The sequence below is a fragment of the Pelecanus crispus genome, chromosome 3 (assembly GCF_030463565.1).
Source record: "Pelecanus crispus isolate bPelCri1 chromosome 3, bPelCri1.pri, whole genome shotgun sequence".
Lineage (NCBI taxonomy): Eukaryota > Metazoa > Chordata > Aves > Pelecaniformes > Pelecanidae > Pelecanus > Pelecanus crispus.
In genome coordinates, this window is record NC_134645.1 from 132,998,982 (window position 1) to 133,057,181 (window position 58,200).

A 58,200-nucleotide genomic window follows, 5' to 3' on the forward strand; every position below is an offset into this window, starting at 1 on the left:
CCCCCCGCCGCCCTTCGCCTCACGCTCCCTTCTGCCCTCGCTGACCCGGCCCCAGGCGCCGCAGCCCGGCCCCGGTGCCCGCGCTGACCCCGGGCCGCGGCCCCGCTCCCCTTCCCCGGGCCGCCCCCGCTGTCCCCAGTGACCCCGGCGCCAGGCCCGGCCCCCGCGGCCCCGCTGCCGGCCGAAGCGGGGCGGCCGCAGGACGAGCCCCGGCCCCGGCCCCGGCCCCGGCCCCGGCGGGGGCTGGCGGTGACCTTGCGGCCCCGGCACTCACCGGCGGCGGCGCCCGGCGCTGCCCCCACGTGCCGCCCTGACAGCCGCCGGCGCGCCCCGATGACGCAACGGGGGGGGGGGGGGCAGCGCGGCGCTCCCGCCGCTTCCGCCCGGCCCGGCCCGACCCTGCGCGGGATGATGGCGTCACGGCCCCCGCCACCGGGGCGCAGGGGGGGCCGGGCCGAGTCGCTGCCCCCGGACCGGTCACCGCGCCCGGACCCCCCCCCACCGGGCCGGTCATCGTTCCCCGGACCCCCCGGACCGGTCACTGTGCCCGGACCCCCCCCACCGGGCCGGTCATCGTTCCCCGGACCCCCCGGACCGGTCACCGTGCCCCGGACACCCCCCACCGGACCGGTCACTGTGCCCGGACCCCCCGGACCGGTCACTGTGCCCGGACCCCCCCCACCGGACCGGTCACCGTGCCCGGACCCCCCCCCCACCGGGCCGGTCATCGTTCCCCGGACCCCCCGGACCGGTCACTGTGCCCGGACCCCCCCCCCACCGGACCGGTCACTGTGCCCAGACCCCCCCCCACCGGACCGGTCACCGTGCCCGGACCCCCCCCCCACCGGACCGGTCACCGTGCCCCGGACCCCCCCCCACCGCACCGGTCACCGTGCCCCGGACCCCCCGGACCGGTCACTGTGCCCGGACCCCCCCCCACCGGACCGGTCACCGTGCCCGGACCCCCCCCACCGGGCCGGTCATCGTTCCCCGGACCCCCCGGACCGGTCACTGTGCCCGGACCCCCCCCCACCGGACCGGTCATCGTGCCCCGGACCCCCCGGACCGGTCACCGCGCCCGGACCCCCCCCACTGGACCGGTCATCGCTCCCCGGACCCCCCGGACCGGTCACCGTGCCCCGGACCCCCCCCACCGGACCGGTCATCGCTCCCCGGACCACCCCCCCACCACCCCCGGACCGGTCACCGTGCCCTGGCCCCCCCCCCCCGCCCCCTCCGGGACCGGTCACCACACTCCGCCCCCCCCCTCCGCGGGACCGGTCACCGTGCCCCAGCCCCCCCCGGACCGGTCACCGTGCCCTGGACACCCCCCCCCCCCCGGACCGGTCACCACGGTCAGGGCCCCTCCCCAGAGCAGTCACCGTGCCCCGGGCACCCCTGGGACCGGTCACCGCACCCTGGACCCCCCCAGCCCGGTGACTGTGCCCCGGCCCCCCCGGTTGCCCCTCGCTGCGGGGGGGCCGGTCCTGGGGGACCCTTGGTGCAGTCACCGCGCCCAGGGACCCCGAAGGACCGGTCACTGCACTCCAGCCTCCCCCGGCCCGGTCACCGTGCCTCGGCCTCCCCCCGGGACTGCTCACCGCGCCATGGACCCCCCCCGGCCCGGTCACCGCGCTCGGGGCCTCCCCTGGTCTGGTCACCGTGCCCCGGCACTGGGCGGCATGGTGTGGCGTGGCACGGCATGGCACGGCACGGCACCGTGTGTCATGGCACGGCGTGGCACGGCATGGCACGGCACGGCACCGTGTGTCATGGCGTGGCATGGCACGGCACGGCACCGTGTGTCATGGCGTGGCGTGGCACGGCATGGCATGGCACGGCACCGTGTGTCATGACGTGGCATGGCACGGCACCGTGTGTCATGGCACGGCGTGGCACAGCACTGCGTGTCATGGTGTGGCGTGGCACGGCATGGCATGGCATGGCACCGTGTGTCATGGCATGGCGTGGCACGGCACCGTGTGTCATGGCGTGGCACAGCACCGTGTGTCATGGCGTGGCATGGTGTGGCACGGCATGGCATGGCACGGCACCGTGTGTCATGGCCAGCGGCCGTGGCACGGCACCGCGTGTCATGGCACGGCGTGGCACGGCATGGCACGGCACGGCACCGTGTGTCATGGCACAGCATGGCACGGCACCGTGTGTCATGGCGTGGCGTGGCACGGCATGGCACAGCATGGCACCGTGTGTCATGGCACGGCGTGGCACGGCACCGTGTGTCATGGCGTGGCATGGTGTGGCACGGCATGGCATGGCACGGCACCGTGTGTCATGGCACGGCGTGGCACGGCACCATGTGGCACGGCACGGCACAGCGTCAAAGGAGCGGCCGCTGCCCGAGCGCTCGCCCACCGTTGCGGCAGGCGCACACGCAGCACCGAGACCTGGACGGCTCGGGCCGGGGTCCCTCGGCGGCGGCAGCTCCACCGAGCCGGCGGGTGCCCCTTCCCGCTCCGACGCGCTCTCCCCGCTCTCCCTCGGGCGCGCTCTCCCCCTGTGGGATCGACCCCCCGGTGTCCCCGAAGCGGAGCCTTCGACACGGCGCACGCCGGGCGGGTTTATTGAGTGCTGCAGCGGGAAATGGCAGCTCGGGCTGGGCGCCTGCGGAGAGGGACCCTGAACAAAGACATCCCCGGGCTATGGCACCCTCACCGGTTGTTCCCCTCCCCTCACGCGACGGTTCGGTCCAACAGCAATATTTGGGTCTTCTTATAGAATCATGGAATTGTTGAGGTTGGAAAAGACCTTTGAGATCACCCAGTCCAACCATTGACCCAACACTGCCAAGCCCACCACTAAACCAGTTCAGGGGAGAGGAAGAATTAATTCCATGTGTCCTGGCTTGGTGGCTGGATTATTTTTAATGAAAGTAAAACCAGGAATCACTGAGGTTGGAAAGGCCCTCTAAGATCATCAGCCCAACCATCAACCCAACACCCCCATGGCCACCAAACCATGTCCCCAAGTGCCACCTCTGCCCGTTTGTTGAACCCCTCCAGGGCTGGGGACTCCCCCACCTCTCTGGGCAGCCTGTTCCAATGCTTGGCCACTCTTCCCGTGAAGAAATTTCTCCCAATATCCAACCTAAACCTCCCCTGGCGCAGCTTGAGCCCATTCCCTCTCATCCTATCGCTGTTCCTTGGGAGAAGAGCCCGACCCCCCTCCCTACGTGTAGGCCATGTACCTGTGTTTCAGGTGGTGCCCACTGGTACCATTGAGCATATTTCCTATGGCCTGCACGCTGTTCCTGCACACTTATAACACACGGCGTTAGTCCTTCGTCTCCACCCAACAGGCTGCTCTGAGCTGGGACGTACGTTCCTGCTACAGCAAAATGTCTCCCCAAGAGAATTTCTCCTGTGTTATTCCCGTGGGTTGTCACGGGGCGTTTCGGACATCCCAGAGGGCTAAGTGCAATGCGTCCGGCCGCTGCAACTCAGTATTCATGGAAATTTTTGCTATCTTATCTTTTAAGCTGCTGTTCACTCGTTCTACCTGTCCTGAGCATTGCGGCTGACGGAGCGTGCAAATTCCCCTCTCCACCTGGCGACACGTAAGCGACCAGTCGTACTTGCTGCAGACGGGCACCCCGTCCCCTTCAGTCCGGGTGCCCCCTCCATGGGCTCAAGCTGCGCCAGGGGAGGGTTAGGTTGGAAATTAGGAAAAATTTCTTCACAGAAAGGGTGGTCAAGCATTGGAACAGGCTGCCCAGAGAGGTGGTGGAGTCCCCATCCCTGGAAGTGTTCAAAAAACGGGCAGAGGTGGCACCTGGGGACATGGTTCAGTCTGGTCTGCCCTTGACTGGTTTAGAGTGGACTTGGCAGTGTAGGTTAATGGTTGGACTGGGTGATCTTAAAGAGCTTTTCCAACCTCAACAATTCCATGATTCTATAATTCGTTCAGTGTCGATTCAGGAACTCCGTATCTGGGTATAATTTCCTTTAATAATGCTTTTACTCCTCTTGTGCCTGCTTTTCTCCTGGGGAAAGCTTCTAATGGTTGGACTGGATGACCTGAAAGGTCTTTTCCAACCTTACGGAAAGGGTGGTCAAGCATTGGACCAGGCTGCCCAGAGAGGTGGGGGAGTCCCCAGCCCTGGAAGCGTTCAAAAAATGGGCAGAGGTGGCACTGGGGGACATGGTTCAGTCTGGTCTACGCTTGACTGGTTTAGGTGGACTTGGCAGTGTAGGTTAATGGTTGGACTGGGTGATCTTAAAGGGCTTTGCCAACCTCAACAATTCCATGATTCTATGATTCTAAACAATTCCATGATTCTACCCAACCTGGCAACTGCTCTGCTGTAACTGATACGCGTTTGTACGCACTGGCGGGTGCCGTATCTGCGCAGTCGCTTTGCAATCTCCCAAAAGGAAAGTAGGGCCATGGTTGTCCCCCGAACTCTGAGCTCGGGCTTAATACTGGAAAACTTCCGGCAGGTTGGGCAGCCACTGCCGATCCTTTCCGCAGCGGCACAAACCCCGGGTGCCGACCGTATCTTTTGTACCTGGTCAGCCACTGCCTCTGCTGCTCCATGAGCTTTGTGGTGAAACCGCCTGGCCGCGGTAATTAAATATTTCTTTGGCAGAACCGGTCGTCCCGGTTTCGGCTGGGATAGAGTTAATTTATTTTCTCCCTCGTAGCTGACATAGCGCCGTGTTTTGGATTTAGTATGAGAATAATGCTGATAACTGATGCTGAAACAAGGACACCGTTTTCTCCTCCAATTGTCCATGTTCCGCTGTCGTCAGGGTTTGCTTCCCACTTTTCCCACTGTTTTTTTAACTCTGCCGAAGGGCCCTTTTCATAGGTGGCTTTAGGGCCTGTTACGTTTGGCCGTTCGTTCCGATCTTCCATTGAGATGGCGACCACAGCGTTTCCTTCTGTGGTGGTCCAGCCCCAGCAGCGGCTCAGCACCAGCAGCCATCGCTGCCCCTGCCCCAGGGGGATGGGGGAGAGAGTCGGGGGAGTGGGAGTGAGAAACACTCCTGGGCTGAGAGAAGAACAGGTTAATAATGGAAATAAAGTAAAATAGTAATGCTAATAGTAACAGTATAATAATGATAATAATAATGATGCATGAAGCAAGTGCTGCCCAATGCAATTGCTCACCACCCGCCGACCGATGCCCAGCCAGTTCCCAGCAGCGATCGCTGCTCCCCGGCCAACCCCCCCAGTTTCCATACTGCCCATGACGCCGTATGGTATGGAATGGCCCTTGGGGCAGTTGGGGTCAGCTCTCCTGGCTGTGCCCCCTCCCAGCTCCTTGTGCCCCTGGCAGAGCAGGGGAAGCTGAAAAGCCCTTGACTTAGTGCAAGCACTGCTCAGCACCAACTGAACCATCAGCGTGTGATCAGCGTTCTTCTCCTACTAAATCCAAACCACAGCGCTGTGCCTGCTACTAGGGAGAAAATGAACTCTATCCCAGCCCAAACCAGGACGCCTCCGCTCATGGCCGCAGCCTCCTCGGCACAGGCCGGGTACCGCAGCAGTTTCTCCGGGCGGCCGGAGCGATCCCAGCGCGTTGCCTATTTCCTCTCCCTGGGACGCCCTTTTCCCTGACGACGTGAAAAGTCCTCGCTCTCTCCGTAGCCTTCCCATAGCACAACGCACCCCGAAGGCGTGCCGAGAGTCCGTGTAGATATCGACTCGTTATCCCCTTTCCCGGATGAGCTCCGCGTATCGGAGCTACCGGTTCCGCTCCTTGAGCGTTTCAGCCTTGCTGAGAGCGGCTCGGAGCCCGTCGCTTGCCCCGGCAGACCGCGGCTCACCCGGGCCGCCGTTGTCCGTGCAAACCGTGGGACGCGCCATCCGCGAGCAGAGCTAAATCCGGACCCTGCAAAGGCGCGTCTCTCAAGGCTGCTCGCCGTCTGCTGGAAGAAGGCGCCGCCCGTTCGCGCCGGTGATGTTCTTCCCCTTCGTCGGGCAACGGCAGCAACGCCGCGGGATCCGGGGTGCCGCGTCTCTTCGGAACGGCGTCACCCGCCGTCAGGGGAATTCGTCGGCACCTACGCGCCCGCTGTGGTGGCGAGGCTCGAGCCGCGTATCGCTTCGGTAGGATTTCCGCCTCCTGAGGGACATCGGCCGTCACTGGACGTCCTCGGGCGAGCGGGCGGCTTCTGCAACGCAGCCGCTGCTGCCGCCACTGCTTCAGCGCAAGCCGGCGCTCCTGCCGCCGCTGCGTCACGCCGTCGGACAAGAGGTGACTGGCCTCTGCCGCGGACCCAATTTATTACTCCGCTGGCTACCCCTTTTGGCTCATGCACGTGCAAATTAAAGGGGTTTGTGTGGTCTGGGAGTCCAAGAGCGGGAGCTGATGCCGAAGCTGCTTTTATCGCTCTAGAAGCTTGCTCCCTTTCCGGACCCCGCGCAATCGGTTCTGTCTCCCCATTTCTTGTTGCTTCTGACGGTGGTCTTGCTAATTCTCCCAACCCAGGAACCCGTGGTCGACAAAATCCTACAGCTCCAAGGAACCCTCGCAACTGGGTTTTTTTGTGACTGTGTTGTCCCAAACAGGGCTCGTTTACCCGGCGTGCAACAAGCCATCCGCGCCCTGGGACGAGACGTCGTGCTGCTCCATTTCTGCGCAGAGATGGGTGCTAGGCGCTCATTCCGCAAGGCGAGCGCACCGAATCACCGAGTCGGCACCTATTTGTGCACGTTCGTTACCGTATGTAATTCCCTAATACATATAGAATCATAGAATCATAGAATCATGGAATCATGGAATCGTTCAGGTTGGCAAAGCCCTTTAAGATCATCCAGTCCAACCATTACCCTACACTGCCAAGTCAACGCTAAACCAATCAAGCGTAGACCAGACTGAACCATGTCCCCCAGTGCCACCTCTGCCCGTTTGTTGAACCCCTCCAGGGCTGGGGACTCCCCCACCTCTCTGGGCAGCCTGGTCCAATGCTTGACCACCCTTTCCGTGAAGAAATTTCTCCCAATATCCAACCTAAACCTCCCCTGGCGCAGCTCGAGCCCATTCCCTCTCATCCCATCGCTTGTTCCTTGGGAGCAGAGCCCAACACCCCCTCCCTGCCCCCTCCTGCCAGGAGCTGCAGAGCGATCAGGTCTCCCCTCAGCCTCCTCTTCTCCAGGCTGAACACCCCCAGCTCCCTCAGCCGCTCCCCACCGGCCCTGTGCTCCAGACCCTGCCCCAGCTCCGCTGCCCTTCTCTGGACACGCCCCAGCACCCCAATGTCCTTCTTGTGCCGAGGGGCCCAAAACTGGACACAGCATTCCAGGGGCGGCCTCACCAGTGCCGAGCACAGGGGGACGATCCCTGCCCTGCTCCTGCTGGCCACACCATTCCTGACACAAGCCAGGATGCTGTTGGCCTCCTTGGCCACCTGGGCACACTGCTGGCTCATGTTCAGCCGCTCTCGCCCAACACCCCCAGCTCCTTTTCGGCCGGGCAGCTTTCCAGCCACTCTTCCCCAAGAGTATGCAGCGCTATCATCGCTTAAAACCTCTTCGCCTGGTGTGCAAATTAGCGAGCGTGCCCAGTCGTCCCTCAGCTTGAGTCTGGGCCGCAATTGCGGTCGGGGGCTCACCGGCCGCCGCTCGCCATCTCCCCCGCCGGAGTTGCCTTGCCCCTCATTCCCGCCTGGGCAGATCCCGGGCAGCTTTTCATGGTTTACTGATCAAGCCAGCGGCACGTCACCCGGACTTCAGCTCCCGGACAACCCGTTCACCAAACAAAAGCGCATTGTATGACTTAGTTGGGGTCACCTAGACTTCTGCTCTCAGACAATCTGAGCGAACGCATCGCTAGGGTAGGGCCGTACAATGGACATTATCTACAGCAGCATCAGATTTGGACGACCACTGCACGTGGAAGCTTTGTTGTAGCTTCTATTCTTTCCGGGTCTGTTACTCGCTGCCCTTCCCTTAGGATAAACCCTGAACGCTTGACTTCCTTCTGGCACAGCTGAGGTTTGGGTGGAGACGCGCGACGACCCTTCTCTGCTCGGGCAGCACGCAGAGGTGCAGTACCTTTAACACAGGCGTCCTCCTCTTTGCCCCCATCAGCAAACCGTCTACGTTATTGCCCTTGCGCCTCTCAAATCATTCTTCAGCATTCGTGAAAAAATTGCAGGAAACGCCGCAAACCCCGGTGGGGGCCGTGTCCGGGTTAATTGTTGCCCTTCCCGCGTAAAGGCGAGCGAGGGCTGGCTGTCCTCGCCTAAAGGGATGCTAAAGGCGGCAGACCGCCGCATCAAACGCCCGAAAATATCTTGCCCGGTGCGGCATTTGCAGAAGCACGGTGGACGAATCGGGCGCTGCTGGGTGAGGCGTCGCTGCGTAGCGATCGATTACCCGGGGGTCTCGTGCAAAGCGCGTTGCGGGTCCCCACCCTCAGCTCCCCTGCTCTCTCTTACGGGGAGCGTAGGAGCGTTGCGCGGTCCGGCGCACGCACGCTCTCGAAGCTCTGTTCGGTTTTGAACGCTCTTGAGGAATCGCGTGCTGCTTCCCAGCCCGAGGGGGGTCTCCTCCTTTTGTCTTTATGTTTACGGCTTGAGCCGAAGCTAGCAACCCCGCATCCGCGCTCGCCTTACTCCACAGCTTTGTTGGTATTTTTACCAACGCTTCCGGCGTTTTTAACTCATTATTTGGGCTTCCTGTGACTCCGGTAATTTCCTATGATTATTAAATCTATTCCCTCAGGTGACAAGTGTAATCCCACATCTAAAGCCCGCAAGAGCTCTCTCCCTAGCGGGCGCGCCGGCAAGCCTTCCGCCAATACAAATCGTCCCCGTGTACTCTTCTTCCCTACAGGTACCAGTAGGGGCTTGCTCAAAATCTCTTCTTTTTGTCCTGTGACGCCATTATTGAGATGGTATCCGTGGTCCGAGACCCCCGCGGGGTAAAATTCAAGAAGGAAAATGTGGCTCCCGTGCCTACCAAGAATTCAGCTCCACGACCTTCGACTTTGCCTGGAATATGTCCCCGCTCATCCGGCCGGCTTACCCACAAATTAGAAACTTCAAAGCCTTCCGCTCCCCCTGCAAGATCCACAGGGTCTCTTTCCTCCGGTCATTGCGATTGCGAATCTTCCCGGGGCGATTCCCCCCGGGGATAATTCCCCTTCTCTTGTCTTTCCCCGCAGCCGGCGCGGGCATTCCCGCTGTATGCGCCCTGAATTCCCACAGTAACAAGGCTCCCGTCCAACATTCCCTCCCGTTCCCCTTCCTCCTTCCCCCGGCTGAGCTCAGACCTCGCACGCGGTCGCCTTCGCCCTTGGCCGCTGTCTCAGCAAGGCTGGGACCGGACCATCTCAAGGGTCTTTTCCGACCTAAAGGATTCGATGATTCTCTCCCTTGCAAATTCCTCGCTAAAGCCACCGCCAGTAAATTGGCCGCCTCCTCTTTTGGGTTTGGTTTTTTTTTTTTTTTTTTTTTTTTCCTTTCTTCAGCCTGCTCAGCTTTTTGCCTTTCCTCGCCCCCCACCACGCACGAGCACAGCAACACTCAAAATCTTTCACAAGCCCCCTCCCCGCCGTGCGGGCGCGTGTTCCTTGAAGGAATCCCGTACGTCGGGGATAGCCATCCACAAAAGCGCTCATCGCCAGCGCGTCATTAAAACTCGGTGGCCTCACTCCTCCGCGTTTTAACAGAGCCCCCCGAGCCCCCAGCCCCGCCTGGCGAACGGCGCCGGGGGGAGAGCCCGGGGTAGCAGAGGGAGAATCCGAAGGCGGAGGGGATGGATTCGGCGGGGATAAACTGCTCACGGGGGATTTTCGGGGCCGTTCCGCTACTGCCGCCGTTACCCCCTTTTTCCTTTTGCAGCTTTTCTCCTGGAAGTTCTCTCTCCCCAGACCGCGTGTACCAGTCACCGCTCTGGTGCCGGTCCTCCAGTCGACGTCGCTCCGGCGCTGGTTTGTGCGGGGCGAATGCTCCCCGGGGCGGCCGTCGCTGCAGAGGCTCCCTCCTGCCACTGCAATCAGCGGCCGTTCGTCGCGGCATGACTGGATTGCACGCTTTGTAGATAATTCCGCTGTACCATAACTTTTCTCCCAATTCCGTAAGACCTCAGCCAAGAGCATCCCGTTTGCTACGCCGGGTGTGTTTCCCATTTCTTTTCCTAGTGTCAGAGTTCCGCTTACGTGCGTTTTACGCCGGTCAGGCCACGCAACATTTTTTACTTCTTGTGCAGTTGTCCTGGTTTCGGCTGGGACAGAGTTAATTTTCTTCCCAGCAGCAGGCACAGCGCTGTGGTTTGGATTTAGTAGGAGAAGAATGCTGATCACACGCTGGGCAGGGCACACGTGGCAGGGCACGGCACAGTGTGGCACAGCACGGCATGGTGCAGCGTGGCGAGTCACAGCAGACATGGCACCACACGGCATGGCACGGCGCAGCACAGTGTGGCATGGCATGCCGCAGCGTGGCATGGCACGGCAGACATAGCACAGCACGGCACGGCACGGCACAGCACAGTGTGGCACAGCACGGCACGGCACGGCACGGCATGGCATGGCACGGCACGGCATGGCACAGCGTGGCACAGCATGGCACAGTGTGGCACAGCACAGCACAGCGCAGTGCGGCGAGTCATGGCAGACACGGCACAGCACGGCATGGCATGGTGCAGCACGGCGTGGCATGGCACGGCGCAGCGTGGCATGGCACGGCAGACATAGCACAGCGTGGCATGGCATGGCATGGCATGGCATGGCACAGCACGGTGCAGCGTGGCATGGCACGGCAGACATAGCACAGCATGGCATGGCATGGCATGGCATGGCATGGCACAGCATGGTGCAGCGTGGCATGGCACGGCAGACATAGCACAGCATGGCACGGCATGGCATGGCACAGTGTGGCATGGCACGGCATGGCACAGCATGGCATGGCACACTGTGGCACGGCATGGCACAGTGTGGCACAGCATGGCACAGCGCAGCACGGCGAGTCACGGCAGACATAGCACAGCACGGCATGGCACGGCGCAGCACAGTGTGGCATGGCACGGCAGACATAGCACAGCATGGCACAGCATGGCACAGCATGGCACGGCATGGCACAGTGTGGCACGGCATGGCACGGCACGGCACGGTATGGCATGGCACCGCACGGCATGGCATGGCACGACACAGCATGGCACGGCACAGTGTGGCACGGCATGGCACGGCATGGCATGGCACAGCACAGCATGGCACGGCATGGCAAGACATGGCATGGCACGGCACGGTGTGGCACAGCGTGGCACGGCACGGCACAGCGTGGCGAGTCACGGCAGACATAGCACAGCACGGCACAGCGTGGCACAGCGTGGCACGGCACGGTGCGGCGAGTCACGGCAGACATAGCACAGCACGGCACAGTGTGGTGTGGCGTGGCATGGCACAGCGTGGCACAGCGTGGCACGGCACGGCGCGGTGAGTCATGGCAGACATAGCACAGCATGGCACAGCGTGGCGTGGCATGGCATGGCACAGCGTGGCACAGCATGGCACGGCACGGCGCGGCGAGTCACGGCAGACATAGCACAGCACGGCACAGCGTGGCGTGGCGTGGCATGGCACAGCATGGCACAGCGTGGCGTGGCGTGGCATGGCACAGCGTGGCACAGCGTGGCGTGGCGTGGCATGGCACAGTGTGGCACGGCACGGCACAGCGCGGCGAGTCACGGCAGACATAGCACAGCACGGCACAGCGTGGCGTGGCGTGGCATGGCACCGTGTGGCACAGCGTGGCACGGCACGGCACAGCGCGGCGAGTCACGGCAGACATAGCACAGCACGGCACAGCGTGGCGTGGCGTGGCATGGCACGGCGTGGCACAGCGTGGCACGGCGCGGCGAGTCACGGCAGACATAGCACAGCACGCACAGCGTGGCGTGGCGTGGCATGGCACGGCATGGCACAGCGTGGCACGGCACGGCACAGCGCGGCAAGTCACGGCAGACATAGCACAGCATGGCACAGCGTGGCGTGGCGTGGCATGGCACAGTGTGGCACGGCACGGCACAGCGCGGCGAGTCACGGCAGACATAGCACAGCACGGCACAGCGTGGCGTGGCGTGGCATGGCACGGCGTGGCACAGCGTGGCACGGCGCGGCGAGTCACGGCAGACATAGCACAGCACGGCACAGCGTGGCGTGGCATGGCATGGCACGGCGTGGCACAGTGTGGCACGGCGCGGCGAGTCACGGCAGACATAGCACAGCATGGCACAGCGTGGCGTGGCGTGGCATGGCACGGCGTGGCACAGCGTGGCACGGCACGGTGCGGCGAGTCATGGCAGACGTAGCACAGCACGGCACAGCGTGGCGTGGCATGGCATGGCACAGTGTGGCACGGCACGGCACAGCGCGGCGAGTCATGGCAGACATAGCACAGCACGGCACAGCGTGGCGTGGCGTGGCATGGCACGGCGTGGCACAGCGTGGCACGGCACGGTGCGGCGAGTCACGGCAGACGTAGCACAGCACGGCACAGCGTGGCGTGGCGTGGCATGGCACGGCGTGGCACAGCGTGGCACGGCACGGTGCGGCGAGTCACGGCAGACATAGCACAGCACGCACAGCGTGGCGTGGCGTGGCATGGCACAGCGTGGCACAGCGTGGCACGGCACGGCACAGCGCGGCGAGTCACGGCAGACCTGGCACGGTGCCGCACCCGCCGCTGCCCCGCGGGCAGGCGGGAAGCGCCCGGTGCCGGTGCCGGTGCCGGTGCCGGTGCCGGGGGGTCCGGGGGTCTCCCGGGACGGCGCCGCCCGGTGCTCGCCGCCGTGTCCGCCAGGGGGCGCCCTCGCAGCGGGCGCGTGCGGCGGGGCGGGGCGGGGCGGTGCCGGAAGAGCCCCGGTGGGGGGGGAGGGGCGGGTTCGGCCGGGGCCATGGGTGCCTTCGTCCTCCTCCTCCTCCTCCTGCCCCTGCCGCTGCTGCTGCCCCGGGCCGCCGGCGGGGCGGGGGTGAGGGCGGGGCCGGGGGCTCGGGGGGCTCGGGGGTGCCGGGGTCGGGGGGCTCCGGGGCTCGGGGGTGCTGGGGGTCGGGGGTGCCCGGGTCGGGGGGTGCCGGGGTCGGGGGTGCCGGGAGTTCCCGGGTCGGGGGGCTCGGGGGTGCCGGGGGTCGGGGGGTGCCCGGGTCGGGGGTGCCGGGAGTTCCCGGGCCGGGGGGCTCCGGGGCTCGGGGGTGCCGGGGTCGGGGGTGCCGGGGGTCGGGGGGCTCCGGGGCTCGGGGGTGCTGGGGGTCGGGGGGTGCCCGGGTCGGGGGTGCCGGGAGTTCCCGGGTCGGGGGTCGGGGGGTGCCCGGGTCGGGGGGCTCCGGGGCTCGGGGGTGCCGGGGGTGCCCGGGTCGGGGGGCTCCGGGGGTCGGGGGGTGCCGGCGCTGCCCGTGCCCCGCCGAACGCCCCCGCCGCAGGTGTGCGGGCTGTGCCCGGGGCCGCTGCGGAACGGCTCCGTCGTGGCCCGGTACTGCGCGGCCCGGGCCCGGGCCGAGGGCGAGGGGCGGTGCTGCCGGGAGCGGGGCGCCCGCCCGGAGCGGCTGCTCGGGTACGGGGGGGCGTGCACGGGAGGGGGGGGCACGGGGGGGGGGGCGCATGGGGGGGTGCATGGGTGGGGAGGGGGCACGGGGGGGGGGGGCACGGGGGGGGGGCACGGGAGAGGGGGGTGCATGGGTGTGGGGGTGCACGGGTGGGGAGGGAGCACGGGAGGGGGGGGTGCACGGGAGAGGGGGGTGCATGGGTGTGGGGGTGCATGGGTGTGGGGGTGCACGGGTGGGGAGGGAGCACGGGAGGGAGGGGGCACGGGGGGGGGCACGGGAGAGGGGGGTGCACGGGAGGGGGGGGCACGGGAGAGGGGGGTGCATGGGGGGGGTGCATGGGTGTGGGGGTGCACAGGTGGGGAGGGAGCACGGGAGGGGGGTGCACGGGGGTGGTGCACGGGGGGGGCACGGGAGAGGGGGGTGCACGGGTGGGGGGGGGCACGGGAGGGGGGGGTGCATGGGTGTGGGGGTGCACGGGAGAGAGGGGTGCACGGGAGGGGGGGGCACGGGAGACGGGGGGGGCACGGGAGAGGGGGGTGCATGGGAGACGGGGGGGTGCACGGGAGGGGGGGGCACGGGTGGGAGGGTGCACAGGAGGGGGGGCACGGGTGGGGGGATGCACGGGTGTGGGGGTGCACGGGAGAGGGGGGTGCACGGGTGTGGGGGTGCACGGGAGGGAGACAGGGGGTTTATGGGCTGGGGGGCTGCATGGTGGGAGGGTGCATGGGAGGGAGACGGGGGGGTTATGGGCTGGGGGTGCACGGGGGGTGCACAGGCTGGGTGCGAGGCAAGCGTGCGCTGGGGGCGCAGAGGGGTGCACGGAGCGTGTTGGGGGCCACATGGGTGGGGGGGTGCACGGGAGAGGGGGGAGCATGGGGAGGAGGGAGCACGGGTGTGGGGGTGCACGGGAAGGAGACGGGGGGTTATGGGCTGGGGGGGTGCACGGGGGGGGAGGGTGCACAGGGGCGGGGAATGGGGGCTGCACGGGTGGGAGGGTGCACAGGAGGGAGATGGGGGGTTTATGGGCTGGGGGGTGCACAGGGGGGGCACAGGCTGGGTGCGAGGCAAGCGTGCGCTGGGGGTGCAGAGGGGTGCACGGAGCGTGTCGGGGGCCACATGGGTGGGGGGTGCTCGGGGTGGGTGCGGGAGGGTGCCTGCTGCAAGGGGGGTGACAGGGTGGGTGTTGGGGGACACAGGGCAATGCAGGGGGTGGGGGGCACCCAGGGTGGGAGCGCGGGGGGGGGTGCCAGGCGCGCTGCCATCCCTCCCCCGACCGCTGCCCCCTCCCAGGCTGGACCTGAGCGACTGCTCCCTGCGCAGCCTCCCCCCAGCGCTGGCCGAGGCCGCGGCCGCTGTCGTCCTGTGAGTCCCCGCGCCCCCTCCTGCTCCCCGCGAGGGGCCGGGCCAGGCGGGGAGAGGGGTCTGGGGCAGGTTTGGTGGGACCCCCCCGCCTCAGTGGGCCCCTGGGCCAGCGCAGCCCTGCCTCGCTGGGCGCCATCTCCACCCCCACCGTCCCCGAGCCCCCAGCACCCTGCTGTCCCCAAGCCCCCAGCACCCCGATACCCAGGGGACAGCAGCCGCTCTCCACCCTGTTTGGACAGCGGTGGCACTCAGGGGGGTCCCCAGTGACTAGAAAAAGGGAAGCATCACCCCCATTTTTAAAAGGGGGGGGGGGGGACCCCGGGAACCAGGCAGCCTCTCCTCTGTGCCCGGTAAGCTGATGGAGCAGATCCTCCTGGAAGCTCTGTCAAGGCGTGTGGGTGGCAGGGAGGTGACGCGGGGCAGCCGGCGTGGCTTCACCAAGGGCGAATCCCGCCCGACCAAGCCGGTGGCCTGCTGCGGTGGAGGGACCGTGCCGGGTGGGCGAGGGAAGGGCAGCTGGTTGAGCCGTCTTGACTGCTCTAAGGCTTTTGGCACGGTCTCACGCAACGTCCTTGCCACTAACTTGGGGAGGTGCGGGTTTGGGCGACGGGCTCTTCAACGGATTAGGAATTGGCTGGACGGCCACGTCCAGAGCGTTGCAGTCGCCGAGCGGCTCAATGTCCGAGCGGGGATCAGTAACCAGTGGTGTCCCTCGGGGGAACGTGATGGGACCGGTACTTTTCAACGTCTTTATTAATGGCGTAGTGGGATGGAGCGCGTGCTCAGCAGGTCTGCGGACCGCACCAAGCTGCGTGGTGCGGTTGATTCGCTGGAGGTGGGGGCTGGCACCCCCAGGGTCATGGGCAGGTTGGGGGGGTGGGCGCAGGTAAACCTGATGAGGTTCCACAAGGCCAAGTGCAGGGACGGGGCAACCCCCGGTATCCATACAGCCTGGGGGACGCAGGGATGGAGAGCAGCCCTGCGGAGAAGGACTTGGGGGTGCTGGGGGATGAAAAGCCGGACACGAGCCGGCAACGTGCGCTGGCAGCCCGGAAAGCCAAGCCCATCCTGGGCTGCATCCCCAGCAGCGTGGGCAGCGGGGCGAGGGAGGGGGCTCTGCCCCTCTGCTCCGCTCTGCTCAGCCCCCCCTGGAGCCCTGCGCCCAGCTCGGGGGCCCTCAGCACCGCACAGACAGGGACCTGTTGGAGCGGGGCCAGAGGAGGCCACAGAAATGGTCCGAGGGCTGGAGCAGCTCTGCTCTGAGGCCAGGCTGGGAGAGCTGGGCTTGTGCAGCCTGGGGAAGAGAAGGCTGCGGGGAGACCTTCCTGCGGCCCTGCACTGCTGGAAGGGGCTGCAGGAAAGGTGGGGACAGGCTTTGGAGCAGGGCCTGCAGCCACAGGACAAGGGGGGAATGGATTTAAACTAAAGAAGAATAGATTTAGGCTGGATCTAAGGAAGAAACTGTTTACGCTGAGGGTGGTGAGGCGCTGGCACAGGTTGCCCAGAGCGGTGGGAGATGCCCCATCCCTGGAAACATCCCAGGCCAGGTTGGACGGGGCTCTGAGCACCCTGCTCTGGTTGAAGCTGTCCCTGGCACTGCAGGGGCTGGGCTGGGTGGGCTCTGAAGGTCCTTTCCACCCCAAACTGCTCCATGACCCTCTGACGCCATCCCAGAGGTACCTCGTCCCTTCCCCGGGGCCAGTGTCCCTGTCGGGGCGCAGCCTGGCCCCGGGCAGCGATGTGGTGCAGAGAGGGGACCCCCACCCCGTTCCCCGCCCTCGCCTGCCCTGCGCAGGGGCCCCCCGGGGCCGGTGCTGTTCGTGGGCGCCGGGGGGCAGCGGCAGGTGGGGGTCCATGGGGCCTGGCGTGTGTTTGCAGGGACCTGACGGAGAACCCCCTGACAGCCCTCCCCAGCGGCTCCTTCCTGGGCTTCACCCAGCTGCAGCACCTGTGAGTATTGGGGTGTGGGGGGGTGCGGGGGCCGCCGCGGCGCCGGGTGCTGAGCTCTGCTCCCCAGCGCGGTGCCGCTGGCACTGGGGTGCCCGGGCGGGAGCGGCGCCTGGGAGAACGTGACGACGCACGGGAGCAGCCGGCTCTGCCAGGGCCAGAGGGACCCCTGCAACGGCTCCGAGGAGCTCGGTACGGCGGGGGGCCGGGGGGGGCCGCGTCCCCGGCGCTGGGTGCTGCGGGGCTGGCCCCGGCCTGGCCCCCTGACCCGCCTGCTCTGCTCCGCCAGCCTGGCCGTGCCCTGAGAATGCCGCCTGCGCCCCGGACGGCCCCGGCCTCGTCCAGTGCCTCTGCAACAGCCCCTTCCACGGCTACAAGTGCCTGCGCGAGGTGACGGGACGGGACCCCCCCCCCCCTCTCCGAGTGCCCCCCGGAGCTGGGGCGGCGGTGCTCACTGCTGCTTCCCCGCAGGGCTCGTTCCCTGTGCTGCCCTTCTGTGGGATCCTGGGAGCCGTCACCCTGGGCCTGGCCCTCCTGCTGTGGGGCACCCAGCGCCGGAAAGCCAAGGCCCCCTGAGCGGGGACGGGGGTCTGAGGCCAGCGGCAGGGTTGGGGGGCTTGGTGTCCCGGGGGGGCTTTGTGTGCCAGGGGGCTCCGTGTGCTGGGGACGTGGTGTCCCGGGGGGCTCTGGGTGCTGGGGGGCTCGGTGTCCCGGTGGGCTCGGTGTCCCGGGGGGCTCCGTGTGCTGGGGACGCGGTGTCCCGGGGGGCTCTGGGTGCCAGGGGGCTCGGTGTCCTGGGGGGGCTCGGTGTCCCGGGGGGCTCGGTGTCCCGGGGGCCTCCGTGTGCTGGGGACGTGGTGTCCCGGGGGGCTCTGGGTGCCGGGGGGCTTGGTGTCCTGGGGGGGCTCGGTGTCCCGGGGGGGCTCCGTGTGCTGGGGATGCGGTGTCCCCGGGGGGCTTGGTGTCCCGGTGGGCTCGGTGTCCCGGGGGGCTCCGTGTGCTGGGGACGCGGTGTCCCCGGGGGGCTCGGTGTCCCGGGGGGCTCCGTGCCCTGGGCTCGGGCTCACCACGTCGGGGCTGGGGATGAATAAAGCCCACCGTGCCCTGTCCGTCTGTCTGTCTGGTTCCGTCCTGGGGCAGCGGGCGGGGCAGGCAGCTGCCCACGGGCACCGCGGGACCCTCCGTGCCGCTGTGGGGAGCCGGCCCGAGGGGCTGGGGCCGCCGCCACCCCCCGCCCGCTGCTGGGACCCCCGGCCCGAGCCCGCGCGGGGCTGGGGGCGGGGCCTATGGGGAGAGGGCGGGGCCTATGGGGAGGGGGCGTGGCCACGCAGAGCGCGGCGCTGCCAGCGGAGGCGCTCCGGGCCGAGGGGGGCGGGGCCTATGGAGAGGGGGCGGGGCCACGCAGAGCGCGGCGCTGCCGGCGGGGGCGCTCCGGGCCGAGAGGGGCGGGGCCTCGGGGAGGGGGCGTGGCCACGCAGAGCGCGGCGCTGCCGGCAGAGCCGCTGCGAGCCGCCAGGGGCGGGGCCTCGCGGGGAGGGGGCGCGTCCACGCAGATCAGGCACCGCGCGGGCTGCCGGGAGACTCCCCCCACGCAACAAAAGACCCCGCCGCTCGCAGCGTGTGGGCGTGCGTGGCAGAAGACGGTGGGGTGGGAAGGGCGCGGGTGTGGGGCGCGCGTGCCGGGGGTGTCGGGGGCTGTTTGTGGTGTGGCCGGGTGTTGTGTGTGCGTGGCGGGCGTTGCGGTGCGGTGCGGGGCGGTGTGTGTCATACTTACCTGGCAGGGGAGACACCATGATCAGGCAGGTGGTTTTCCCAGGGCGAGGCTCATCCCCTGCACTCCGGGTGTGCTGACCCCTGCGATTTCCCCAAATGCGGGAAACTCGACTGCATAATTTGTGGTAGTGGGGGACTGCGTTCGCGCTCTCCCCTGGTTTTCGTGTCCCAAGAGCAGAGCTGGCGGGGCTCCCCGCTGCGTCCCGGCGCGGCAGAGCGCGCTGCGAGTCGCGATAGTGCTCTGTCGCGCCCCGAGCCGAGTCGCGATAGTGCTGTGTCGCGCCCCGAGCCGGCCGCTGTCTGCGGTCCCTCCCCTCCCGCAGCGCGGGCGCACGAGCCCCGCCGGGGCTGAGCCGCTGGCGGGGGGTGCGGGCCGTCCCCGCGTGCTCTCCCGACGGCACCGGGCAGCTTCCATCGCAGCTTCGCGCTCGGGAGCCCGGGCCCCGCTTTCGCGAGCCGGTGGCCGATTCCAGCGGGAAACGCGGGCGCTGTCCCCCGGGCGTCGGTGGCGCGCGTCCAGAGAGGGTGCCCCGGGGTGCCCCGGGATGCCCCGGGACCCCCGGCCCGGCCCGCGGGTTTGGGGTTGAGCATGGCCAGGTTGGCCGCCAGCCGCCGTCCTGCTGTGGGCTGGCACAGAGCCAATTCCCGCTCCCGGCAGCGGGCGCGGCGCTGTGCTTTGGGGTCGGGATGAGAACAACGCCGGTGACCCCCCGACGGCGCGGCCGCTGCTGAGCAGTGCTGACACCAGGCGAGGGCTTTCCCGCTGCCCCCGCTGTGCCGGGGGCACGAGGAGCCGGGAGGGGGCACGGCCAGGACACCGACCCCGACTGCCCCAAGGGCCATCCCATCCCGCCCGGCGTCACGGGCAGTGTGGGAGCTGGGGGGGTTGGCCGGGGGCAGCCATCGCTGCTGGGGGACGGGCTGGGCACCGGCCGGCGGGTGCTGGGCGGCTGCGCTGGGCACCGCTTGCTTTGGAGATTCCTTTGTCGTTATGATTTTCTCTTCCTCTGCTGTCCTAGTGAGCCGCCTCTCTCTCGACCCTCGGGTTTCGCTTTCCTATTCCCCCCACCGCACCGCGGGGGCCGTGAGCGAGCGGCTGCGCGGTGCTGAGCTGGGGCTGGGGCTCACCCACGACAATCCCTGTCGGCGCCCAGCGTGGGGCTCAGAGGGTTCGAGATGGCGACAGATCTGACCGGAGCGTGGTAAAACAAATTCGTTGTAAGCATTTGCTATTTCAGTTTGGTAATCGCCGGGCGCAACGTTGATGTTCTTGCTCTCAGAGTTTTTGCGTCTGTTCTCAGAGCCGTGCTGTGCACCACCTTGCTCGCCGCACGTGCTGCCTGTCGGTACTTACGCGCCGTTTGTCACCTCGGGGAGATGGGTTAAGGTTATGGCTTTGCTGTACCGTGTACCACTGGCTTACGGTACGATAAAATTATTGGTCACGAGACCGAGCTTGTATTTGTACTCAGCATTGCCGTCACCTCTGTACTTCAGGAGCCATCTAGCAGCAATTACTAACAATTACACTTTTCACGTTTTCTCCTCGGAGAGCCAACCTATGGGGGAGACACCTTCCTCCACCTTCCCCGTCTTCTCCAGCCTAATTACCACAGCTCTCGAGGACTCTGAATATCCTTGGGATGTTCAAACCAGCACGTCCCCATTGCTGTGTCTCCTGAACGTCTGTCAGTCTTGCTTAGGGTTAAGCAACTATTTAAGAATATTGCGGTTACTCCAACCCCCGTGACGGGCACCGTGGCTACTCAGACCTTGGTGAAAGGCGCTGCGGCCGAACCAGAGAACCAACCCGTGTTGGTATCAGTCGCCCCCATGCACAAGAAGAAATCTTGGAAGCAAAAGTCAGCTCCTTTAGAAAGGGATGATGAAACACCAGGGCCACCACAAGGAGAGGAGGAGGAAGAGGAAGAACCCATAAATGAGATGGAAACCACCCGATCCCTATCCCTGAGCGAGCTGAGATATGCGAAAAGAGTTCAGCCGTCGTCCAGATGAGCACATCATCGCCTGGCTGCTCCGATGCTGGGATAACGGGGCCAGCAGCCTGGAATTAGAGGTTAGGGAAACCAAACAGCTGGGATCCCTTTCCAGGGAAGGGGGCATTGACAAAGCGCTTGGAAAAGGGGCACAAGCGCTCAGCCTCTGGAGGCGACTCCTGTCAGGCGTGAAGGAAAGGCGTCCCTTCAGGGAAGATGTTCTGTACCGCCCAGGCAAATGGGGCACCGCAGAGAGGGGTATCCGGTACCTGGGGGAACTGGGCGTGTGGAGGTGATTTATAGTGACCTGAACGACGAGCAATTCCCCAAAGATCCAGATGAAGTCCGGTGCACACGACTTTTGTGTTCAACAAACGGGCAGAGGTGGCACTTGGGGACATGGTTTAGTCTCATCTCCCCTTGACTGGCTTAGAGTGGACTTGGCAGTGTAGGTTAATGGTTGGACTGGATGATCTTGAAGGGCTTTTCCAACCTCAACAATTCTGTGATTCTATGATTCTATGACTCGTGGCGGAAGGTGGTACGGAGCACATGAGCATCGTATCCCAACTCGTTGGCAATACTGGCCTGGACAGATGACGAGGCACCAACGGTGGATGAGGTGGCCAGCCGACTCTGGGAATATGAAGAAAGTGTCTCTTCCTCTCTTGTCTCAGCTGCAGAGAAAATGTCCCAGGAGGTCCAGCAACGCGGAGAGGATCTGTCCTACTCCCCGTGTCCTACTTCCCACCTGCACGGACCGGTGTCTCGGCCATTAGGAGTCAAGGTCCCTATGCTCGAGAGAGGATGGAGAGGGTACGCGCCACGGGGCACCCTGTGGCTTTACCTGCGTGACCACGGAGAGGACATGAGGAAGCGGGATGGGAAATCTACCTCAACCCTAGAGGCACGGGTGCGTGAGTTGCAAGGAAAAACAATCACAAAAGGCGGTTCTGCCAGGAAAATTGCAGCTCCGGTTCCCAGTGGGCAGTTCCCCAGCGTGGAAGGGCTGATCTTACTCCTGGTCTTAATGAAGGGACTCCTGACTCATCTCTGCAAGGAGTGAACAGCGAATACCGTGGCCAGTGTTCGAGGGGCCCTGGCTCCAGCCAGGTGGAGGAAAGGGACAACCGGCTTTACTGGACCGTGCGGATTCCATGGCCTGGCACGTCAGACCCACAGGAGTAGAAGGCTCTAGGGGACACCGGTGCACAGTGCACCCTGATGCCACCAAGCTATAGAGGGGCAGAACCCATCCGTGTTTCTGGAGTGACGGGGGATCCCAACAGCTCACTGGACTGGAGGATGAAGTGAGCCCAACTGGGAATGAGCAGTAGAAGCACCCCGTTGGGACTGGCCCGGGCGCTCCGTGCATCCTTGGCACAGGTTACCTCAGGAGAGGGCATTTCAAGGACCCGAAGGGTACTGGTGGGCTTTTGGGATAGTGTCACGAATGCAGGTCTGTGAATCCTGCTGATTGTGTCGATTCACTATGAATGAGTGACTTGACACAGTTTGATTTAGTAACAGTTAGTATTTACTTGCAGTGAATTGCAGAATTTGGTTATAATATTTTCAATAGCACTCAATCATCAATGATTAATAAAGTGATTAGACAAAATTGATCAAAACAGTGACTTAGTTACAGATTCGAAGATGGCAAGGTTCACTCTTACTACATAGAAGCGCATAAAGGAGAATTAAGTCACAGTGAGTTAAAATGATTCGTAAAAGGATTGCGTATATATGGAATAAAGGCAAGGGGGGGGTCCTCCCGTTGAGCCACGAGGTTCAGACTAGACCCCCGTGCCTTCTAAACTCCTCCTCAGAGAGGAGCCCAGCTGCGGCTGGGTCTAGTCCTAGTCTCAGACTAGGTCGACACTTTAGGAGAGTAATGCTATAAGCATAATCCAGCAGTATAAAACTCCTTTTAAAATTAAATCGTACCTCTACAGACTACTTAAATTGATTCACGCATGCACGCTCACCACTATAAATGCATATATGACGATAGTAGACCTGTGAAAAATTCCCCTCGAGTTTAGTGAAACACTCGCGCCTAATGCCTTGGCATTTCTCAACGGGCGAGGGTTGAGCCTCGAGGAGTGAAGAACAGCAGCAGCCCGGGCTCCGCTGTCGGTCTCCGGCAGTGCAGTTCTGGTGGCAGCAGACTTTGGGAATCTGCTGGTTTTCGCTGACTCTGAGAGACGTTTCGATCAGAGGGAGATGCTGCTGCGGCCCGCGGCGGTCCGGGAGAGCTCCAAGGGCCTCACTTGGGACTGCCGTTTATAGCATTGTGAGATGGTTGACTTGAATCACCAGTAAATTTCCATCCGAGCCGCAGCTCGGGTCGGCTCGTTGCTGGAATTCCTGCAGCGATGATGCCACCCTGTTCCGAGGCTGTCCGGGGCAGCCGTCTGTTCCCGTTCCCCTCGTTAGCCATGCTATGAATGCTGACAAGGACAGGGCCGCTCTCTGCTCCAGCCGTGTAGGAGTTTCTGGGAGAATTAAGGGGCGCTTGACTGCCCAACGCGCTACGGCAAAGCTGCGGCTTGGAATCCCTGAGACTGTAAAGCGGCCGAAGTGAAGGGGAAAGACAGAACAGAAGAGCAGGGGCGGGAGGAGATGTACCACCACAGAGAGCTGCCTTGGAGACGGAGGAAATCAAACAGCTGTCCACCTTGCCCGGTCTCTCGGAGGGGCTCTGGGATGGCCCACAGACTCAGGGAGCGACGTCTGCGTGTATATAGCAAAGGACAGGAAAAGCGGTGGCGATTAATTGGAATTTATTGGAAAGGGTAGGGACCTGGGCATGATGTGGATGGCATAGAATAAGGCTGCTGTCCTGGTTTCGGCTGGGATAGAGTTAATTTTCTCCCCAGTAGCTGGCACAGTGCTGCGTTTTGGATTTAGTTTGAGAATAAGGTTGCCGACGCACTGATGTAGCTGTTGCCAGGTAGCGCTTACACCTACCCAGGGCTGGAGAACAGCAGGCGCTGATGGCTGCCGCAGCGCCGGCGGCAATATCGCACCAACCGAGGCTCCCTGCTTCCCATCCATAGCCTGGTTCGTCGACCGGAGAGCCAGGGAGCGATCGGCAAGACTCGCTCACCCTTCAGCAGTCCCACATGGCCAGCGCCAAAGTCTAACGGGGAGCGGGGACTGACAGCGGACTGTCGCGGCCTGAACGAAGTTACACCCTTTCTTCACGGAGAGGGTGGCCAAGCACTGGAGCAGGCTGCCCAGAGAGGGGGGGGAGTCCCCAGCCCTGGAGGGGTTCAACAAACGGGCAGCGGTGGCACTGGGGGCCACGGTTCGGTCTGCTCTGCCCTTGACTGGCTTAGCGCGGGCTTGGCAGCGTAGGCGAATGGTTGGGCTGGGTGATCTTAAAGGGCTTTGCCAACCTCAACGATTCCATGGTTCTACGCCACCGCTGAGTGCTGCCGTGCCAGACGCGCTGGAACGCCAGTCGGAACTGGAGTCAAAGGCAGCCAAGTGGTGTGCCGCAGCTGACGTCGCCAATGCGTTTTTCTCCGCCCCTTTGGCAGCAGAGCGCAGCCCCCAGCTTGCTTTTACCTGGAGGGGGGTTCAGCACAGCTGGAACCGACTGCCCAGGGGGGGAAGCACAGCCCCACCATTTGCCATGGGCTGATCCAGACGGCACTGGAACAGGGTGAAGCTCCAGAACATCTGCAGTGCATTGATGCCATCATCGTGTGGGGCAACGCAGCAGCAGAAGTGTTTGAGAAGGGGAAGAGAATAGTCCAAATCCTTCTGAAGGCTGCGTTTGCAATAGAACAGAGTAAGGTCAAGGGGCCTGCACGGGAGATCCGGTTTTTAGGACTAAAATGGCAAGATGGACGTCGTCAGATCCCAATGGACGTGATCAACAAAACAACAGCTGTGTCCCCACCAGCTAGCAAAAAAGGAAACACAAGCTTTCTTGGGCGTTGTGGGTTTTTGGAGAATGCATATTCCAAATTACAGCCAGATCGTAAGCCCCCTCTATCAGGCGACCTGGAACGATTTCAAATGGGGCCCTGAGCAACACCAAGCCTTTGAACAAATTAAACGGGAGATAGTTCATGCAGCAGCCCTTGGGCCAGCCCGGGCAGGGCAGGATATTAAAAATGTGCCCTACACCGCAGCCGGGAGAGCGGCCCTGGCCGGAGCCCCGGCAGGGAGCACCGGGGGGCTCGAGGCCGACCCCGAGGGTTCGGGGCCGGGACGCCGAGGGTCGCAGCCCGCTGCGCTCCCGCGGAGCGGGAGGTGCCGGCAGCACGGGAAGGGCTGGAGCCGCTCGGGAAGGGGCTGGCGCTGAAGCGCAGCTCCCGCCGGCACCGCGGCTGCCGGGGCTGGGCTGGGGGGCAGAGGGGGGTCCCCTCCGCGCAGCGTGCAGCCGGTGCTGCGGGGAGTAGGTGGGTGGCACCGGTCGCACGCCGGGCTCGAACAGGAAACCCCGGTCGCCCGGGAATCTTGGAAGTGATCATGGGCTGGCCAGAAGGCAAAGATTTCGGAACGTCCCCGGGGGAGGAGGCGACACGTGCCGAGGAGGCCCCTGTCGCGGTTGAGCCCCAGGCAGCGGCTCAGCACCAGCAGCCATCGCTGCCCCTGCCCCGGGGGGATGGGGGAGAGAATCGGGGGAGTGGGAGTGAGAAACACTCCTGGGCTGAGAGAAGAACAGGTTAATAATTTGTCCTGGTTTCGGCTGGGATAGAGTTAATTTTCTCCCTAGTAGCAGGCACAGTGCTGTGGGTTGGATTTAGTAGGAGCAGAATGCTGATAACACGCTGATGGTTTAGTTGTTGCTCAGCACTGCTTATGCCAGGCAAGGGCTTTTCAGCTTCCCATGCTCTGCCAGGGGCACAAGAAGCTGGGAGGGGGCACAGCCAGAAGAGTTGATCCCAACTGCCCCAAGGGCCATTCCATACCATCCGGCGTCATGGGCAGTATGGAAACTGGGGGGGTTGGCCGGGGAGCAGCGATAGCTGCTGGGAACTGGCTGGGCATCGGTCGGCGGGTGGGGAGCAATTGCATTGGGCATCACTTGCTTTGGATATTATTATTATTATTATATTGTTACTATTATCATTGCTACTTTACTTTATTTCCATTACTAACCTGTTCTTCTCTCAGCCCAGGAGTGTTTCTCACTCCCACTCCCCCGATTCTCTCCCCCATCCCCTCGGGGCAGGGGCAGTGAGCGATGGCTGCTGGTGCTGAGCCGCTGCCTGGGGCTGAGCCCCGGCCCCCGGGGTGCAGCGGGGACGCCCCGGGGATGCTCCGGGACAGCGGGGCCGGGCGCGGGCCCTCCCCAGCGCGGCTCCGCCAAGCCGCCAGGGGGCGCCAGGGGCGGGGCCATGCAGAGCGCGGCGCCGCCGGCAGGGACGCTCTGAGCCGCCAGGGGCGGGGCCTCGCGGGGAGGGGGCGTGTCCACGCAGATCAGGCACCGCGCGGGCTGCCGGGAGACTCCCCCCACGCAACAAAAGACCCCGCCGCTCGCAGCGTGTGGGCGTGCGTGGCAGAAGACGGTGGGGTGGGAAGGGCGCGGGTGTGGGGCGCGCGTGCCGGGGGTGTCGGGGGCTGTTTGTGGTGTGGCCGGGTGTTGTGTGTGCGTGGCGGGCGTTGCGGTGCGGTGCGGGGCGGTGTGTGTCATACTTACCTGGCAGGGGAGACACCATGATCAGGCAGGTGGTTTTCCCAGGGCGAGGCTCATCCCCTGCACTCCGGGTGTGCTGACCCCTGCGATTTCCCCAAATGCGGGAAACTCGACTGCATAATTTGTGGTAGTGGGGGACTGCGTTCGCGCTCTCCCCTGGTCTCGGTGGTGCAAGGACAGAGCTGGAGGCGGGGCGGGGTCGGTTCCGGGCCCGCGCTTCCCCCCCCCCCTGCGTCCCCGCCCCCCGTCCCCGCTTTCGCGCTCTCGGTGGAGCCCCCGCCCCGCCCCCCCGCGGGGGCTGTCCCGGCCCGGCCCCGCCCCGGATCCTCCCGCCGCCACGCTGCACGCGCCTGGCCCGGTCCCCGCCGCCGCCGCCGCGGAGCCGCCGGAGCGCACGTGGGGCCGCCATGGGCTGCCTGCTGCTGCAGGACGGCTCGGTGCTGCGCGGCCGCCTCTTCGGGGCCGCCGGGGTCGCCGCCGCCGGGGAAGTCGGTGAGTGCGGGGGGGGGGGGGACGACACACGCACACACCGGGAGCAGGTCCGGGACGGCGGCGGATGTTGGGGGGGCGGCCCGAGCCCCGGCGAGCGGCACCGGGGGGTTGGGGTCCGGCGTGGTGCGGGGACCCCTCCCCGCTCGGCGCCCCGCCGTGGGGCGGGAGCGGGGGGGACGGGGGCGGCCGGGCCGGGGTCTGCGGTGCCGCCGGCGGGAGCGGGGGGGACGGGGGCGGCCGGGCCGGGGTCTGCGGTGCCGCCGGCGGGAGCGGGGGGGACGGGGGCGGCCGGGCCGGGGTCTGCGGTGCCGCCGGCGGGAGCGGGGGCGGCCAGGCTCCGCCGTCCCAGCCGCTCTCCCTGCTCCCGCAGTCTTCCAGACCGGCATGGTGGGCTACCCCGAGGCCCTCACCGACCCCTCGTACAAGGCGCAGATCCTGGTGCTCACCTACCCGCTCATCGGCAACTACGGGGTGCCCCGGGACGAGGCGGACCCCTGGGGGCTCAGCAAGGTGCGCGGGGCCGGGGGCGGCGGGGCCGGGGGCGGCGGGGCTGCAGCACACGCAGCTGCGAAGCCGGGTGCCCGCACGCCTTTGGGCAGGGGGGCGCGGGGCGCCCGCGGGCACCGGCGCCACGCACGGCAGCGGGCGGAGGTTTGGCCCCGGTGCCACGGGAGCTGGAGCAGCGGGGCGCGGGGTGCCGCAGCCCCCTGCGCTCCCGGGAGGCGCCGGGCACCGAGACCCCCGTGCGCTGGGCCGGGGGTGCGCGCCCCCGCGGCACGCGGGGAGCAGGGCCGTGCCTGTCCTCGCTGGGCTGCATTGCAAGCGGGGGGCCCGGCCCCCCAGGGCAGGGCAGGGCAGGGCAGTCCCTGCTGCCTGCTCCAGCCCCCAGACCCCTCCCAGCCCCTCGGCCTCCACGCTGCCTGCCCGAGGACCACCCCTGCCCCCGGGGCAGAGTCCAGCCCCCGGGGCAGCCGTGCCATGTCCGGTGTCCCCATGCCGACCCCGGGGGTCCGCCCTGCGCAGCCCCATCCTGCGCTGGCGGGCCAGGAGCCCCTGGCCCTGCTCTCGCTGCTAGCCGTCCGCTCTGGGGCAGGGGCGCGGGTCCCTGCTGCAGCCCCGCAGGCCCTGCTCCTGGGAACCGGAGCCCCGATCCCGTGGGACGGGTGCGTTTGGGGCTCCCCGGCGAGGCTGCGGCTGGAGGGAGCGGTGCTTTCCCCCGCGCCGGTTCCCGCTGCGGCTGAGCGGAGCTGGCGGGTGCCACGGTGCGGGCCGTGCTGGTCCCTGGGTAGGGGGCTGCGGTCCAGCAGCACCAGGGCCCTGGGCACGCTGCCCCGGGGCTCCCAGAGCTCGGCTGGAGCAAGCCTCAGCGCGCGGGGCTGGGCGTGAGGCGAGCTGGGGGCAGCGCAGCCCAGCACGCTGCGTGGGGCGGCAGCAGGGGCTGGTCCTGTGCCGTGGGCTGGGGTCCCCATCCCACGGGGCTCCCCCAGCCCTGGGCTGTAGCCGTCCCGTCGTGCCCCGTGGGGACAGCCAGGCCGGGCACCCGAGGGGCGCACAGGGCTTCTGGGCTGGCCGCCCCCCACCCGGCCATGCTCACCCCCCACCCCTGCAGTGGTTCGAGTCCAGCAAGATCCATGTGGCTGCGCTGGTGGTGGGCGAGTGCTCGGAGACCCCCAGCCACTGGAGCGCATCCCGCTCCCTCGACCAGTGGCTGAAGGAGCAGAACATCCCCGGGCTGGAAGGTAGGACTGGGGAGACCCCGGGTTGGGGTGGGAGCTGGGGGGGCGGCTGGGGGGCAGCTGAGGGGCTGGGGCCCCTCTAGACCAGACCGGTCCCTGCGCCTGGGGATTTGCCCTGCCAGGGGGTCAACCCCGCGTTCGCGGTTGGGGGTGGTGACGTTGCTGGGGTGCGGGGTCCTGCTTGGGGTGGGACGGGGCTGGGGGGGCTCGCGTCTCACGGCCGTCCGTAGGGGTGGATACTCGGGCCCTGACGAAGAAGATCCGCGAGAAGGGGACGCTGCTGGGGAAGCTGGTGCCAGACGGGACCCCTGAGAAGAGCCTCTCCTTTGAGGACCCCAACAAGCGGCACCTGGTGCAGGAGGTGTCGCTGAAGGTGGGGCTGGGGGGGCTGGCGCTGGGGAGGGGGCTGCGGGGGCGGCCGGGGGGTGTGGGTGGGGATGGTGGGGGGGTAGCCGGGGGGCTGGCACCGGGCTGGGGGACGTGGCGGTGGCTGGAGGGGCAGCTGGGGGTGCGGAGCTCCTGGAGGGCTGGTGCCAGCCTGGGGGGCTCGGGCGACCCGCGCTCACCCCTCCCACAGGCGCCCCGCGTGTTCAACCCCGGCGGGTCGCTGCGCATCACGGCGGTCGACTGCGGCCTCAAGTACAACCAGGTGCGGTGCCTCTGCGAGCGGGGGGCGGCCGTCACCGCGGTGCCCTGGGACCATCCGCTGGACACCGCAGGTGGAGTGGCAGCGGCTGGGGGGCTGCCAGGGCCCTGCCGAGGGAGGGGGGGCTGCAGCGGGGGCTGTCTGCTTGGCCGGGGCTGGGGGCAGCAGGGAACCGCGTCCTGCTCCGCGCCGTGGCATGGGGGAGCCTTGGTGTCGTCCTTCCTGGGGGCTCGGGGCCCGCGGTGGGACCCTGCAGGGATGGGGGGGGGGGCGTAGGCTCGGGGTGCCTTGCTGTGATTGGGGCGGGGGGCTCCGGCCCGTGGCATCGGGGTGCCCTAATGTGACCGTGCGTGGGGGCCCGTGGGCGGCTGTGGGACTGGGGGGGGGGCTTGCTGCCACCGGGATGGGGGTTGTGGGGTGGAGGCACCTCGGCGTGACCCTCCTGGGCTGTCGGGGGGCTGTGGGCTTGGGGTGCCTCGCTGCTGGGAGCCGGGGGGCCCCGCTCTGACCCCGCTGCTGCCTCGGCACAGACTTCGACGGGCTGTTCATCAGCAACGGCCCCGGGGACCCGCAGCTCTGCCAGGAGACGGTGTCCAGCCTGCGCCGGGTGCTGGACGCCCCCCAGCCCAAGCCCGTTTTTGGGATCTGCCTGGGGCACCAGCTGCTCTCCCTGGCCCTCGGCGCCCGCACCTACAAGATGAAGTGAGCGGGGTCCGGGGCTGGGGTCGGGGGCTCGCTGCGGGGTCTGGGGCTGGGGTCGGGGGCTCACCACGGGGTCGAGGGCTGGGGTCCGGGGCTGGGGTCCGGGGCCTCGCCGCGGGGTCCGGGCCTGGGGTCGGGGGCTCGCCGCGGGGTCGGGGGCTCACTGCGGTGTTGGGCGCTTGCCGCGGGGTCCAGGGTTGGGGTCGGGGGCTCGCCGCGGGGTCAAGGGCTGGGGTCGGGTGTTCACTGCGGGGTCGGGGGCTCGCCGCGGGGTTGGGGGCTGGGGTCGGGGCCTCGCCGCGGGGTCGGGGGCTGGGGTCAGGGACTCACCACGGGGTCCGGGCCTGGGGTCGGGGGCTCGCCGCGGGGTCGGGGGCTCACTGCGGTGTTGGGCGCTTGCCGCGGGGTCCGGGGCTGGGGTCGGGGGCTCGCCGCGGGGTCAAGGGCTGGGGTCGGGTGTTCACTGCGGTGTCGGGGGCTCGCCGCGGGGTCCGGGGCTGGGGTCGGGGGCTCGCCGCGGGGTCAAGGGCTGGGGTCGGGTGTTCACTGCGGTGTCGGGGGCTCGCCGCGGGGTCCGGGGCTGGGGTCCGGGGCCTCGCCGCGGGGTCGGGGGCTCCCCGCGGGGTCGGGGGCTGGGGTCGGGGACTCGCCGCGGGGTCCGGGCCTGGGGTCGGGGGCTCGCCGCGGGGTCGGGGGCTCACTGCGGTGTCGGGCGCTCGCTGCGGGGTCCGGGGCTGGGGTCGGGCGTTCACCGCGGGGTCCAGGGCTGGGGTCCGGGGCTCGCCGCGGGGTCCGGGGCTCGCCGCGGGGTCCGGGGCTGGGGTCCGGGGCCTCGCTGCAGGGTCGGGGGCTCCCCACGGGGTCGGGGGCTGGGGTCGGGGGCTCACTGCGGTGTCGGAGACTCGCTGTGGGGTCCGGGGCTGGGGTCAGGGGCTCACCGCGGGGTCCCAGCTGCCTGACGCCCGTCCCGCCGCCCCAGGTACGGGAACCGCGGGCACAACCAGCCGTGTCTGCACGAGGACACGCGGCGCTGCTTCATCACGGCACAGAACCATGGCTTCGCGGTGGAGGCAGGCAGCCTGCCACCCGGCTGGGCCCCGCTCTTCACCAACGCCAACGATGGCTCCAACGAGGGGCTCGTCCACGAGCGCAAGCCCTTCTTCAGGTGGGCGCGGGGTCATGGCTGGGGGGACGGGCTGGGGGGACGTGGGGCTGTGCCCTGCCTAACCTCCTCCGCAGCGTCCAGTTTCACCCTGAGCACCGCGCCGGCCCCACGGACCTGGAGGGGCTCTTCGACGTCTTCGTGGAGGCCGCACGGGACCTGCAGAGCGGAGATGGCGGTGCCCGGACGGGTGGGTGCGGGGCAGGAGGGGCTGGCTGGGCGCTTGGGTCCAGGGCTGCGGGTGGGGTCTGGGGGGCCAGGCTGCGTGCAGAGGCCACGGGCAGGACCGTGGGGCAGGGGCCGCGGCGCCGGGGCCGTGCGCGGCGGTGCGTGTGGCCCCAGCCGCAGCGTGACCCGTCCCCCCCCAGTACGGGAGCGCCTGCGGGACTGGCTGACTTACAAGGTGCCGGCGGGGGGCCAGGATGTGGCCCGGCCCCGCAAAGTGCTGATCCTGGGCTCCGGCGGCCTCTCCATCGGGCAGGCGGGCGAGTTCGACTACTCGGGCTCACAGGTGAGCGCCCACCCTGCGGGCACGGGGGGTTCTGGGGGTCACCGGGGCTGCCAGCCATGACCCCTTTGCTCCCCATCAGGCCATCAAAGCGCTGAAGGAGGAGAACATCCAGACGGTGCTGATCAACCCCAACATCGCCACGGTGCAGACCTCCAAGGGGCTGGCGGACAAGGTCTACTTCCTCCCCATCACCCCCGAGTACGTCGCCCAGGTGAGCACCCCGGGGCGCCGGCTGGGAGAGGGGCGGTTTGGGGGGCGCAGGGATGGGGGGTGCCCGGAGGGTAAGGGGCGGGCTGGGGGGATGCCCGGGGGCTGGGGGGCGGCGGAGGGGTGCTTGGGGGGCAGCACAGGCACGGCGGCAGGCGGAGGGTGCGGGGCGCGTTCCGCAGGGCCGCCGTGGGTCCCTGCCCCACCGCCCCGTGCCCCCCAGGTGATCCGGAACGAGCGCCCCGACGGGGTGCTGCTGACTTTCGGGGGGCAGACGGCCCTCAACTGCGGCGTGGAGCTCACCAAGGCGGGGGTGCTGGAGCGGTACCGCGTGCGGGTGCTGGGCACCCCTGTCGCCTCCATCGAGATGACGGAGGATCGCAAGGTCTTCGTGGAGAAGATGGAGGAGATCGGGGAGCACGTGGCACCTAGCGAGGCCGCTGCCTCCCTGGAGCAGGTCCGGGGGTGGGACGGGGGGTGCTCATGGGGCAGGGTGCCGTTCCCCCTGCTCCCGTCGTGACCCCGTTGCTCTCCGCAGGCGCAGGCAGCAGCCGAGCGGTTGGGGTACCCGGTGCTGGTGCGCTCCGCCTACGCCCTCGGGGGCCTGGGCTCCGGCTTCGCCAACTCCCGGGAGGAACTGGTGGCACTGGTGAGCCAAGCCTTCACCCACACCTCCCAGGTCCTGGTGGACAAGTCCCTGAAGGGCTGGAAGGAGATCGAGTACGAGGTGGTGCGGGACGCCTACAACAACTGCGTCACGGTATGGGATGGGGGAAGACCCCCGCCCCAGACCTCTGCTGGGGGGGAATTCACGGAGGAGCGGGTGCTGGGGGTGTGGGATCAGGGGCTCCCGCTGGACCCCAGCCCCAGGGTGGGCTCCCCAGCCCCTCCTGAGGCGCCAGCACGGCTGCCGTGTGCTGCTGGGAGCTGCACCCCTTGAGCCAGACCTCCCGCACCCCCCGTGCTCTGGGGGGGCTGCCACACATGGGGTGTCCCAGGGGCTCGTGTCGCTCCCCAGGGCATGGGAGAAGGCGGTGGGAGCCGGCGGGGACCCGGCTGGGGCAGCAGCCGCCGGGAGCATGGGTGGGCAGCGTGTGGGGGGGTCGGGACCTCAGCAGCCCACGGTGACCCCCCCCCGCTGCTCCCAGGTGTGCAACATGGAGAACCTGGACCCGCTGGGGATCCACACGGGCGAGTCCATCGTGGTGGCGCCCAGCCAGACCCTCAACGACACCGAGTACTTCATGCTGCGGCGCACGGCCGTGAAGGTGGTGCAGCACCTGGGCATCGTGGGCGAGTGCAACATCCAGTTTGCCCTGAACCCCGAGTCGGAGCAGGTGAGCGTGGCCCCTTGGGGGTCCCGGCCGCAGCTCCTTGGGCTGGGTCCTGCCCCGTGCCCCACCAGCCTCCCCGGGCCACGGTGCCTGGTGTCCCTGGGGCCAGAGGGTCTGACGGTGTCAGCGGCTCGGCCGGTCCCTGTGAGCGCGGCGAGGCGCTGGCTCTCTCAGTCCCAGTGCCACGTGCGTGTACGGTCCTTGGGTGGCCTCTGCCCAGCTCCGTCCCGCCGCAGCCGTCGTCGATGGCCGCCCTTCCCCAGCCCGCCTGCCCTCGCGTTTGGTCCCTGCTGCTATTGGGGCCCTCCACGCGCTCGCGGCTCTCCGGTGCCGGCCCAGCGCCGGGGAGCAGGGAGCTGGCGCCCGGCCTCGTGCCGTGGGGGCTGCATCCTGCTCCGCTCCGCTAACCTCACCTGCTGCCTGCAGTACTACATCATCGAGGTGAACGCCCGGCTCTCGCGCAGCTCGGCCCTGGCCAGCAAGGCCACCGGCTACCCCCTGGCTTACGTGGCCGCCAAGTTGGCCCTGGGCATCCCCCTGCCCCTCCTCAGGTAACGGCAGCGCTGTGGCAGGGGATGGGGCGCTCCCCCGGCTGGTCCTGCGGCCCCCTCGGCAGGACAGCCCCGGCCGCTGACCCCCGCTCCCTCCCCAGGAACTCCGTCACCAACTCCACCACGGCCAACTTCGAGCCCAGCCTGGACTACTGCGTGGTGAAGATCCCGCGCTGGGACCTCAGCAAGTTCCTGCGCGTCAGCACCAAGATCGGCAGCTCCATGAAAAGCGTGGGTGAGCCTGGGGCGGGCGGGCAGCGCGGGCGGGCAGCGCGGGCGGGTGCGGGGTCCGGTCGCTCACGGCCCCATCCGCAGGGGAGGTCATGGCCATCGGGAGGAACTTCGAGGAGGCATTCCAGAAGGCGCTGAGGATGGTGGACGAGAACTGCGTGGGCTTTGACCATACTGTGAAGCTGGCCTCGGACGTGGTGAGTGCCAGGGGTCTGGGGCGGGGGGCCGGGTTGCCGTCGCGGTCGGGGGGAGGCGGCTGTCTGCCCCCCTCCCAGCCCTGCTCACCCCCCCCGGCCCGGCAGGAGCTGGAGACGCCAACAGACAAGCGAATCTTCGTGCTGGCGGCCGCGCTGCGGGCCGGCTACTCCATCGAGCGGCTCTACGAGCTGACCAAGATCGACCGCTGGTTCCTGCACAAGATGAAGAACATCACGGACCACGCGGTGCTGCTGGAGTCGTACCGCGAGGAGCAGAGCACCATGCCGCCCGCTGTGCTCAAGCGGGCCAAGCAACTTGGCTTCTCCGACAAGCAGGTGGCCCTGGCTGTGCTCAGGTAACACGGGGAAGGGGCAGCGCCGCGCTTGTGCCCCGGCCCGCGTCCCGGCGCTCACCCTGCCACTCGCAGCACCGAGCTGGCCGTGCGCAAGATGCGGCGCGACCTGAAGATCCTGCCGGTGGTGAAGCAGATCGACACCGTGGCGGCGGAGTGGCCGGCCCAAACCAACTACTTGTACCTGACCTACAACGGCACCGAGCACGACCTGGCCTTCCGTGAGCCCCACGTCATGGTCATCGGCTCCGGCGTCTACCGCATTGGCAGCAGCGTCGAGTTCGACTGGTGTGCTGTTGGCTGCATCCAGGAGCTCCGCAAGGTCAGCTGGGCCCCGGCACCCCGCGGGGTCGGTGGGTTGGGTGTCCTCGGTCAGAGGACGGAGCTGGGGAGTAGCGGGGTGCCCTGAGGGGCCCTTGGCTTCACCTCTGTCGTGGTTGAGCCCCAGCCCCAGCTCAGCACCACGCAGCCATCGCTCACTGCCCCTGCCCCGATGGGATGGGGGAGAGAATCGGAGGAGTGAGAGTGAGAAACACTCCTGGGCTGAGATAAGAACAGGTTAATAATTGAAATAAAGTAAAATAGTAATGATAATAGTAACAGTATAATAATGATAATAGTAATAACAATATCCAAAGCAAGTGATGCCCAATGCAATTGCTCACCACCCGCCGACCGATGCCCAGCCCGTCCCCGAGCAGCGATCGCTGCTCCCCGGCCAACCCCCCCAGTTTCCATACTGCCCATGACGCCGTATGGTATGGAATGGCCCTTGGGGCAGTTGGGATCAACTCTCCTGGCTGTGCCCCCTCCCAGCTCCTTGTGCCCCTGGCAGAGCAGGGGAAGCTGAAAAGTCCTTGCCTGGCATAAGCAGTACTGAGCAACAACCAAACATCAGCGTGTGATCAGCATTCTTCTCCTACTAAATCCAAACCACAGCACTGTGCCTGCTGCTGGGAAGAAAATTAACTCTATCCCAGCCAAAACCAGGACAACCTCGTCCCTCTCCCCCTGCAGATGGGCTTCAAGACGATCATGGTGAACTACAACCCTGAGACAGTGAGCACGGACTACGACATGTGCGACCGCCTCTACTTCGACGAGATCTCCTTTGAGGTGAGCGGGGCTGGGGGCCGTGCCTGCTGTGGGGCTGGCTGCCGTGGCCCCTGTCCCAGCCATCCCCCTGCCCCACGTGGTGCCGCAGGTGGTGATGGACATCTACGAGCTGGAGAACCCGGAGGGTGTGATCCTGTCCATGGGTGGGCAGCTGCCCAACAACATCGCCATGGCCCTGCACCGGCAGCAGTGCCGCATCCTGGGCACCTCCCCAGAGGCCATCGACTCGGCCGAGAACCGCTTCAAGTTCTCCCGCCTGCTTGACTCCATCGGCATCAGCCAGCCCCTCTGGAAGGAGCTCTCCGACATGGAGGTGGGGGACGTGGGGGGCCGGTGAGGGCGACGGGGCTGCCCGAGGGGGGACCGGCCCTCAGCACGTCCCCTGAGGCTGCTGGCTCTCCCGCAGTCGGCCAAGCACTTCTGCTGCAAAGTGGGGTACCCCTGCGTCGTGCGCCCTTCCTACGTGCTGAGCGGCGCCGCCATGAACGTGGCCTACTCGGACAGCGACCTGGAGAAGTTCCTGAGCAACGCCGTGGCCGTGTCCAAGGAGCAGCCCGTTGTCATCTCCAAGTTCATCCAGGAGGCCAAGGTCCATCCAGGAGGCTGCTCCAGCCCCGGGGTGCCCCCGTTCCCCACGAGCACCCCGTCCTCCCGCCCCGGCGCCTGGCTGTGACCGTGTTCCTCCTTGCAGGAGATCGACGTGGACGCGGTGGCCTGTGACGGCGTGGTGGTGGCCATCGCCATATCGGAGCACGTGGAGAACGCCGGGGTGCACTCGGGTGACGCCACGCTGGTGACGCCGCCCCAGGACATCACCCCCAAGACGCTGGAGCGCATCAAGGCCATCGTCCACGCTGTCGGGCAGGAGCTGCAGGTCACCGGGCCCTTCAACCTGCAGCTCGTCGCCAAGGTACCCCAGCTCGAGGGACCATGCCGGGCCGGCACAGTGGCGGCGGGAGGACACCCCGCAGCCCCCGATGAGCCCCACGCCGTCCTCTCTCCCCCAGGACGACCAGCTGAAGGTGATCGAGTGCAACGTCCGCGTCTCCCGCTCCTTTCCCTTCGTCTCCAAGACCCTGGGGGTGGACCTGGTGGCTCTGGCCAGCCAGGTGATCATGGGTGAGGACGTGGAGCCCGTGGGGCTGATGACGGGCACGGGCATCGTCGGCGTCAAGGTGAGCGGGGGCCGTGGGGGCCGGGCTGGGGCGCGTGGCTGGGCAGCCCCTGAGCCCCCCCCCGCCCCCAGGTGCCCCAGTTCTCCTTCTCACGCCTGGCGGGCGCCGACGTGGTGCTGGGCGTGGAGATGACCAGCACGGGCGAGGTGGCCTGCTTTGGGGAGAACCGCTGCGAGGCTTACCTGAAGGCCATGCTCAGCACCGGCTTCAAGATCCCCAAGAAGAACATCCTGCTGACCATCGGCAGCTACAAGGTGCGTGGAGCTGGGGCGGGGGGCCGGGGCCCCCCGCTCCTCCCTCTGACCGGCCCCGGGGTCGTTGCAGAACAAGAGCGAGCTGCTGCCCACGGTGCGGACCCTGGAGAGCCTCGGCTACAAGCTGTATGCCAGCCTGGGCACTGCCGACTTCTACACCGAGCACGGCATCAAGGTTGGGGCTGGGGGTCCGGCAGGGGCTGGGGGCACCCTCAGGGCAGGCGTGGGGCTCTGACAGGCGTTGCTGCCGGCAGGTGATGGCCGTCGACTGGCACTTTGAGGAGGCGGACGGCAGCGAGGCCGGTGCCCGGGAGACCCAGCGCAGCATCCTGGACTACCTGGCCGAGAACCACTTTGAGATGGTCATCAACCTCTCGATGCGCAACTCGGGGGGCCGCCGGCTCTCCTCCTTCGTCACCAAGGGGTACCGCACCCGGCGCCTGGCCGTCGACTACTCTGTGCCGCTCATCATCGACATCAAGTGCACCAAGCTCTTTGTGGAGGTGGGCTGGGGCGCACGGGGGCTCAAGGGATGTGGGTGCAGGTGGGGGAGCAAAGGTGGGGGGCTGGGGCAGGAAAGTCCTGTTGTGGATAGCGTGGGGTGGGCAATGTAGATGGGTATTGCTGTGGGAGGGCTCTTTTTGGGGCGCAGCTTGGGCAGACGTTCTCATCCTGGCCCCGTTGCTGAGCTCTGGCCCCACACGCCCCTGCAGAACGGGTCCTGCCTCACGGCTGCTGTCTCCTCCGCAGGCACTGGGCCAGATCGGGGGACCCCCGCCGCTGAAGATGCACGTGGACTGCATGACGTCCCAGAAGCTCATCCGCCTGCCGGGTAGGTGGGACTGGGGACGTGGTGGGGGCTGGGGGCTCCGAGGGCGCAGCACCAGGAGCCGGACCGGGGGCTCCGAGGGTGCCGCGGGGACAGGACGCGTTTCCCTGCGCTGCTGGGGTGTCCTGCGTCCCCCACGGCTGGGGGCTGCCCGTGCTGACGCTGCCCCGCTCCCCAGGCCTGATCGACGTCCACGTCCACCTCCGTGAGCCAGGCGGCACCCACAAGGAGGACTTCGCATCGGGCACGGCGGCCGCCCTGGCCGGGGGCGTCACCATGGTGTGCGCCATGCCCAACACCAGCCCCGCCGTCACCGACGCCGCCTCCTTTGCCCTGGCGCAGAAGGTGAGGAGCTGCGGCTGCCCGGCCCCGTGCCCGCATCTCCTCCCCGGGTGCCGAGGCTCCGGCTGCGGCGCGCTCGTCGCCCGCGGTGGGGCTGGCCCTGGCCTGGCACCCACCCGCCTCTCGCCCCTGTAGCTGGCCGAGGCCGGGGCCCGCTGCGACTTCGCCCTTTTCCTGGGGGCTTCCTCGGAGAACGCCAGCTCGCTGGGTCCCCTGGCCAGCGCGGCCGCCGGGCTCAAGATGTACCTGAACGACACCTTCTCCAGCCTGCAGATGGACGACGTCTCGCTGTGGATGGAGGTGAGCCGCGGCGGGCAGGGGCTGGCGCGGGGCCGGACCCGGCTCCTGGCACCGGCACCCACCAGCCCCGTCCCCCCCGTCCCCCAGCACTTCGAGCAGTGGCCGCGGCACCTGCCCATCGTGGCGCACGCGGAGCGGCAGACGGTGGCCGCTGTCCTGATGGTGGCCCAGCTGTACCAGCGCCCCGTGCACATCTGCCACGTGGCCCGCAGGGAGGAGGTGAGCGGCGGGGGGGACTGCGGACCCCGGGCACTGGGGTGCGGGGCTGTTTGGGGGGCCCCCCCTCTCACCGTGGCTCCCCCAGATCCTCCTCATCAAGGCGGCGAAGCAGAAGGGGATCCCGGTGACGTGCGAGGTGGCCCCGCACCACCTCTTCCTGTGCCGGGACGACCTGGGGCGCCTTGGGGAGGGCCGAGCGGCCGTGCGGCCGGCGCTGGGCACCCAGCAGGACGTGGAGGCTCTCTGGGAGAACATGGACACCATTGACTGCTTCGCCACGGACCACGGTGAGCCCTGGGGGACGGCGGCCGTGGGGCGGGAGCACGGCGAAGGGACGGTAGCAGGTCCCCCGGTGACCGGCCCCGTCCCGCAGCCCCCCACACGCTGGAGGAGAAGCAGGGGCAGAAGCCGCCCCCCGGCTACCCTGGCCTGGAGACGATGCTGCCGCTGCTGCTGACGGCCGTCTCCGAGGGGCGGCTCGCCGTGGAGGACATCGTCCAGCGGCTCTACGAGAACCCCCGCAAGATCTTCGGGTTGCCCGTGCAGGAGGACACCTACGTGGAGGTGGGTCCCTGCCCACCCACCCTGGGTTGAGCCACGGCCCTGGCCCCGCTGTCTTTGACCCGCTGTCCTGGCAGGTGGACCTGGAGCACGAGTGGATCATCCCCAGCCACACAGCCTTCTCCAAGGCACGCTGGACGCCCTTTGAGGGCATGAAGGTGAAGGGGACAGTGCGGAGGGTGGTCCTGCGCGGGGAGGTCGCGTACATCGACGGGCAGGTAAGGTCCCGGGTACCCTTCCCCCAGCATCTTAGGGGGTTCCCTGGGGTGCCCCCATCGCCGGGGTGCCCCCATCGCCCACCCCATCACCCGGGTGCCCCCATCACCTACCCCATCACCCGGGTGCCCCCATCGCCCACCCGCCCCCATCGCCCACCCCATCGCCGGGGTGCCCCCATCACCCACCCCATCACCGGGGTGCCCCCATCACCCGGGTGCCCCCATCACCCACCCCATCACCCCCAATGTCTGCAGGTGCTGGTGCCCCCCGGCTACGGGCAGGACGTGAAGAAATGGCCCTCGGGAGCCGTGCTGGCGCCGCACGCAGCCCCCGCCAAGGAGACCACGAAGGTACCGGGGTGTGCGGGGCGGGGAGCGGGGGTCCCTGCCGCGCCCCGGCTCCAGCTCAGCCTCTCGTTGCAGACTCCCGAGCGGCCCCGGCACGTGGCGGCCGGCGAGACGCTGCGCAGCCGGGCCTCCAGCCCCCGCCGGGCCGGCCCCGGGGGCGAGGGGCGCTTCCACCTCCCGCCCCGAATCCACCGGGCCTCCGACCCCGGGCTGCCAGGTAGGGGGGCGAGCGGCGCGGCGCGGCACGGCGGAGCGCGGCAGGCGGGCGGCGGGGCAGCGAGCGTGCTGCCCCCAGGGCCGGGTCTGGGGCCGCGGTCGGGTGGCCCTGCTGACGCCGGCCCTTGTGTCCCGTTCAGCGTTCCGGAGGCTGGGAGCCGCGCACCGCCCGGGCGCCCGAGGCACCGGTAATATCGCGGGGGGGACTCACTCAATGAGACGCGGCCGTACTAATGGCACTAACCGCAGCTGATGAGTGCATCCCCTCCCCCAGGTGCCGCGCTGGCCCCGGGCCACCCACGCCGCTCTGGCACGGGCCCCTTTCCCCACCGTGCGATGGGGCCGGGCACCACGGGACAGGGCACGGCCGTACCCGCCCGCTGCCCCCCTGCCCCAGCCCGTGCGGCACCTCGGGGACCCCTCGCCTGCCAGTGTGATTTGGGTTGCGTCCGATCGGGTTTTGCGGGGAGAGGGGCGCAGCACCGCGCCGGGGCTTGGCCCTGCCCCGTGTCGGGGTCCCGCGGTCCTTTCGCCCAGCGCTGCGAGTGCCAGGGGGGCTGCGCTGCGCTGGCAGCACCCCGGGAGAGCGGGGCCCGGGGTGCCGCAGCCGCCCGCACCCCCTAATGTCGTCGCTCCTCTCTCCCACCCCAGCCGACGACGCCCGCGAAAAGGCCATCAGGAAGGCGGCGGAGGCGGGGTGAGCGCTGTGGGGGTCCGGGGGACCTGCGGCAAAGGAGCTGGTTGGGCTCTGCGTGACCCCCCCGCGCGCGGGCTGACCCGGCCGGCTCTCGGTGCCGCAGATCCGGCTGTGATCCAGGACGGCTACTTCTACCCGCGCCAAGCGTCCCCCCAGGGCGTGCCCCACTTCCAGACCTCCCCGCTGCTGCACCCCCTCGTCGGACAGCACGTTCTCTCCGTCCAGCAGTTCTCCAAGGAGCAGGTGCCCGGGCCGGCGGCGGGCGCCCCGATGGGCGCGGGGGGGTGCGGTGCCTCGTGCGCCCCGGCTGAGCCGCCTCTCCCCGCAGATGTCGCATCTCTTCAACGTGGCGCACACCCTGCGCATGTTGGTGCAGAAGGAGCGGAGCCTGGACATTCTCAAGGTGAGCCGGGCATGGTGCGTCTGCCCGGCACCCCGAGCGAGACCACGGGAGCCCTGTGCCGGGCGCCAGCGCCCCTGGGCTCCCCGAGGTGACGGCGCGGCCCCCGCAGGGCAAGGTGATGGCGTCCATGTTCTACGAGGCGAGCACGCGGACCAGCAGCTCCTTCGCGGCGGCCATGAACCGGCTGGGCGGCTCCGTCCTGTCCTTCTCGGAGGCTACCTCCTCGGTGCAGAAGGGCGAGTCGCTGGCTGACTCCGTGCAGACCATGTGCTGCTACGCCGACGTGCTGGTGCTGCGGCATCCCCAGCCCGGCGCCGTCGAGGTGAGGGGGGGCCGGGGGGCAGACGCGTCCTGCCCCGGAGGTGTCGGGGACCCGCGGCGGGGATGGGGACCCGCGCTCTGGGGCAGGCTGGGCAGACGGCAGGAGCGGGAGCCGGGTCCTGCCCGCGCTCAGCCCTGCCTGCGCTCCCAGCTGGCCGCCAAGCACTGCCGCAAGCCCGTGATCAACGCCGGCGACGGGGTGGGGGAGCACCCCACGCAGGCGCTGCTGGACATCTTCACCATCCGGGAGGAGCTGGGCACTGTCAACGGCATGACGGTAAGGCGCCGGGGGTGCGGCGGCCACGGTGCCGCGGGACCGAAGGGCCCCACGTGAGGGGCCGTTGGGTGCCGTGGGTCGGACCGAGCCCTCTCCCCAGATCACCATGGTGGGCGACCTGAAGCACGGGCGCACGGTGCACTCCCTGGCCCGCCTGCTCACCCAGTACCGCGTCAACCTGCGCTACGTCACCCCCCCCGGCCTCCGCATGCCCCCCGACATCACCAGCTTCGTGGCCTCCAAGGGCATCAAACAGGTGAGCGGGCGCGGCGGGGGGGCCGGGGGCCCCGCGCCCCCCCCGGCCCCGCTGACGCTGCCGCCCCAGGAGGAGTTCGGGACCATCGAGGAGGCGCTGCCGGACACCGACGTGCTCTACATGACCCGCATCCAGAAGGAGCGCTTCCGCCTGGCCGAGGAGTACGAAGCCGTGAGTAGGGGGTGACGGGAGGGGACCCCAGGTCTCGCCCCGGCGCGGGGGCACCGGCCGCCTGCCCTCCGCGGGGTGGGGGCTCCCCTGCCCGCAGCTGAGGGCCGCGTGTCGTCCCCCCCCCCGCAGTGCTTCGGGCAGTTCATCCTCACGCCCCACATCATGACCCGGGCCAAGGAGAAGATGGTGGTGATGCACCCGCTGCCCCGCGTCAACGAGATCAGGTGGGGGGGCGGGGGTGTGCTGGGGGGGGCTCGGGGCGATGGGGGCAGGGGTGGGGGGGGGTCTGGGGTGTGCTGGGGGGGGGCTCGGGGCGATGGGGGCAGGGGTGGGGGGGTCTGGGGTGTGCTGGGGGGGGCTCGGGGCGGCTCGGGGCGATGGGGGCAGGGATGGGGGCAGGGGTGGGGGGGTCTGGGGTGTGCTGGGGGGCGGCTCAGGGCAATGGGGGCAGGGGTGGGGGGGTCTGGGGTGTGCTGGGGGGGGGCTCGGGGCGATGGGGGCAGGGGTGGGGGGGTCTGGGGTGTGCTGGGGGGGGTCTGGGGTGTGCTGTGGGGCGGCTTGGGGCGATGGGGGCAGGGGTGGGGGGGGTCTGGGGTGTGCTGGGGGGGCTCGGGACGATGGGGGCAGGGGTGGGGGGGTCTGGGGTGTGCTGGGGGGAGCTCGGGGCGATGGGGGCAGGGATGGGGGGGTCTGGGGTGTGCTGGGGGGGGCTCGGGGCGGCTCGGGGCGATGGGGGCAGGGATGGGGGCAGGGGTGGGGGGGTCTGGGGTGTGCTGGGGGGAGCTCGGGGCGATGGGGGCAGGGGTGGGGGGGGGCTCGGGTGTGCTGGGGGGGGCTCGGGGCGATGGGGGCAGGGGTGGGGGGGTCTGGGGTGTGCTGGGGGGGGCTCGGGGCGATGGGGGCAGGGATGGGGGGGTCTGGGGTGTGCTGGGGGGGGCTCGGGGCGATGGGGGCAGGGGTGGGGGGGGTCTGGGGTGTGCTGGGGGGGGTCTGGGGGTCTTTGGGAGGGGGAATGGGGGCTGCGGAGCGCTGGGCAGGGATGAGGACGATGGGGGGGTCTGGGATGTGCTGGGGGGTCTTGGGGCAATGGGGCTGCAGTGCGTGGGGTGGGGTTGGGGGGACGGGGGCCAGGGTGTGCTGGGTGGGGGGGCTCAGGGCCGGGATGGGAGGGTTTGGGGGGGTCTGGGGGTGTGCTGGGGGGGCTTGGGCAGCTCGGGGGGCAAGGGCTGCAGTTTGGGGGCTGTGATGCGCTGGGCAGGGATGGGGGGCTTTGGAGGGTGGGTCTGCGGTGTGCTGGGGGGGCTCGGGCAGCTCGGGGGGGTAAGGGCTGCAGTTTGGGGGGGTGTCAGGGTGATGGGGGGGTCTGTGTTGTGCTGGGGGGCTCTGGGGGCTTTGGGAGGGGGAATGGGGGCTGTGGTGCACAGGGCAGGGATGGGGGCGTCTGGGATGTGCTGGGGGGTCTTGGGGCAATGGGGCTGCGGTGCGCGGGGTGGGGTTGGGGGGGGGCTCAGGGCCGGGATGGGAGGGTTTGGGGGGGGCTGGGGTGTGCTGGGGGGGCTCTGGGAAGGGGAATGGGGGCTGCGGTGCGCTGGGCAGGGATGGGGGGCTTTTGGGGGGGTCTGTGTTGTGCTGGGGGGGCTCTGGGGCAGCTTAGGGGGGTAAGGGCTGCAGTTTGGGGGGTGTCGGGGTGATGGGGGGGTCTGTGTTGTGCTGGGGGGGCTCTGGGGCAGCTTAGGGGGGTAAGGGCTGCAGTTTGGGGGGTGTCGGGGTGATGGGGGGGTCTGGGGTGTGCTGGGGGGCTCCTGGGGGCTTTGGGAGGGGGAATGGGGGCTGTGGTGCACAGGGCAGGGATGGGGGCGATGGGGGGGTCTGGGATGTGCTGGGGGGTCTTGGGGCAATGGGGCTGCGGTGCGCGGGGTGGGGTTGGGGGGGGGCTCAGGGCCGGGATGGGAGGGTTTGGGGGGGTCTGGGGTGTGCTGGGGGGGCTCTGGGGCAGCTCGGGGGGCAAGGGCTGCAGTTTGGGGGCTGCGGTGCGCTGGGCAGGGATGGGGGCATTGGGGGGGGTCAGTGTTGTGCTGGGGGGGCTCTGGGGCAGCTTGGGGTGTAAGGGGTGGGGGTGGTCTCGGGGTGATGGGGGGCTGCGGGTGGTGCGGGGGCTGCGGGGCTCGGGGTCCCCCATCCCCTCGGGGGTCCCCGGGGGGGGGGCGGTGCCCCGCGGCTGACGTCACTTCCGCAGCGTGGAGGTGGACTCGGACCCGCGCGCCGCGTACTTCCGGCAGGCGGAGAACGGGATGTACATGCGGATGGCGCTGCTGGCCACCGTGCTGGGGCGCTACTGAGCCAATAAAGCGCGTCACGTAGCCGCGCCGCACGTCATCGCGTCGCGCCGCGCCGCCACGTCATCGCGTCGCGCCGCGCCGGGCGGGCCATGGCGGGCGCTGTGGAGGGGCTGCGGGCGGCTGCTGGCGCGGCGGCCGTGGGCAGCACAGGCGCTCACCGCCGGTAAGGGCCGCGGGCGGGCGGGGCCGGGACGGGCTCCTGCTCCTGCCCCCCCGCCCCCGCAGCGCCGGCCCCCGCCGAGCCCCGGGCCCGGCCCCCCCGCCCCTGCAGCTGGGCGCGCCGTGTCCCCCCCCGCCGCCCCCCCCATGATCTGCCTCAGGGCCCGGCCCGGCCCCGCCCCCTCCCGCCCCACAGGACCCGCGCAGCCCCCGCCTGCCCCACAGACCGCGCAGCCCCCGCCTGCCCCCATAGACCGCGCAGCCCCCCGCCTGCCCCATAGACCGTGCAGCCCCCTCCCGCCCCACAGACCGTGCAGCCCCATCCCGCCCCATAGAATGCGCAGCCCCCTCCCGCCCCACAGAACGTGCAGCCCCCTCCCGCCCCATAGACCGTGCAGCCCCCTCCCGCCCACAGAACGTGCAGCCCCCTCCCGCCCCATAGACCGTGCAGCCCCCTCCCGCCCCATAGAACGCGCAGTTCCATCCCGCCCCACAGAACGCGCAGCTCCGTCCCGCCCCATAGACCGTGCAGCCCCCTCCCGCCCCACAGACCACGCAGCCCCCCCTCCCGCCCCATAGAAGGCGCAGCTCCGTCCCGCCCCATAGACCGTGCAGCCCCCTCCCGCCCCATCGAACATGCAGCCCCCTCCCGCCCCACAGACCGTGCAGCCCCATCCCGCCCCATAGAACGCGCAGCTCCATCCCGCCCCATAGACCGTGCAGCTCCCTCCCGCCCCATAGACCGTGCAGCCCCCTCCCGCCCCATAGAACATGCAGCCCCCTCCCGCCCCACAGACCGCGCAGCCCCCTCCCGCCCCACAGACCGCGCAGCCCCCTCCCGCCCCATAGAACGCGCAGCTCCGTCCCGCCCCATAGAACGTGCAGCCCCCTTCTGCCCCATAGACTGCGCAGCCCCCTCCTGCCCCATAGAACACACAGCTCCATCCCGCCCTATAGACCCCACAAGCCCTTCCTGCCCTATAGAATGCACAGCTCCCTCCTGCCCCATAGAACACGCAGCCCCTGCCCCTCCCCACGGCACACAGGGCTCCATTGCCCCGCTCTTGGCACCGTCGCCCCGGGTGGGAAGCAGGGCAGGACTGCCCCGGGCAGGAGCCCCCCGGGCAGGGGGTGGTTCCCGGCACCTCAGGGGTCCGTCCGCAGCGGGGAGGAGGTGCAGCGGTTCCCCCAGGCTCAGCGGGGAGCAGGGCCCTGCTCTGCGTCCCGCTGGGTGAAGGTTCCTGGCCCGCTCCTAAGCTCAGGAGATCTGCGTGGGGGGTCTGCGCTGGAGCCGGGAGGGCTGTAAGGAGGCACAGCTCGAGGACTCGTCCCAAAACCCTGCGCGGAGGCTGTTTTGGGAGCCCTGCTCCCCCCTGGGCGGGGATGGATGCTGGGACATGGCACCGGGGGGTTCGGTGGGCTGCAGCCTCTGCCCGAGGGCTCAGCCAGCGCAGCACAGGGCCGAGCCTCCTCCGGCTTGGCTGACAGTGCTCAGCGGAGAGGGCTGGGGCTTGATTCGGGTGCAGAGGTGCTGCCTGGAGGCAGCCTCTGCCCCCGAGAGGCTCCTGGGGCCCCGCACGGGTGATTTAATCTCCCTAACAGCGTTGCTGTTTGCAGGGCTGGGAGGTGCCGTGAATCGGCCCCAGCTCTGGCAGGCGGCTCCGCGTACCCCGAGGCCGCTCTCCCCATGCGGGCAGCTGCTGCAGGCGGGGGTGCAGCTGCTGCAGGCAGGGGGGAGCTGCTGCAGGCGGGGGGGGAGCTGCTGCAGGCAGGGGGGAGCTGCTGCAGGCGGGGGGGAGCTGCTGCAGGCAGGGGGGCAGCTGCTGCAGGCAGGGGGGCAGCTGCTGCAGCCAGGGGGGAGCTGCTGCAGCCAGGGGGGAGCTGCTGCAGGCAGGGGGGCAGCTGCTGCAGGCAGGGGGGCAGCTGCTGCAGCCAGGGGGGAGCTGCTGCAGCCAGGGGGGCAGCTCCTGCCCACGCTGGCCCAGGGCTCACGGTCCTGAGCGACAGGCAGCTCTGCCTCCCCGCTGCCCGCCCCAGGGGTGCGGGGCCGAGGCCGGTGGGCAGGCAAACCTGTGCCGCGTGTGTGCGGAGCCGTGCAGGGGTGTGTGCGGCGCAGGCTGGCTGGGAGCGGGGCCCCTGCGTGCTCCCCTCTGCACCCCCTGCTTGCAGCCTTCCCTGCCGCACCGCTCCCCTGCCAGCCGTGCTGCTCGCAAGTCACCGGCCCAGGACTCTGGAAAAGCACAACCGTGGGGTCTGGGGGTGCCGCGCTGTGCCAGGGAGCCGGTGTGGGTGCCGGGGGGCTCTGCTCAGCGTGCGGCCACCAGCCCTCCTTCCCTGCTGCCTGCAGGGGTGGCAGCATGTCGTGCCGCCTGCCAGGCTGCTGGGGTCCTGCCGGGCCACCTCACTGTTCCCACTCTTATTTTTATCTGAGTTGATGGAGTCTGGCGCCTGCTGCACTGCGCGCTGTGCATCCTGCCCCTTGATTCCCACAGGGAGGCCAAGGCGGAGCTGGGAGGGCAGCCCCTGCCCGCCGCTGCAGCAGGCTTGATGCAGCCTCAGGCTGGCTCCGGGCTCCAGCTCCGACCCGTTGCTTCTTTTAAGTCGCAGCTGGCGCTGAGGCGCAACCCCCCCCCCCAGTTCCTCGGGGCTCTGGCAGGGCTGGGGCCGGGCCAGGGGGGTTTGCTGGCATTCGGCTGTGCCCGGCCGTCTCCAGCCACGCTCGCCTGCCCAATCCCTGTCCCGCCTGGCTGCAGGAGCTGCGGGGTCAGGCAGGGTTTTGCCTCCTGCATCCCAGGCCGGGATGCCCGCAGGGCCTGGGCGCAGCGGGCAGCGGCACGTGCCCACAGCAGCGACCTTGCTGCCCCCGCCTGCGGAGAGCAGCCCCCGCGCTCCCGTGGCGGCAACGTAGCCTGCAGCTGCCAGCCGGCGAGGCCCGCGGGGGACGCGGACGGCGTGGCCTAATTAAGCTTGGGCCTGTTTCAAAGTCCTCTGGCTGCGGGAGCAGCGGCCTGCGGGATCAGCCAAGCACCCCTCGGCTCCTGGGCTCGGCCCGGCCAAGGGCAGCGCGCTGCCCGCTGCCTCCTGCCCGCCCGTGGCACCGCTCTGCGCCGAGGAGGGGCCTCCCCAGGGCCCGGGCGGCCGGCAGCTGGGGAGCCCTCGCCCTTCTCGCCAGCTGCGCCCAGCGCTCCCGTGCAGGCACGGTGCCGCCGTGCCCGTCCGCTCTGCCGGCCTGGGGCAGGGCGTTGCGGTACGAGCAGGGCCTGGCAGAGCTGCGGGGTCGGCCGGGGGCTGGTTCCTGTAGTCCTAGACTCACAGAACCATAGAGTGCTTTGGGTGGGAAGGGACCCTTAGAGCCCACCCAGCCCAGCCCCTGCAGTGCCAGGGACAGCTTCAACCAGCCCAGGGTGCTCAGAGCCCCGTCCAGCCTGGCCTGGGATGTTTCCAGGGATGGGGCCTCCACCGCCTCTCTGGGCAACCTGTGCCAGCGCCTCACCACCCTCAGTGCAAACAATTTCTTCCTTACATCCAGTCTAAATCTCTTCTTCTTTAGTTTAAATCCATTATTCCCTGTCCTGTCACAACAGGCCTTGCTAAAAGCTTGCCCCCCCCCTTCCTGCAGCCCCTGCCAGCACTGCCAGGCTGCACTCAGGTCTCCCCGCAGCCCCCTCCCCTCCAGGCTGAGCACCCCCAGCCCCCCCAGCCCGGCCCCGCAGCAGAGGGGCTCCAGCCCTCGGGCATTTCTGTGGCCTCCTCCAGACCCGCTCCAGCAGCTCCGTGTCCTTGTGCTGAGGGCTCCAGAGATCCAGAGGCCAGCCCCCTGCCCACCTGAACACAGGGCTGGCTTGGCGGTCCCCGTGTCGGCTGCGCGGGGGCGGCGAGGTGCCGGACAATCCGGGGTTTGGTCCCAGCCTGGGCGAGCGAAGTCACCGTAGGGGGCTTGATCCGGCTGCGCTCCCAGGCCTGGGCAGGGGTGCCCAGACAGGCCTCCCCCCCTCACCCCAGCAGCCCTGGTGTTGCTTCGTCACTGCCGGGCACCGCGCCCAGAGCCTTCGGCGCTGAATGAGTAACGCCGGCACCGCCGCCTGCGCTTTCTCAATGAGCGCCGTGCGGGGGGAGAGCCTCGCCTGTGCCTAGTGGGAAGGCTGCCCGCGGGAAGCCGGCAGCCAGCGCTTCTGCCGTGCTGGCCCGGGGTCCTTCGCCCGCTGCCGCGGCCCCGGGGGCTGGCGGGGGCCGCTCTGCCATCGCCAAGGGGTGCGGTGGCTCTCGGGGCTGGGGGCAGAGCCCCGGCCCCCTGCATTGGTGCAGGGTGGAGATGGAGCCGGTGACGTGGTGGGCAGGCGATGCTGCCGGGAGCACGGCAGCTCCGCGGGACTGCAGAGAGCCGGCCAGCCCTCCCGGCCCTGCCGGGGCGCGTCCAGCCCCGCTGGCCTTGGCTGCGGCCCCAGCTCCCACCCGGCCTCCTGGGCCGCCTCCAGGCTCTGCCGGCCGTCGCAGCCGTGCTGGGCCGGGTCCAGGCCCTGCCCGCGGGCTCCTGGGGGCCATGCTGTGGCCCTGGTCCGCGTGGTCGGGCCAGGGAGCCGGGCTCACACCTCTCCCCTCGTGCGTGCCGGCCGGGGACGGTGCCGGCGGGGAAGGCGCGATCCGGCTGCGGGCACTGGGGAGGCGGCGGGCGCGCTTCCCTGGCACAGCCTGGGCTCTGCAGCCCTTTGGTCCCAGCCCTTTGGTCCCAGCCCTTTGGCTGGGATCTGCTCCCCGCGGCGCTGCTGGGGGCTGTCGCAGAGGGGCCGACGGCCCCGGGAGGGAGGGAGGAGGTGGCAGGGGCTGGGCGCTGCTGGGGACGCAGCTGGGGCTCTGCCACCCCGAGCGTCCTTGGCCTGCCGTGCGGCGAGGAACTGCTTGTGGAGAGCAGCCGGGCAGGGCTAGCCCTGAGCCAGCGGCGCCGGTGGGGCTGCCGGGAGGAGAGGGGACGCCGGGGACGCCGGTCCCTGAGACGACGGCTTGTTGGGTTCAGGGTTTCCAAGAACAGAGCGGAATCGCGGTGGGGCTGCCGGGAGGAGAGGGGATGCTGGGGACGCCGGGGATGCGGATCCTGAGACGACGGCTTGTTGGGTTCAGGGTTTCCAAGAACAGAACGGAATCGCGGTGGGGCTGCCGGGAGGAGAGGGGATGCCGGGGATGCGGATCCCTGAGACGACGGCTTGTTGGGTTCAGGGTTTCCAAGAACGGAGCAGAATCACGGTGGGGCTGCCAGGAGGAGAGGGGATGCTGGGGACGCCGGGGATGCGGATCCCTGAGACAACGGCTTGTTGGGTTCAGGGTTTCCAAGAACGGAGCACAATCGCGGTGGGGCTGCCGGGAGGAGAGGGGACACCGAGGACACCGGGGATGCGGATCCCTGAGACGACGGCTTGTTGGGTTCAGGGTTTCCAAGAACAGAGCGGAATCGCGGTGGGGCTGCCGGGAGGAGAGGGGATGCCGGGGACACCGGGGATGCTGATCCCTGAGACGATGGCTTGTTGGGTTCAGGGTTTCCAAGAACAGAGCAGAATCACGGTGGGGCTGCCGGGAGGAGAGGGGATGCTGGGGATACTGATCCCGAGACGACGGCTTGTTGGGTTCAGGGTTTCCAAGAACAGAGCGGAATCGCGGTGGGGCTGCGGGAGGAGAGGGGACGCCGGGGATGCGGATCCCTGAGACGACGGCTTGTTGGGTTCAGGGTTTCCAAGAACAGAGCGGAATCGCGGTGGGGCTGCCGGGAGGAGAGGGGACACCGAGGACACCGGGGATGCGGATCCCTGAGACGACGGCTTGTTGGGTTCAGGGTTTCCAAGAACAGAGCGGAATCGCGGTGGGGCTGCCGGGAGGAGAGGGGATGCCGGGGACACCGGGGATGCTGATCCCTGAGACGACGGCTTGTTGGGTTCAGGGTTTCCAAGAACGGAGCAGAATCACGGTGGGGCTGCCGGGAGGAGAGGGGATGCTGGGGATACTGATCCCCGAGACGACGGCTTGTTGGGTTCAGGGTTTCCAAGAACAGAGCGGAATCGCGGTGGGGCTGCCGGGAGGAGAGGGGACGCCGGGGATGCGGATCCCTGAGACGACGGCTTGTTGGGTTCAGGGTTTCCAAGAACGGAGCGGAATCGCAGCGGGGCTGGAGACCTGCCTGGGAACCATCCTGGGAGGAGGAGGGGCAATGAGCAGGGAGCCCGCAAAGGCCGGTGGAAGGAGCACTGGGCCAGCCGAGTTGCGTCGAAGAGGTCAAGGGTGTAGGATGGGGCAGGAGCTGCCAAAGGCCCAGCTGAGCCGCACCCCGCGGGGGACGCGCACAGCAGAAGGTCCCTCACACTGACATGGAAACAAGGCGAGGAGCTGTGCCAGCAGCCGGGCAGCGGCGAGGAGCCGGCCCCGGCGCCCAGCAAACCTCGCCTGGCTGCCGGTGGCGGCGGGGCTGCCGGGCGGGAGCGGCTTTCTAAGGAAGGGGATCGTAGTCAGCAGAGTTTGCATGGCGCTCGGGAGCGGTTTTGGGGAGCGTACGGCCTGGGCTCGGGAGAGGCCGCAGCAGGCAGCATCCAGGTGGGCTCTGCCCCAAAAGCCCTGGGCGCTGCGGGCCCTGGGTCGTCGCGGGTCAGCCCTACGTCGAGGGCGCGGGGCAATGGCGCAGCCGGGCGCCGTTTGGGCCAGAGACGCTGCAGCATCCGGAGAGCGGCACAAGGCGCTTTGCCACCCCGGAGGGCCTGTCGGCTTCCCGGGGGCAGCGGGGCCGCGGGCAGGCAGGAGTCGCGCTGGGGCGGGAGGACCCGGCGTCGGCAGGGCGGTCGGGGGTCTCGCCCTGAGCCAGGGCCCTGCGGCCGCCTGAGCGGGCTGTGCTGGTCGCAGGGGCCCTCATGGCAGCCGGCGACGTGATCGCGCAGCAGCTGGTGGAGCGGCGGGGGCCGCGCGGGCACCACGGCCCCCGGACCCTGAAGATGATGGCCGTCGGCTTCTGCTTCGTGGTGAGTGCCGGCGGGCGGGCGGGCTCTGCGGCGCGCGTGGTGGGATGGGGCGGAGGGCTGTTTCGGCAAGGTGAGACCATGGTGCCTGGGTGTGAGCTGGACCTTCCTTGTTGCCAGCTCCAGCAGCTGCGGGCAGAGCTGGGTCCCCTCGAGGCGGAGCGCCCGTCCCTGCGCCCGGCTGCGGGTGCAGGAGCCCCTGGCCACGCTGCAGGCTGGGACGGGGCCAGCGGCCTCTGGCCACGCAGCCCAGGCACCCGTGCCATCCCTGCTGCCGGTGCCGGCCCCCGGGGGGGGGTTCGCTTGGCGGGGGGGGGTGACTCCACGCCCAAAGGTGCAGACGCGCTTTGTTCCGCTGTGCGTGATGAGGCTGGGTCCTGACCCATCAGCTGCTGCGCTCCGGGGTGGGGGCGCGGAGCCCGGTGGTTTGGGCAGGGAGGGTGCTGGGTGGTGCTGGCACGGCCGGGGTCCCCCCACCGCGGAGCCCTGCCCGGTGCGTCAGGCGTGAAGCCCTGCGGCTTGCCCCGTGCTGCTGCTGCTGCCTGGCACGGTGCTCCAGGAGGGGCGGGGGGGCTGCAGGCATCCCTGCGTCCTCCCTGTGCAGGGGGGCTGCCCCCCAGGGCCGGGGCAGGGCCGTGTCCCCGGCGCCGGACACCCCTCAGCCCTGTGGCCCGGGAGAGCAGGACGCTGCCCCTCACCACCCGGCTCCCGCAGGGCCCCGTCGTGGGTGGCTGGTACAAGATCCTGGATCGGCTCATCCCGGGGACCACGAAAGTCGTGGCTGTGAAGAAGATGGTCCTGGACCAGGTCAGTGCCGTACGGGTGAGGGTGCCTGCGCGGGGCTGGCGCAGCAGGACGGGGCGGTACGTGCAGCCACGCGTCCGCGGGCGGTTTTCCATCCCGCTCCGAGAGCCCCAGCTCGGTGCAGCGGGTGCTGAGCAGGGGATGGTGCCCAGGAGCTGCTCCGTGGAGTCGCTGGGCTGCAGCACGCAGCCCCTGCGCCATCAGGCAGCTCAGCCCTGCAGCCCAGAGCGTCTCCGCCGGCGGCGCTCCGGGGATCCGCGAGGATCCATCCTTGACCCGTGCTGCTGGCTGTTGAGAGCTGCCATCTCCCTCCTCCGGCACAGAGCACGGAAGGCCGGGCAGCGCGGTCCCTGGTGTTCCTGCCGCGGCGGGGGAGGTCCTGGGCACGGCAACCCCGGTGCTGCCCTGGCTCCTGCCCGGCTCCTGAGGCCGGGGCCAGCCCCGATGCGGTGGAGGGCTGGGGCGGGCAGGATTGCAGAGCGGCCACCCTTGGCCTGGTCTTGGACCCTTCCAGAAGCCGGATGGTGCCCGTCCCTCCGCGTGGCTCTGTGCCGGGCAGTGGCAGGCTGGGTAGCCCCAGGGCATCGGGCAAGCTGGGCCAGTGGCTCCCAACCCTGCCATGCACTCCCCTGGCCTGGCTCCGAGCACCGCAGGCTCCTCGGCATCGGGCCCCGGCTCTTCTCTTGCAGGGGGGCTTTGCGCCATGTTTCCTCGGCTGCTTCCTCGCCATCACGGGGGCGATGAACGGTCTGTCAGCGGAGGAGAACTGGTCCAAGATCCAGCAGGTACGTGCTGCTTCCCCGGGGCGGCGTGGGGCCGGGGCAGCTCCTCCCAGCGCGCCGGCGCTGCTGGCTGCTCCCGTTTGCGGTCGTGCCCGTGCCCCCTCCCAGCGCCGACTGCGTGCCCCCAGCTCTGCCGTCGCGCTGCCATGCTCATAGCCTGGCCTGCAGCTCTGTTGTGCCCTGGGGACCCCGGTGTGGCACGGCTCTCCGGGCTCCCGCCTGGGCCGGCGTGGCCGGGTGCCTGCTGCCATCCGGCTCCCTGCACGCCGTCCGCTCTCCTGGCTGTGTCTCCAGAGCCATTACGGAGATGGCTCCCATTAGCAGCAATTGCTGGAAACCAGCGCAAAAGCTGAGTCAGCGTGTCCACGGCGTGAGTCACCAGGGAGCGGGTGACCACCGCCGCGGGATGAGGTGCACCGGGGTGGTTGCACGGCCGCCCGGAGCATGCGCAGCACCGGCGCTTGCACGCCAGCGGCTGTGTGCGAAGGGCCCCGGGCGCTCTGCCCGGGCTGGGAGCTGGGGGCATCGCCCCAGCCGGGCCAGCGGCCACTGCCCCGGGCCACAGATCTGCCTGGGTGCCGTGGGCCAGCGCTTGTTCCTCTGCATAGGTGCCGGCCCCACCAGGCAGCGGCCAGCAGCCCACCGGGCTGTGGGTACGTGCCGCAGAGACCTTTCCCGCCCCTGGTCCTGCCCTGGAGCGCAGGGAGCAAATCCCGGGGGGGAGGACTGAGTTACCTCTTCTTTCTCGTGGCTTTGCGAGAGCAGCAGCCAGGGTGCGAGGCGTTTTGAGATGCCCCAGAGGTGCCCTTGGCATGGGCAGCACCCCCGAGCGCTCCCACCTGCCCCAGCTGCACCTCGAGCAGGTCGTGCCGTGTATCTTTGCTTTGCCTCCCCCGGCGAAACCCGCTGGGGCCTGAGCAGGGCGGTGGGTGATTCCCGTGGGCCGGTGGTGGGTGATTCCCGTGAGCCGGGGCTCCCGGCCGGTGCCCTGCCCTGGGAGGGGGCTGGGGGCCGGGCAGCGGCGGCTGGCAGCCACCTTCACCCCTGGCTTGGGGCGCATCCGCTTCTCCCCACGCAGAGGAAGCGTCAGCAGAGCATCCATCACCCCTGCGCCCGCTCTCCCCGTCCTGGGCTGCCGGCCAGCGCCGGGAGGAGGCCGGGCTCCCGTCTGAGTCACAGCCAGGCTGGACGAGGGACTCGTCCTGCTGCCGCGGGGCAGGGCTGCGGCACAGCCGCAAGCGCGGCGTGGGGACAGGGCAGCGCCTCGGGCTGCCAGGGCGGCTGCCCCAGCTCGCTGCCCCTCTCCGTCCCTGCCCCACGGTGCCAGGGAGGGGGCTCGCGGAACGCGGGGCCGGACGGGGGGCTCGCAGGAGCCAGCTGCCCCTGCCTTGCCCGCTCTGCCCGAGTCTGCTGCAGATGCCCCAGCCCACCTCCCTCACCCTGCCCCTGCTCTCCTCCTGCGCGTGGCTGGGCAGAGCGGCCCGTGGCAGCTGCCCGTGGCACCGTGGGCCGTGGCGGTTGCGGGAAGGGCTCTCGGTGGGGACGGAGCAGTAGTGGCCGCCCTCTCCCTGCCACCCCACGCTCGCCCCACGTGGGCACGGCTCCGGGAAGGGGGCAGGCAAGCAGGCAGGGGCTGCAGGGGACAGAGGGGATCTGCCCCGTGCCCAGCTGGAGCCGACGTGGGGTCAGGGGGGATCGCAGTGGGGGGACAGCGGGGGGGACAGCGGCCCGCTGCGTGCTCCCAGCCCCTGCCTGCAGCCCAGCCTGCGGCCACGGGCATCTTTGGAGCTGCTTCTGCACCGTTCCTGCCAGTGCCAGCCGCGGGCCCCGCCACTGGACTCGGCCACCCCCGGCAGCCCCAGCCCCTGCGCAAGCAGCCGCCGCTGCCGGGGCCGGCTGCGCAGCAGGGCTGGGTGGCCGTGGTGGCCGGGTGGCAGTGGGGCAGCTCTGGGTGCTCACAGCCGCCCTTCTCTGCCAGGACTACACGGACGCGCTGCTGACCAACTACTGCGTAAGTGCTGGCGGGTCCGCGCCCCTCCCTGCCCCGCTGCCGTGCCCCGGGCTGGGGTGGCTGGGCTGGGCTCCTCCATGCCCCTGTCCCCGTCCCCTGCCTCGGGGGCTGCTGCGGGCTCGGTTGGACGCCCTGAATGCCTGGGCAGAGGGGGCACGGCATGGGGGTGCCGGCAGAGCCCCTTCACCCCTGTCTCCTCTGCCCAGATCTGGCCACCGGTGCAAATCGCAAACTTCTACTTCGTGCCCCTGAAGCACAGGTAGTAACGCGGCCGCGGCCACGGCTCCCCGGCTCCTGGAGCGCACGCTGTGGACCCTGTCCCCTCTGTCCCCAGGCTGGCCGTCGTCCAGTGCGTTGCCATCGTCTGGAACTGCTACCTCTCCTGGAAAGCAAATCGGATGTGAGGGGGAAGCCACGTCCCCTCCCTGCCCGCCTGCCGCCTGCCTCTGCCGCACCTCCGCAGCCCTTGGAGCAGGCACCGGTGGCTGTGGGTGGGGAGGGGATATGCAGGGTGCTGGCAGCACCCGTCCCGCTCTCTCCTCAGGGGACTCCATCGCCTGCGGCTGTGGCCCTCGCCGCTCGCAGGGACACGCCGAGGAGAAGAGGGTGATGGGTCCGCCCTGAGAGGGGCCAGTACCTGGGGCTGCTCTGGGTCCGGCAGCCTGCCGTGCCATGGGGCAACCTGCCGTGCCATGGGGCAACCTGCTGTGCCATGGGGCAGCCTGCCATGGGGCAGCCTGCCATGGGGCATGGGGCAGCCTGCCATGGGGCATGGGGCAGCCTGCTGTGCCATGGGGCAGCCTGCCGTGCCATGGGGCAGCCTGCCATGGGGCATGGGGCAGCCTGTCGTGCCATGGGGCAGCCTGCCGTGCCATGGGGCAGCCTGCCATGGGGCATGGGGCAGCCTGCCATGCCATGGGGCAGCCTGCCGTGCCATGGGGCAGCCTGCCGTGCCATGGGGCAGTCTGTCATGCCGTGGGGCAGCTCTGCCCCTCGATGCTCTTCTCCGTCCATCTTTATGCCTCTCCCCGGCCTGTGGCCCCACACGCGGCGTGTTCCTGCCGTGGCGTTGGTCTCTCCTTCCGCAGCGGCAGATCCCGGCAGGGCGAGGAGCCGGAGCGGCGGGTGCTGGTGCAGGCCCTGGCACCAGCAGTGCCATGGGTTGGGCATTGCCTCGCTCGGAGCTGGGGTCAGCGCTGCCCCGTTCCGGGCTGGCTGCCCCACGCCTGCAGCTCCGCAGCTCCCGCTGCTGCAGTTCGGGCGCGCTGCCCCTGAGAATGGGTTTCTCTGTAGCTCTGCTGCGGACAGTTGGAGCACCCAATAAATGGCGTTTTTCCCTCTTCGTTCTCATGACGCTTGGGCCTGTGTCCCTCCAGCCCATGCCAGGGGCTGTGCAGCAGCCCTTTCAGGCCGATCGTTCCTGTGCTCGCAGAGCTGCTGGCAGCCCTCCTGTCCCCGCGATGGGGACACGGAGCAGCTCTCCCAGCCAAGAGGCCAGCGAGCAGGGCCTTGGGGCAGGGGCAGAGCGACAGCTCCGCGCTCCGCCGGCTCTCCGAGGAGCCGTGTGGTGCTGGCGTGGCGCATGGGGTGCCTGGGGCTGGGGCACCGCGGTGCTGAGCGGCTCGGGTTGCTGGGGGTGGGCTACCCCGGCTGTCTCAGTGAGGGGAGAGGGGGTCTGGCAGAGGGTGGATGGTGGCTTAGGGGGTCACCAGGTCCTGCTGCGGCTGGTCCGTGGGGTGTGGTGGTGTTTCCACTGCTGCTGGGCGGTGGGACAGGGCGCGCTGCACCCAGGCAATGCAGGCGCTGGGTGCAGGATACTCCCAGAGCTTGCAGCATGCTCAGTGCAGGGCTGTGCATCAAAGGGGAGGATGCGGGAAGGGCCTGGGTGAGGAATGGAGCTGGGGCTGTGGCAGGGCCACATCTACCTGTGCCTCGTCCCAGACGAGCTTGCCTGTCCTGCCTGCGAGGAGTCCCACGGCGCTGCCGCCTGCCTGCATTGCTGCCTCGTCGAGACGCGCATGCAGGCTCGCTCTACACGGGCAGCGAGCAGACCCGATCGGCTCCCGCAGCGCCGTGCCCGGCATGTCCTGACCAGGGTCTCCAGAGCAGAGCTGGTGGGAGCACGGTGGATAATCTCACAGAGGCCCCGGCCCCCTCGGCTGCGCTGCCGCAGCCCCGAGCAGCTGCGCAGAGCCGTCCCCGCATGCTGCCAGCACCAGGCTGGGCTCTGCTGACCAGCCGCCGTCGTGGCACTCGCCGAGGGGGATGCACTGTCCTTCCTCCTTCCAGCGCGCACGGAGCCTGCGCCATGCGGCCCTCGCACACCCGCCCCGACACCGGCTCGTGCCAGCCGGGCAGGGGCCGGCCCCCCTCTGGCCCCGGGCGTGGGTGCAGTTCCAGACAGATGGGTGCAACCCAAAGCACGGGGGAGCCGAAACCTGCGCAGGACCCCAGTGCACCCTGATGGGGATGGACCCCCAGAGCCCGCCCGGCTGCCTGGCCCCCAGCACCTGAGGGGTGGGAAGGGGCTGCAGCTGCAGCCATCCGACAGCGCCGCGGCGCAGCACTCGGCTGCGGGGCTGGGGCCGTGCGCGGGTGGCACTGGGGTTTCGGGGGGCTGGGCCCAGCCTGGCCGCAGGCACGGTGTGGGGCTGCGGGGCTCGGCCCAGGCTCTCCCCAGCCCACGGGGTGGGCGCTGCTTGGCAGGAGTTTGCAGCCCCGACACGCTGAGACTCTCGCAGCTGTGTCCAGGGCGCAGAAGGCCCCGGTGTGTCGGCAGCGAGCGAGCTGCGAGCGTGGCACGAGCCGGACGCTTGTCCCCGGAGCAGCCAGCCCCCCGGTGCAGGGGCTGCCAGGGCTGGGGGGGGTTGAGCCCAGCCCCTGCTGCGGGCTCTGCCCTGGAGCCGTGGGGAGGTGGTGCCGGGTGCCAGCCTTCGCGCTGGATCCACGTCACGGGTGCCCGGCAGCGTGTGCTGCCTCGCTGCGGGCAGGGCTGTGCCTGGCCACCCCTGTGCGGCCTGGTGTGGGACGCGCCGTGCGA

At 68.8% G+C, this 58,200-nt stretch overlaps 3 protein-coding genes and 2 non-coding genes across 5 annotated transcripts; all 5 read left to right on the forward strand.

Moving 5' to 3' along the window:
• Positions 1–12,867: 12,867 nt before the first annotated feature.
• On the forward strand, positions 12,868–17,398 carry ATRAID (all-trans retinoic acid induced differentiation factor). Its single transcript, XM_075708426.1, has 7 exons — positions 12,868–12,942; positions 13,391–13,521; positions 14,804–14,875; positions 16,754–16,825; positions 16,893–17,014; positions 17,112–17,212; positions 17,294–17,398. Exons 1-7 carry the CDS (start codon positions 12,868–12,870, stop codon positions 17,396–17,398), a joined length of 678 nt encoding a protein of 225 aa, XP_075564541.1.
• Positions 17,399–18,588: 1,190 nt separating this feature from the next.
• On the forward strand, positions 18,589–18,752 carry LOC142593382 (U1 spliceosomal RNA). The gene has a single exon (XR_012830991.1). It is a non-coding gene; the product is annotated as a U1 spliceosomal RNA (small nuclear RNA).
• Positions 18,753–26,246: 7,494 nt separating this feature from the next.
• On the forward strand, positions 26,247–26,410 carry LOC142593383 (U1 spliceosomal RNA). The gene has a single exon (XR_012830992.1). It is a non-coding gene; the product is annotated as a U1 spliceosomal RNA (small nuclear RNA).
• Positions 26,411–26,658: 248 nt separating this feature from the next.
• CAD (carbamoyl-phosphate synthetase 2, aspartate transcarbamylase, and dihydroorotase) lies at positions 26,659–44,415 on the forward strand. Its single transcript, XM_075707766.1, has 44 exons — positions 26,659–26,743; positions 27,114–27,253; positions 28,353–28,482; positions 28,710–28,852; positions 29,057–29,198; positions 29,656–29,827; positions 30,807–30,992; positions 31,067–31,179; positions 31,358–31,500; positions 31,580–31,711; positions 31,931–32,164; positions 32,246–32,467; positions 32,856–33,044; positions 33,468–33,592; positions 33,694–33,827; positions 33,908–34,020; positions 34,126–34,376; positions 34,449–34,695; positions 35,391–35,489; positions 35,578–35,802; positions 35,896–36,078; positions 36,181–36,399; positions 36,497–36,664; positions 36,736–36,918; positions 36,989–37,093; positions 37,173–37,421; positions 37,669–37,750; positions 37,926–38,092; positions 38,225–38,389; positions 38,477–38,608; positions 38,694–38,895; positions 38,982–39,172; positions 39,247–39,387; positions 39,643–39,738; positions 39,811–39,821; positions 39,870–39,952; positions 40,752–40,891; positions 40,977–41,051; positions 41,161–41,373; positions 41,524–41,649; positions 41,750–41,905; positions 41,975–42,076; positions 42,206–42,300; positions 44,313–44,415. Exons 1-44 carry the CDS (start codon positions 26,659–26,661, stop codon positions 44,413–44,415), a joined length of 6,612 nt encoding a protein of 2,203 aa, XP_075563881.1.
• A 111-nt stretch (positions 44,416–44,526) lies between these two features.
• MPV17 (mitochondrial inner membrane protein MPV17) lies at positions 44,527–55,564 on the forward strand (the record flags this gene model as incomplete). Its single annotated transcript, XM_075707767.1, has 7 exons — positions 44,527–44,578; positions 51,451–51,566; positions 52,278–52,370; positions 53,057–53,152; positions 55,128–55,160; positions 55,367–55,419; positions 55,495–55,564. Coding segments are annotated over 7 exons (513 nt in total), but the record flags the coding sequence as incomplete, so codon positions are not given.
• Positions 55,565–58,200: the final 2,636 nt, after the last annotated feature.

Bases quoted from the DNA above. Each gene is read 5' to 3' on its own strand.
- ATRAID (XM_075708426.1), top strand. From the start codon at position 12,868: ATGGGTGCCTTCGTCCTCCTCCTCCTCCTCCTGCCCCTGCCGCTGCTG. The intron at 12,943-13,390 runs GTGAGGGCGGGG...CCCCCGCCGCAG, and splicing joins GGGCCGCCGGCGGGGCGGGG to GTGTGCGGGCTGTGCCCGGG. The intron at 14,876-16,753 runs GTGAGTCCCCGC...GTGTGTTTGCAG, and splicing joins GCCGCGGCCGCTGTCGTCCT to GGACCTGACGGAGAACCCCC.
- CAD (XM_075707766.1), top strand. From the start codon at position 26,659: ATGGGCTGCCTGCTGCTGCAGGACGGCTCGGTGCTGCGCGGCCGCCTC. The intron at 36,400-36,496 runs GTACCCCAGCTC...TCTCTCCCCCAG, and splicing joins ACCTGCAGCTCGTCGCCAAG to GACGACCAGCTGAAGGTGAT. The intron at 41,052-41,160 runs GTGAGCCGGGCA...CGGCCCCCGCAG, and splicing joins GGAGCCTGGACATTCTCAAG to GGCAAGGTGATGGCGTCCAT.